General features: G+C 40.1%; 1 long non-coding RNA gene across 3 annotated transcripts; it reads right to left on the bottom strand.

Annotated features, from left to right (window-relative positions):
- Nucleotides 1-28,497: 28,497 nt before the first annotated feature.
- Nucleotides 28,498-47,272, bottom strand: LOC130541951 (uncharacterized). Of its 3 annotated transcripts, none has more exons than XR_008956096.1 (5): nucleotides 46,860-47,272; nucleotides 45,509-45,771; nucleotides 39,841-39,967; nucleotides 36,657-36,714; nucleotides 28,498-30,105 (listed from the first exon to the last, which is right to left on the bottom strand). It is a non-coding gene; the product is annotated as an uncharacterized LOC130541951 (long non-coding RNA). The 3 variants fall into 3 exon arrangements; XR_008956095.1 differs by having other exon boundaries at nucleotides 28,504-30,105; nucleotides 39,868-39,967; XR_008956094.1 differs by lacking the exon at nucleotides 45,509-45,771 and having other exon boundaries at nucleotides 28,504-30,105.
- Nucleotides 47,273-72,089: the final 24,817 nt, after the last annotated feature.

Here is a 72,089-nt window from a genome sequence, read left to right as displayed (position 1 = left end):
AGAGAGTGTGTGCAGGCAGTGGGGGGAGGTTGGCAGAGGGAGAGGAAAAGAGAGGATCCTCAAGCAGACTCCCTGCTGAGCACAAAGCCCAATGCAGGGCTTGATCCCAGGATCCCAAGATCGTGACCTGAGCCAAAATCAAGAGTTGGGCACTCAACCGACTGAGGAACCCAGGTGCTCCTAGATACAACTTCTTTTGAAGGCTGTAGTCACTTCTTGCCTTTCAGTACCGTAGACTAGCCCCAATTTCTCCCCATTTCATGCTTGCACTATTTGGAGTGATTTCATGTTACTTTATCCAAAATTTAACATCACCTTCTCAAAACATCTCTATTTCCATCCCCAAACTCATATTCTTGGCCCCTGCTATACAGCTGTTCTCTTTGGTCATTTTGGTCAAGCCTTGAATAATATATAATAAATAAGTGAAGGATACTACTTTTATTACAAATGGTTAAGATTACTAGCTTGGAATTCAGGCAGAACTGGGGATAACCCTTGACTCCATCTCTGACTAGCTGTGTGTTGTTGTCTATGGCCATACCACACTGAATGCGCCCGACCTCATCAGACTAGCTGTGTAACCTTGAACAAATTATCTGTTCTGAGTGTTCGGAGCCCAAATTTCCTAATACATTCAAAGGAAGAATAATGGGAACACCTTTATAGGGCTGTCAGGAAGAATAAAAGGGAAAATGCCTAACATGGACGGAATATCTTAACAGCATAAAATATCTTCCATAACTATGAGTCACTAATATGAAGGCTCAATTTTTAGTTTGATGCGATCTTTCTGGATTTTGGTTCTGCAAGAGTCATGCCCTATACCCATTAGCAAGCACCGGGTAGATGGAGACCAATGAAATTGTATTTGTTGGCCGAATTTCCTGTATTCAAAAACTCCGATCAGAATTCGGTCATTCTAGGATAAAAAGCCTTGATTGTCCTTTGTCCTTGAAAGCACTATCGCCCTTTTTGGCTCATGGCCAACCTGATTTCTGCACTGGAAGGGCTGCCTTTTGCTTGTAAAAGGAAGCGGCTGCTGGGAACTCCTTCAGTGCTGTCTTCGAGGCAGATCGCAATAAACATCTGTGGGGAGTGTGTTAATTGCTCTCGATCCTTGTCATTTTCTGCCTCATTACTGAGCCAATGCCAGGTAATGTCAGCAAACAGACAACAGTGATGTCCTGATACAGGATAATAAAGAGCTCTGGCCTTGGCGTGCTGCATCCCTACTCAATCTCACTGACAGATTAAAGATCCCCACACACGTTTCAACCGCTAGGTTAATATACGTAGGGGCAGTACTTCACGGACTTTGTTTATCACCCATCTGCTTAAGAGATAGAAGATGATTTACTGCTTTGAATGGGGTTTATTTAAAAACTATTTCCCAGAGCCAGAGAAAACTGCTCCAGGGTACAACGTCCAGGATAGATCTCTTAACTCCTGGCCTGTGTGGCTGCCCCCACCCCGCTGCGCCCCAGTTTACAGACCTTCCCCTTGGCTGGCGCAAATGCTCTGAGTATGAATGCATGCAGGGCCGATTGTTAACTGCCGAAATTATCACTAACTGGCGGTGTAACTTGGGACAATGTACCTAACCTTCCCGAGCTCAGTGCCTCATCCCTAAAATATGGGGATGGATGATGGTATCTGCTTTTGTGAGGACTGGTGACGATTAAGGATTAGGCATAGCTTCAGATAGTTACTGGTGCATGGCAAGTGCTGATAAAGCCTGGTCGTCACCATGATCACATGGTGGCCGTCCTACTGAAACTATGGAGGGGCTTGGAGAGACATTTAGAGGGCATCTGGTCCTTTCAGCCCGCAGGTAGTAACGACTATCTTTTCCATCTTTTGGCTTTTTCTACCTTCTTGCCTCCTGCTGCCCCGTAATCTGTATCTTCGTTATCTCTTGCAAGACGGACCCTCCCAACTGTGGCTGTACCCATGATTTATGTGGCTTGAATCTGATGCTTGAATCCAAGGCTTATTCTGTTCTGAATTTTCAAACATAGTTGGTCCAGTTTAAAAACCTAAAACACCCTGTATGAGCCATGGTCTTCCAAACCCACTCAGACAGGCCCCTGCCAGAGCTGGGGAGGGAGACGCTGGCTCAGAGAAGCCCATAGACAGTTCCTGGCACTCTGTACAGAACACCCTGTGCTTGCTCAGCCCCCTCGTCAGTGCAGAGAGGCACTTTGATCATACTCTTCTTGTTCGAGAAAGCTATCTCTGGACGCATCTGCCTCACCTGTGTGTATGAGTGCTCCTCAGAGGGGAATTCCAGCCGAAATGGTGGCCCTGCCCTTTCTGGAAGCATTTGAATTACATCTATAAGGTAATAATCTTTGTGTTTTAAATGTTCCAATCTCATGCTATACATATATTACTTTTAATCCTTTTGGGAATCCAGCCAAAACGATATTCACCAAATCACTTTCAGAAAGCCAACGAGGAAGTCTGAACTACAGCCTATATATCTATATGCCTCTAATTTCTATTTTTCTGAGCTGAAAATGGATCTCCCTATTTGATTTCACAAGATGATGAATAATTTTGTATATCTAGCAACATATTGCCAACGTTGGCCTTTCTTTCTTAAGCTCATTACTTGCTAATGATTTTCTTGGCCGCAAAACTCATAAAATTCCCTTGAGTTACTTTTTTTTTTTTTTTTAACTCTCAGGACATTCGTCCCATTTGTTCGGCATCTGCGCCGGACACCATCTGGAGCTTGAGGAAATTCCACTGCTCGGGGTATGACGCGTAAATGAAATTACTTTTTCATGCACTTCAGAAGAGATTCGAGAGCATCTTTCTGACCAAACAAGCCCTTTTGTTCTCTTCCAGCAAGTGTTTCTCATTAAAAATGTCATCTCCCTAATAAATTGCCTTATTGCCCCTGCAGCTGGGCCCATTGTTTTCATGGTTTTGTGCACACTCTGATTCTCACAGGCAACAGAAAGCAAGAGAAAAATGGGACTTTTCCCCCATTCTGTCTCCATGAAATGCCTTTCTTCCGCCCTTTGTATGCGAGTGAGAACTTGTCTTGTATGGGAGCCCTCTACGCTGCTCTCAGTATTCATCGCTTTGGCAAATTGTCCTCAAACACATCTTGTCAGATTTACTTTTCCTAATTAGATAGTGAATAATGGCAGCTTGCTCCTAGTGATTCCAACTCAGGCTGAAAGGTGGCATTTTTTCGGATTATATCCTAGTGATTTATTTTTTGCCAGAAGATGTCTAACATGGTCAGTCTTTAGTGTCTGCTGTAAGAACATACACACCAATTTTAGGGAAGGCAAGGATCAGACAGATGGAGAATGAGGATAGAGGATGGGAGGTGTGTGTGTGTGTGTGTGTGTGTGTGTATGTGTGTAATCATAAGTTCCTTTAGAAACCACACAAAAGTGGCTTAGAACAATCTTAGAACAATAATCTAAGCCATGTCCTAAGGCTTGAGGTACGAATAAATATCTGGTTTTTCTATCTCTGGTTGGAATCAACCGTGAATGTGAAGGGTTCAACTTGTATCCATTTATTTTCCCCACATCCCTAACCCCCTCCTCTTAACTCAACTTCCCAACTAACATTTATCCCCCAGGTCAGTTGGGGCTTTGTACATTCAAACTCATTTTCCCCAGTTATTCCATTTACTTTCTATGTACAACATAAAAAGAAAAATAAGAAGAATGGTTTAATTTTAAGAGAGAAATGACATTTCTGGCACACAAATTGCTTTGCCCCAGGAATTCTTTTGGAATCTCCAGGCTTCCTCTGTCTTTTTCAAAGCCTTGAAGGGATAGATACAGGAGGCTAGCGGACAGAGTTGGCAAACTGTCATGAGCTGAATGCCTAGGCCGATGTTACATGTAATTTCCCAGAATTGTATTCACCAAACAAAAACATAGCTCACCATTAACACCTGCTCTGTGGGATTCTTGTGCTGCAGAACAATGTGTTCCCGAGGCCACGGTCGACGAGCGATATGGATCGCAGATTCTGCCTTAGGTTGTGGGGACTCTGAGCTTCTGATTAAGGTATGCCCCCCAGCCATGTCAGTCATCAATGCAGCACACTGAGGACCTCCGGGGGCACGCAACTCAATCCAACAACCATCTATGGAGGGTCTTACAAATGCTTATGCAAACCTATGCCGGCCCCATCAAATTACTGTCTCTGTCCTGGGGGTCTTAGAGTCTACGTACGGGACAAGTTTCTAAATATTTGCACATGTTGTGATCATTGTAAGTTCAAGTCACAAAGACAGCAAAGGCAAAGAGCTTTACCTTAACTTGAAAATCAAGGGAAGCTTTACAGCGGAGTTAGTGGTTGAGATAGATTTTGATGTATGCATCAGAATTCTCATGGAAGACAAGGTAGGGAAAGGCTTTCATATCAGGGAGGCTAGACTATGAAAGCAGAGGTATGAGAAGTCCCTTTATTGGTCCTTCACATATTCCTTGCTCTTTTCTTCTACACATACTTAATTAGCAGATACCTTTAAGTAGGCCTCCATTCTTGATGCTAGCAATACAGTGACGAACATGATAAAGGGTCTGCCTGATGTTCTTTCTAGTAGGAGATACAGATTAATAATATATACGCAAGAAAATTTATAGTATATAAGTGCTACAGGAAACAGTAAGTCAGAGTATGGGAAGTGAGAGTAATAGAAAAAGGAGAGCATAGTACGGTGGTCTAGAATGATCTCTCTAAGGAAGAGACATTTCTTTTTTTTTTTATTTTAATGTTTTTTTAATTATATTATGTTAGTCACCATACAGTACATCCCTGGTTTCTGATGTAAAGTTCGATGATTCATTAGTTGCGTATAACACCCAGTGCACCATGCAATACGTGCCCTCCTTACTACCCATCACAGGCCTATCCCATTCCCCCACCCCTCTCCCCTCTGAGGCCCTCAGTTTGTTGGAAGAGACATTTCTAACGCCACATAAGTTTGGATAGACATGATGTGATGTCTTCCAGAGACCATAGTAATTGGTCTGTGTTGGAGCATAAAGTAGGAGGAGTATAAAATGCATGAAGCTCCTGGAGGTACATAGGGCTATATAATGAGGGGTATTTGTGGGGTGCCCTTAGTAACATTCTCGCAACTGGTATAGTAAGACCAACAGGGAGTTTGAATGCTGGTGGCAAAGTGAAGGTGGAAAGGAGGAAGTCTAGACATGAAGCCCAGGTAGGAGTGTGAACATTGCTGTAGAGTGCGAAGGCTCTGGAGCCACAGATGTTGGGTAATAAGATAGTGTTGTCATTGTCGTCATCACCAGCAACAGCATTCACTAAGCTCCTCCTATATAATGAGACTGTTTGAAGCATGTTACTACAAATAACTCTTTTAATTCCTCAATAACCTTTGAGCCAGAAAGTGTATGTACCTTGCCCAGGCCATTCTAGCTAGTTCCTAGCAGAGAAAGAATACCACTCCAGGCAGTCTGGGGGGGGGGGGCAGAGTCAGGGGCTGTAACCACTCTGCTGTCCTGTCTGGCACAATGAGAGACCATGAGGGCTGGGAAGGAAGGGAGTTGCAGAGGGCTGGAGAGGAGGAGAAGGCTTTAAGGTGCATTAATTGACAGGATTTGCTTAATTGATTGGGGTGTGGTGGTGATGGAGAAGAAAGAGTAGAAAATGCTGGATCCACAGGATCTAGGTTGGAAAGCCTTGTGGACCAGGATACCACCAACAGAGACATGCACTGGTTAGCCAAGTTTCAGTCAAATGGCCCTATAGATTACATAGTAAGTAGCTGGAACTTTCTCACAGATGATTTATTTGATAGTTATCCAAAATGACCAACTTTTGCTTGAATAGAGAGCAGATTCCTATAGGGTATGGCAGAATAAACCATCTAATAAAATCTAATAAATCCTCCGTGCTTTCCAAATGGAATACAAGCTTCTTTTCCTGGGATTAAAAAATAAATAAAATAAATATAACTATATAGTATAATTCAAATAACCCTCTTAATCCCATCTCCCTCTGTTTTCCTACCAAAAGCCCAATGTTCAATCAAATGGGTCCAGCAAGACACTTAGACCCTGAATGGTCTATTGGAAATGGCATGGGCTCCAATGTTGGGAAGACTGGGGCTATGGTACCTAGTAAACTTTGACGAGTCATTTGATTTCTCTTTCAATTTCCTGGCCAGTGCTGGGATGATCTCTGACACATCATCTTGTGGAGTGGACCAAATAATAATCATATTCATAATTTTATTGTGCTATTTCCGGTACCTCAAATTCTTCTAACAGTCTCTGAATGCGGTTTCTTTCTCTCTTTTTTTTTTAAGATTTTATTTATTTATTTATTTAGAGAGCAGGTGCACAAGCAGGCGAGTGGGCAGAGGGAGAGGGAGAGAGAGAATCTCCCCCAGACTTTGCACCTAGCACGAAGCTTGATGAAGGCTCGACCTCAGTACCCCAAGATCATGACCTGAGCCGAAACCAAGAGTCAGTCACTTAACCAACTGAGACACCCAGGCACCCTTTTGGGTTTTTTGGGTTTTTTGGGGGTTTTTTTAATAACATTTTTTATTATACTATGTTAGTCACCATACAGTACATCCCTAGTTTTTGCTGTAAAGTTCCATGATTCATTACTTGCTTATAACACCCAGTGCACAATGCAATATGTGCCCTCCTTAATACCCATCACCAGCCTATCCCATTCCCCCGACCCCTCCCCTCTGAAGCCCTCAGTTTGTTTCCCAGGCTCCATAGTCTCTCATGGTTCATTTTGAATACAGTTGCTTGTCTGATCATCCGAAGACCCTTCACACAGGGTACAGGTGGAGAAAACTGAGGCACAGAGCAATTAAATAACTTGCCCAAATTCACATTTACCAAATTACTGTTGAGCCTGGATTACACCCCAGGGAGGCTGACTCCATCCTCTTAATCACCACATTTGGTTGACGAAGAAAGCATATCATATGTAAAGCATCTGGCACATATAAGAGACCCTCCACAAGTGCCCTTCCCCTCTGCTTTTTTCTGCTGCTTAACACAAAACATACTAGAAATGATCAGCTGGCTGCTTATAATGTTGATAATTTCTATTGGTAAACAATGCAAACCATGTGTTTCCTATTTGACACTGATTTAAACTTGGTCAATTGGAATAACCTTCCAAACCAAGCTAGTAAATATTATTACTAAATGTGTTTTCTTTTACATGAATACAGATCAGCACTAGAGGTATATTCATCCTACTCCAACCTGAAAGCATAGCATACAGAGGACTCCCTGCTCTCCGTTTGAGCTTTCACTGAGTCAAACGTTCCCAAGGAGGTATTCTGGAAAGGTATGGTGGCTTTGAGCTATGTCAACTTGACCGGTTTCTCTTTCCAAGAACTCTCCTTTCTGTATATTTCTCAAGAGAAGTTATTGTGCAAGATTTGGAAGGAGGGAGTGGAGCCGCAGCCATTTTTTTAGTTTATACCCAATCGCTAACATTGGGTCTCATTGGCGGTGTGACAGTGGCTTGGGCTGTTACGGCTCCATCTTCCCTTGAATCCTCCTTCAGCATCTCGGACTGCTGGGTCAGGTGTGCGTGCTCAGTTCCGTGATGAAGTACCCAGCTTCTGCAGGACACCCATACCAGGGTCAGAGGCAATAAGCAGTGACACAGGCTTTAGTCCATCATCAGGAGCTTGCGCCTCTGGGCTCCAATTTGCCCTTGTCTTCCCCAGCTCCACATCCATCTTCCCTTCCTAAATGCCTGTCCTGTGAATTTGAAGTCCTGGCATCAGAAACAAAGACAACAGTCTTACAAAAGACTGTCTTACGCCATGTAATAATATTTATTTGCTTGGTTTGAAAGGCTTTTCCCATTGCCCAAGTTTAAATCAATCAAATGGGAAACATTTGTACAATAGTCTTGCAAAGACCATCTGTCTATCTAATATCTATCTCTTTATCATCTATCTATCTATCTATCATCTATCTATCTATCTATCTATCTATCTATCATCTATCATCTATCTATCTATCTATCTATCTATCTATCATCTATCATCTATCTATCATCTATCTATCTATCTATCTATCTATCTATCTATCTATCTATCATCTATCTATCATCTATCTATCTATCTATCTATCTATCTATCATCTATCTATCTATCTATCTATCTATCTATCTATCTATCTATCATCTATCATCTATCTATCATCTATCTATCTGTCTATCTATCTATCTATCATCTATCTATCTATCTATCTATCTATCATCTATCTATCTATCTATCTATCATCTATCTATCTATCTATCATCTATCTATCTATCTATCATCTATCTATCTGTCTATCTATCTATCATCTATCTATCTATCATCTATCTATCATCTATCTATCTATCTATCTATCTATCATCTATCTATCTATCTATCTATCTATCTATCTATCTATCACAGTTATTCTTCCCCGATTGAACCCTGACTTTATTGAAGAACAAGGTTTGAGACACCTGGGTTCAGTGATACACTGGTTAGTGCTCAGGGACTGGCTCTCCCAAAGCAAACAATAAACAAAAAAGAAACCCTTGGGGCTCCTGGGTGGCTCAGTTGGTTGAACATCTGACTCTTGGTTTTGGCTCATGTCATGATCTCAGGGTCGTGAGATCGAGCCCCATGTTGGGCTCCATGCTCAGTGCAGAGCCTGCTTGAGATTCTCTCTCTCCCTCTGCCCACTCCTCTGCACGTGCACTCTCTCTGTCTCTAAAAAACAAAAAAATTAAAATTAAAAAAAAAAGAAATTCTGACTTGTGGTGTTTGCCAATTTTCACAATGGAAATAGGCCCCTCGTGGCTGCTTTCAAGCTACCAATGTGATATCACTGGATGTAGACCCAGCAGGAGCACGCCACTATATAGTGTTTCCAACCTACAGATAAAATACACATAAATAACCTCAAGATCTTAGTCAGGCATTGGTCAGGGCCAAATTGTAAATACCTTAGGCTTTGCAGGCTGTATGATCTATGTTGTTACTATTCAACTCTGTCATTTTAGTTAGAAAGCAGCCATATATAAAACAAATGGGTATGGTTGTGTTTCAGTAAGATTTTATTTACAAAAATGGGTGATGGAATAGACTTAGCCAGCAGGCTGTATTTTGTTGGCTCCTGGCATAGGTGAGAGCAAAATGTAGAAAAATAATTAGGGGGCACCTGGGTAGCTCAGTCAGTTAAGCACCTGCCTTCAGCTCAGGTCATGATCCCAGGGTCCTCAGCAGGGAGTCTGCTTCCCCCTCTCCCTTTGCCTGCTTCTCCCCTGCTTGTGTTTTCTCTCACTCTGTCAAATAAATAAATACAACCTAAAAAAAAAAATAATTAGGAAGTAACGAGTTTTCGGTATTTTTATCTTTGTACTTAATATGATTTACTTAATTCTAAGCTTATTACAATGTCATTTTAATAATGGCTCTCTTCAACAACCATTAACTCACAGAATTTCTGAACACTTAGCAATCAGTTCTGAGGTCCCTGCGAACCCAATTCCCAGGTTCTCCTTTAGGTCAGCCCCTCTCAGCTGTGTGGCCTGGGGCAAATGATCTCAGGCCTCTCACCTGGGAAATAGGGGTGGAGCCTCTCCAGCTGTGCTCAGAAAGGATGAGACACAATGTAGAGAACAGACCAGCAGCTGGGGTTAAGTAAGTGATAAAGGAGGAGCTATATTAATAATTCCTATCTCTCTTCAGTTATGGTTTCCAGGCCAGTCCGTCAGTGACAGAAGCTGGAAGGAGGGGAGGAGAAAGCAGAGAAAGTGTAGGGGATACAACTAGTTTCTATGCCAAACACTACAAAATGCTTCCAATCTTTTTTTTTTTTTTTGTACACTGCTCTATACCTTTTTATTTTTTTATTTATTTTTTTAAATATTTTTTTATTATATTATGTTAGTCACCATACAGTACATCCCTGGTTTCTGATGCAAAGTTCGATGATTCATTAGTTGCGTATAACACCGAATGCACCATGCAATACGTGCCCTCCTTACTACCCATCACCAGTCTATCCCATTCCCCCACCCCTCCCCTCTGAAGCCCTCAGTTTGTTTCTCAGAGTCCATAGTCTCTCATGCTCCATTCCCCCTTCTGATTACCCCCCTTTCTTCTCCTACCAATCTTCCTAGTTCTTATGTTCCATAGATGAGAGAAACCATATGATAATTGTCTTTCCCTCTTTGACTTATTTCACTTAGCATTATCTCCTCCAGTGCCGTCCATGTTGCAGCAAATGTTGAGAAATCACTTTTTGATAGCTGAATAATATTTATTTCACTTCATCCTCACATCAGAACTTTGAGTGGATTGTCATCTCTATTTTACAGATGTGAACCACAAGACACAGAGAGCTGGAGAGCGTGCAAGGCCATCGATCGTCAAGGGCCAGAGCCGAGTTTCATCCAGCTCTGCCTGATTAAAAAATCCTCTCCCCATTGTGTGGGAGATGGGTTGGTAATAGAAGCTCAGGGGTGATCAACATTTTATTGCAGTGATAAGTTGGGTTGGAAATCGAGTTGGGAGACTCATTGTACTGAATAGCTACATTGGTTGGTGCCATTCATATAGGACTTTTCCACTGATAATAAATGCAGGTGGACCTAAATCAGTAGACATATATTAAATATTCGAGGCACTGAGCTAGGTAATAGGAGTGCTCAGATACATGACGCAGCCCTCTCTTCAAGGGGCTCCCGGCTCAGCCAAGGAGACAGACTGATCAAATAATGAGTACAGTGCAGCCCTTGAAGGTGTGAAGGGCCTATGAGTGGTTAAAACATAGTTACTGCCAACCATATGCTCCCTTCTCATTCTATCCCCTGATCCAACCATTCAAGGTGATCTCATGAACTGACCACATGATAAATATATTGCAATTTGAAGCCAAACACTTTAAATTTACCCCCCCCCCCCATCTATTTAAAGAAGTAGATTCTATTTGCTCTCTGGGACTCTTGGCTTCTGTCCCAAGTTCCTGATTAGTTATTCATACCAACTGGTTTGGGTTCCTCTATGTAGGATGATTGTCATGAGGTCTGTTCTTACCCTTTGCATGATAGACTATGCTTCTCTGATGAGTCTCCAGGCGGCACACCATCAACTTTGAGATGACTGTTAACACGTCAATGGTCTTTCTCACAACAAAATAAACTCTGGGGTCAGTGACTTCCTTCCCATTAGTTCCATTTTCCATTTGTTTCTGACTTCTTGCCATAGCCCCTGGGGAACAGAAAAGATTAATAACACTTTGCAAGTGAGTCAGGAGTTTAGAGAGAGCACAGCAGGGTTGACCTGATCCCATCTGCAGTGTCTGGGGCCTTAGCCAGAAGATGTAAGAATGGCTGGGGTTATGCAAAGGGCTAAGGGCTAGAATCATTTAGAGAACTCCCTATTCACAGGTTGAGAACCTGGGCTGGGATGACTGGAAGACCACACTCAGCTGAAATTTTCAACTGGAGCACCTTCACATGGCCTCTTTGTGTGCCTTGGGCTTCTTGGTGGCAAGGTTCTGAGAGAGTCCCTGAGAACTTTCCAGAAGCTGATCTAGCCTTGGAGGGCTTGGTGCCATATTCTGTTCTTACAAAGAAGTCAGCTGCGAGTCAAGGGGAAGGGACTTAGACTCAACTTCTGGAGGTCAGGGTTAGTGGGGAGGGTGGGAGTGAGGTCACATTGCAGAAGAGCTAGTGGGATAGAAGATACTGTTCTGGTCATCTTTGGAACATGTTCCACACATGCTCCCACAGCATTCTTTCAGCCTCCCTTTGCTTCCACCTACTCATCCTGGAGTAGTTCGCCCTGACATCCTCTCCTCTGCTTCCTTTCTGTATTATCCCCTTTTCCTCTTTAGGCCCATCTGGACTATAGAAATATCCTCCCAGATGGGATGTTCCACTCTCCACCCTTTTCCAGGTTGCTCTGCCCTGCAGCCGGAGAGATCTTCCTAAAATGCAAGACTTACCCTTGACCCTTGGGATCTTCTCCCACTGCTCTGACAATTCATGTCCCACTTCCTTAGGCTGTCATCCAAGATGTTTCTTGATCTAGCCTTGTCTATGCGTGCCTCTTTTCTCTTACTGTTCCATGAACTCAAAGTAATTCTCTTAAAATGAGACGTTGGGTCACCTTGTCATGCCCTGGTACCTGGAAGAGAGCAAATATTTGAGAAATTGCCACTTTTATCCCATTACCCATATTACTGAACATGAGGGAATAATAGAAGCACTCCAAGATACTGTCTTTTGTTGTCAGAGTTTAAAGAACGTAGGGGCTCCTGGGTGGCTCAGTTGGTTAAGCATCTGACTCTTGATTTCAGCTCAGTTCATGATCTCAGGATCTAGGTCAGGCTCTATGCTCAGGAGGGAATCTGCTTGAGATTCTCTCCCTCTGCCCCCCACCCCATTCTCTAAATATAAATAAATAAATCTTTTAAAAAAGAGAGAGAGAACATTGTAGAAGGGAATAAAAGGAGGTTGCAATTTGGTTCTTTGGGTTAGGGGAATATTTGAAATGTAATATTGCAGATGGAATTAGATTTTTATTTGCACTCTGTACTAGGTGCAAAAATCATAGAAAATGAGTTAAATTTTGTCTTTATTTTCATTTGAAACAAAGGTTGAACAACCTTTTTTTTAAGGCAGCTAGCAGTAGGCAAAGTGGCACTTGGCATTTTGCACCACAGGTTTGGTGGGGGCAGTAGCAGACATGTGAGGAGCTTTGAACTTGGTGAATACAGGTACCTACCATATACACACTGGCATGATGCTTGTCTATTCACTTGACAACTTCATTAACACATATTTACCAAACACCTGTAATTGGGCGGGATCAATTTTGGACGCTAGGGCAGGGCAGCCAATAAAACCCACCACGTCCTTGTCCACCTTGCGTGTGAGCAGAAATTCAAGCTAGGTCTACCTTTTTGTAAGACAGTTAGGCAGTTTCTTCCGTAAAGGTCCAGTTTGCTATATAGTCTCAGATATATCATCAAACTTTCACAACGATAAAAAACCTTAAAGTTTTCAATATGCCAGATTGTATTTTTTTCCACTTACTCCAGAAGTGTGTAGCTTGAGGGCCCTCAGATTTGTCCTTTAGAGGATATTCAGACACTTTTGGGCAGGACCATAGGAAATTGCTGATTTCTGCTTATTTTTGACCTACAAAATCAATCTCATGTCATGCAACCTATGTGTTGTCCAGAATTTTCTGAGCAAACCTAATTAATAATAATAATATTGAGAATGCTGTTCCAAGTGTTAGTGACCATTCCTAGAATTCAGCATCAGACCTGATGGTAAGACTTGGTTTTAGGTAAATATATCGAATTAAGCGAATGTCTTGCTTTCCTTCTGAGCCAACAGTAAGAGGCCATAGAGGCTGGGGCTTCCTGTCCTACCTAGTCACACTCCTGTGATCCTGAGACCTCAGAGCATTCCTGTTTCCCTCTTACAATTTATTTTACGCTATTAAAAGAAAAGACACATGAAGAAATAATGAGAGTATTTAAAGGAATAACAAAGTTAAAATAGTGACATAGTTCTTCCTGGTTTACAGAGCATTCCATATGAATTATTATCATTTTATCTAATTGTTACAAACATTCCATTAAGTGGGGTTTATTATTCTCATCAAATCAAGAAGCCAGGGCTCAGAGAGGTGACATATTGTCCAACCTTGCCCACCCAGAAAGAAGCAGTGGTGGGATTTGAACCCTGTTTATCAGAGCTTACAATAAAACACGCTCTATGTCTGTGTGTCCCACACACGCTGACCTTTTCCATGAATGGAGTTCATCTCCTATTCGACATGAGCTTTCAAAAATAAGTCGGTTCATCCAGGGCAGTGAAAACAGTCCAATAGAATAGAAGAAAGATCAAGAGTGTTCTGTTAAACGAACTGAGGATTGCTGGAGGGGAGGTAGGTGGGGGAATGGGGTACCTGGGTAACGGGCATTAAGCAGGGCACTTGATGTAATGAGCGCTAGGTGTTATATGCAACTGATGAATCACTAAACTCTATCCTTGGAACTAATAATACCCTGTATGTTAACTAAATTAAATTTAAATGAAAAAAGTTAAAAAATAAATAAATTTAAAAGTCCAGCTGAAGAAAAATAAAGTGTCCTATTAATCTTAGGAACAGTATTTCTTAAAAAATAGTGGGTAGACCACTGATTTTTTTTTTAAAGATTTTATTTATTTATTTGAGAGACAAAGAGAAAGACAGAGACAGAGCATGAGCAGGAGGGAGGAGGCAGAGGGAGAGGGAGAAGCAGACTCCCTCTAGAACCCAGGACCCTGAGATCATGACCTGAGCCAAAAGCAGACACTTCACCGACTGAGCCACCCAGGTGGCCCGAGAACACTGATTTCATTAGAAACTCACTCTTCTACCAAAAGAAAATTTTGAAGCTCAGGCAAATGGAGTTAAACAGTTTCGTTTCTTTTAATGTAGAAATTGCCAGAGATCTATGTGAGCTAATATACATTTGAATCTCTGAGAAGTCATCATGAGATATAAATTACACATCTATTTAACAACCACCAACAGATAACTATTTGAGCGTGAAAATCCTAAGACTAGTATTCCATAGAGTACATTTTGGAAACCCTGGATTAGAAAAGTCATCTCTGATTCCAGATAAATGAGTTATGTCTTTCCTTCATGGCACAGCTTTCTATGCTTGGAGGGAAGGAGCATGCGTCTCCATCAGATTGGGGGTAAAACCTCACCTCCATCATTTACCAACCGCGCTCACTGGGGCACAGTATTTAATAACATCAGGGCTCCGCTACTCCTTCTACAAGAAGAGGGAACAACTTCACAAGTACCAAACTATTGTTGAGAATTGAGCAAAATGGGACAGACTAGCACTATTCAACATAGCTTGGCAGACACTTGGCACCTGGTCAAGCATAATTACTTTTCCCTCTCCTACAACTCAATTTGAGTCTTTCTGTGCTTCCCATTCCCATACTATTGAAGGCAATTTCTACAGACAACACTTGTCAATGGCCCTCATCCAAGGGAATGTCTCACAAACACAATCTGCAGAGCCCAGGATGTAACATTTCTTGTATAACGTGGAATGTCAAGGTTTATTATGTCCGTCTTCCATTCCACCACGGCATCGTTTCTATGTGCCTGCATGGGAAGTTTCTCACTCTGCAACATCTGACATCTCCTTGAGGCCTCTTTCACTCTTTCAACTGCTTTTTTAGCCCATCTGGCTACATATTATAACCCTTTACTGCCAAACCTGAAATCTAATGAAGCAAGAGTGAGAAGTAAGCATTATTTCATCACTCTGCATTTTGCGAGCCCCTGGTTTCAACAGGGTCTAGTTATGGGGCCATAAGAATATGTTTCCTGTGGGAATAGCTAATGGGCCTTCAGTGAAGCAGCTTTCCCTCCTCTCGACCTCTACCTGAGGACTGCAGTTCACCGGATATCCAGTGCTTTCCTTCAGACGTTAGCCATGGCAGACCCCTTGAAGACTTCGGCTTCATGAGCAAGATTGCTATACGAGAGAGCTATCTCCTCAAAACGTTTTTCTTTTTTTTCTCTCCAGTTAGGTCATGGGCTGCTTTCCTTAAAATGTGACACACAGTTGACACTTTCTACAATCAAATTCTTATTGCTCTCTTCTTCTTTGTGGGAGAAGGGGGAGAGGTAGGAAAGGAAAGGAGAAAGGAAGGTAAAGGGAGACGGTGCACACACACACACACACACACACACACACACACAAATTATGATCCAGGGTCAGGAGAAAACAGGAGCCATCACCGGACTTCGATCTTCATTCTTTGGCAACAAAGAGAACCCGGCCTCTTCACAGGGCATGTCAAGGTCGATGGATTTGACTCCCGTCTGGCTCAGGGGCCACACTGTGGATGAACAAGCCATTATTTCTGATGGGCTTCTCTTACTTCGTTCGAGGTGATGAGGACCTGCCCTGATGTGAAATAACATGGCTGCGTGCAGGTACCTAAGCAGGAAACGGACCGGGTCTTCCCCAGGTAAGTGGAAAGAAACCAACAAAGGAAACAAACACATATTGGGAGTATACAGCCGTCCGTGGGCGGGTCTGGGCACTCTCGATGTCTTTCCAAAGAGAAGGCCTGATTCGGTCTCATCCTCGCGCGGCCCTGTGAGATAAATAGGAATCTACCCATGAAGAAAAGGAGGTTCAGAAAGCCTACATAATTTTTCCAGGGTCACCCAGCTACAACGGACAGAGACAGAGACGGGCCGCAAATCTAGTTCTCTCTGCTCAGGCTTCTGGGCTCCGGACACTAAACAGCTGTTTCCCTCCCACTTTGTATCTTTTGGGAGTCACAGGCCATTATCTCCCTGAACCCCTCTCCTTCAGCCTGTCAAATTCCACTTTTTTTTCTTTTTAATGAGAATTCATTTACTTTTTTGACTGTGTTTCCGAGCACCTGGGTAATTCCTAAAGGTAGTGTTTATAAGACTGTGGAAAAGTTGGAAGGGGCTAATCGTGTGTGTGTGTGTGTGTGTGTGTGTGTGAGAGAGAGAGAGAGAGAGAGAGAGAGACAGAGACAGAGACAGAGACAGAGAGGGAGTAGGCCCTGGAAGTCAGCTGCCATGTTAACATTCACAGCAGGCACTCCTCTACACACACACACACACACACACACACACACACGCACATTCATGCTCTGAAAATCACATGCATGTACCGCTTGTTTACCCTACAGTTCAGTGAAAAACTTTTCCATTATTTACTTTGTTTGGCAAAAGTGAAAGGGAGAGACAGACAGAGAGACAGAGAGACAGAGACAGAGAGAGATTTCCTGCCACTAATTAGCATGGCTACGAATGCACGTGAAGCAGAAGGGATGGCTAATTCTCCTGGCCTACAATTCAACTGAAATCATAATTCCTAAGATAGATCACTCCTCTCAATGTTAATGGGAACCAGATGCCTCTTGTTAATAATAATGTATGCTCACAGAGGGAAAAAAAAAAGAGCAAGACCACTTTTATTTAAGTTTTGTTTTGTTTATCCAAAATTATTGGTGCTGTCTAGCCAGCGACAATGTACAATTCCAAAATATATTAATATTGAAAATCTACCATTATTCATATAAGGCCACTCGCACCATTTACCTCCCTACAAGAACGTAATGTAGAATGTGAAAGATCCTTTTATTTTTTATTCATCGTGTATTGGTAGGAGTCCCTCCATTCAGTATATGAAATCGATACTAATATTGATATTATTTCCTCTTTTTCTACTTTAAATGATGCTGTTTCAATCTTTTTTTTTAATAGATAATAGATATTTCACAGGCTTTTTATTTTTTTATTTATTTATTTTTTTAAAGATTTTATTTATTTATTCAACAGAGATAGAGACAGCCAGAGAGAGGGGGAACACAAGCAGGGGGAGTGGGAGAGGAAGAAGCAGGCTCATAGCAGAGGAGCCCGATGTGGGGCTCGATCCCATAACGCGGGGATCACGCCCTGAGCCGAAGGCAGACGCTTAACCGCTGTGCCACCCAGGCGCCCCGATGCTGTTTCAATCTTAATTCAAGTTGTGATACTAACAAATGAGAAGGTACAGGAGTTATTAATATGCAAATTATTTAATTGCAAATGAAAATCATGCATTTCAATCTTGTTATTATTTTGGTATTAAAATATTATCCATTATAATCAAGTTCATGTAATGAATAGGTCATTAATTGAAAACTTGAACAACTGAAAGGGGGAGACTATTTTTAAAGGACAATAATTCATTTTCAAATTAACTTATTTATATGCAAAGCGATGCCAAATAAGGCTTATTCTAAAATAGCTATCGCTTTTGGAAATTTGACAATACATTTGCCATTTGAACAATACTTTTCCCTGCCTTTTTCTATTGCTATATGCAGTTCTTCAATTCTTCCCGGTGTAAATTAAGTACTACCTGCTATGCACGTGAATTTGTCAGAAGCATATATTCTTGATTAAAATATGTAAAAAGATTTAAGAATAAAGCACATTAGCCAAATAACATAATTATACAAGAGTCCCAACATACCTATTCATATCTTCCAAACCACCTAGGCTAAAATGGGGGTACAATAGCCAAGATAAGGAAACAATCTAAATGTCCACTAATGGATGAATAGATAAAGAAAATGCATTACATACAATCAAATATTATTTGGCAATAAGAATGAGGAAATCCTGCCATTTACACAACGATGTACCTTGAGGGCATTATGCTAAGTGAAATAAGTCAGAGAAAGACAAATACTGTATAGTCTCACTTATATGCAGAATCTGAAGAAACAACTCGTAGAAATAGAGAGTAGATTGATGGTTATCAGGGGTGGGATGGGGGTGGGGGAAATGAGTGAAGGTTGTCAAAGGGTTATATTTCCAGATATAAGGTGGATAAGGTTTGGGGATGCCATGTACAACATGATGACTATATACAGTTAGTTGTGTATTTGAAAGTTGCTAAGAGAGTAGGTCTTAAAAGTTCTCAACACCCACACACAGAAGTTGTAACTATGTGAGGCGATAAGTGCGTTAACCTTATTGTAGTAAACTTTTCACAATATACATATATATCAAATTATCACATTGTACACCTGAAACTTGCACAATGTTTTTTGGGGGTTTTTTGTTTTGTTTTGATTTTCAGATTTTATTTATTTATATATATATAGAGAGAGAGAGAGCAAATGGAGGGAGGGGTGAAGGAAGAGGGAGAGAGAGAATCACAAGCAGACTCCACACTGAGCATGGAGCCCATCTCGGAGCTCAGTCTCACACTGAGATCATGACCTGAGCCAAAATCAAGAATTGTATGCTTAACCAATTGGGCCACCCAGGTGCCCCTGAAATTTACACAATGTTATGTGTCAATTTTATCTCAGTAAAGCTAGAACAAAATAAAACAAAATGAGGGAAAATCTTACTGTGTGACCTTAGGCACGTAACTTGACATCACGGTGCCTCAGTATCCTCGTCTGTAAAATGAGGAACATTAATAACTATCTCACATGGTTTTTGTGCAAGTTACATGAGATAATTTGTATAATGTCTTTAACAGCTCTTGGAGTACAATAAGAGATTGGTATACTTAGGCTATGATAATTATGATGTTTATTTCTTGTTGGTAGCTGAATTTGTTCTCTGAGTCCCATCTGATAGCTGTAAAATTACAGCAGATGGGATGAAACGAGAATGTGCAGCTACCAGTTATATTTTGGACATCACTAGAGGGAGCTAGAGGCAATCGAGCAACCATCTTTCCCAAACCTAACTTCATTATGCATTATCCATATTTGCCAAATACTGATAACATGTCTACGGTAAATACATTGTTATGCAAAATTGTTAGTTGGCTCCAAAGGCGTGTACAATATAATTTTAGATCTCGAGAAACTTATAACCTCATTGAAGAAATGAATCACATACATGAAAAACCCATTAAATGATCAAGTATGACAAGGATATATCGCAGAACAGTAGTAAATTGAATGCTTCATGAATGGCTCAGACACTCTGTGCTAAAGAATGCCTGAAAACTTGAATCATAACATTGTACACCTGAAACTAACATAGCACTCGGTGATAACTATACTTCAATAATCATAAAAAAAAAAAGAATGAATTATGTAAGAACTTAAAGAAATGTAATGCAATGCAAAGGGAATAACGTGTCCCTTTGAATTGATGTAACCTGGAAATGTTTCATGCACTTAATATGGACCCTAAAGGCTGAGTAGGATTTAGAGTTCTGGAATCAGCATTCCAGAAAAGTGGAACAAAGGAATCCAAGGAGGGAAGGTATTAATGTGTCCGTCTCCTTCTAAAGGAGGGCTCATGTTTACTTCTTCATGCCTGATTAATCTTCCCAAGTCCTGACTCCACTCCTCCCTGTATCAAATGTTGTAAATGAATCCCACTGCTTACTGAATTGAGCCAAATGTCCTAGCCTGGCATTGCATGCCTGGTTTCATTTATCTAGAAGTAAGGATGGAAAGATACACTGTGGCTTGCCAATAAAAAAGACTGACAGGTCAGGCATGGGCTCTATCTTCAATGCAGTAGGAACCACTGAAGGGTTTTGAGCAGCTGAGTGGTGTCCCTTAGTATCAACATTAAAATTATATCACACGCACAAAGAAATGCAAGACCAAGGATTCTTATTAAATTTGTTATCTTAAATAATACATCAATCCAACTTTACTAACTGGTAGGGATTGAAATCACCAGCAAAATACTTGTTTTTTCAAACTTCTTTAAAATTCGAGTCAAAATATGGAAACTAAAAAAAAAAAAAAAGTCATAGTTGTTTCAGCTGTCTTATCTCTCTTTTCCTCTTGTGGTTTGGGTACCTGGGGAGAATCTTGATCAATAGTGGAAGTCACTTTTCCTCCTAACTCTATCCAATTTGAGGCATGCCAGTTATAAAAAGTAAGATGTTGCAGATTTACAAGAAATAAGACTTGGAGAAAAAAAATAATTAAATTAAAAAGAAAGTTTTCTCTCTCTCTTTCAGAAAAATCAGAGCTCAACTACAGTGAGTCGTGCTAGCTACTTGGGGAGGAGGGCAATTTTTGAACAGTTTTGTCAATCACTATAGAGGATAATTGAGTAAAGTCTTACTATGATACTGGCCTTCGAAAAAACAGTCACTTAGAATAAAAAGTTTCCATCACAGAGTTAACCTAGCTTGGGGGAAATCCATCATCACTTTCCAGATTGTGGGATTTCTACGTGGACGATGTATCACATAGCTTGGGATATCTAATATGACTTTAGTTTCATCAATTGTGAAGAAACATCATTTTTAAAATCTTTGTATATAATCAAAGCATGTTTTAATAGGCACTAGCCTATTAAACTCCCTACCCAGCCCCTCCTGTCTCTTCATGATACCCAACAGCTACTTTAGAGCAAATACTCTACTTAAGACATTGGATAACTGCAGGAGATTGAAGAAGAACCCGTCATAGTCCCTGCTCACAAACAGCTCAACAGACCAGCCACAGGGATAAGATAAGAAAACAAATATTAATGCCCAGAGGACTAAACAAACATGTAGTGGCAATTCACCAGCAGAAGGCTCTTGTCTCCTTTGAACTGAAACATTACAGAAAATGAAAGTTAGAGAAGTTACTGAAGACACAGGGGGAGCTAGAAGACGAGCAGGTGAAGTATCCAGGACAAAGAATAATATGAGCAAATCTTTAGAATAGGAAAAATGTAGATTACATTTAGAGCACAATAATACTCTGATTTGGCTGAACTGGAGAATGCTTTAAAAGAAGGGGTAGGGGAGGGGCGCCTGGGTGGCATAGTCAGTTAAGTGTCCAACTCTTGGTTTTGGCACAGGTTGTGATATCAGGATCGTGAGATCAAGCTCCGTGTTGGGCTCTACACTCAGCAAGGAGCCTGCTTAGGACTCTCTCTCCCTCTCCTTCTGTCCCTCCCTCCCTCCCTCTTTTTCTCTAAAGTAAAAATGAATAAATCTTTAAAAGAAGGGGTAGGGGGGACAACAACAATGTCACCAGACAGCTGAACTGGCTAAAAGTATACAGGCATGCAATGTCAATTTACTATTTGAGTTCAATCCAGGAAGCAGTCAGGGGCCATTCATAACATTTGATACGGGGAGTAGCTGAGTCAGTCACAACTTAAAAATATTCACTGGTCATAAAATAGCAAGTGAGTGAGAAATGGGAAAACCACAGGTAGCAAGGAGACCAGCAGTGGTCCAGTGTTCAGAGAAGCACGGAAAGCCCAAATTTCATTTTGTGGAAATAGAAAAGCTGACCTATTAAAGAGAATTGACAATGATTTTGATGAATTAAACAGAGTTCAGATTGGTTGATCGCAGAATATAGGAGATTTGTTGGTGCTCATACAGAAATAGTAGAGTTGGGAAGAATTGGAAATTGGACTTTGGAGGTACAAACTGTGTAACTATGCAGATTAAAATAGATGTATCCTGCATTAGGAGAGAAATGTAGGCTTGGAACCAAAGAGGAAGTTTAGGGCAAGGCTTATGTGTTTGGAACTCATCTGAATGCATTGGATATAAATACATTATCTTTGATATAAAAATTGTAGGAAGTAAATATTATTTTCAATTTTTGCCAAAATGTTTTTTACTCCACAAATACATTTTGAATCCTCGATCTGCTTTCTGTTAAGTCCACAGTCATTGGGCACTGATTTATGTCATTTCATTTATTTGTGTTATTTCATTAAGAGTTTCCAGTTCTTGATAATGTCAACCAATCTATTTTCTGTCCAAGGCAATTGTCAGAATAATGATACTGACTGCTATTGATCAGTTTGAATATTAATTGACAGGTAACAAAACAATAGGAGGTCTTCATGATGTGGCCAAACACTTCTAGTGACAACACTCAACTGTAGTCAAAGCTTTAGCTGACTCAGCTACTAACTGCTAGAAGCACACATTTATACATTTTTTTAAAATTTATTTATTTGACAGAGATAGAGACAGCCAGCGAGAGAGGGAACACAAGCAGGGGGAGTGGGAGAGGAAGAAGCAGGCTCCCAGCGGAGGAACCTGATGTGGGGCTCGATCCCATACCGCCGGGATCACGAACTGAGCCGAAGGCTGACGCCTAACCCCTGTGCCACCCAGGTGCCCCACATTTATACATTTTTTTGAATGAACTATAGATATGTATCAGAAGCCCTGAAAAGAATCCATATCTTTTTGTATTGAAAATACACTTCTAAGAATGTATCCCAGACAGTGAAGCACTAACATATTCATCTCAGCAGTGTTTATAGTAAGAAAAAGCTAGAGGTTGTTTAAAATGCCCATTTATTGTAGATAAGTAAATTATGATCCATTAATACAGCTGACTACTCTATAATCATGAACAATGATGGAGTGCATGCATATTTACTAAAAAGAAAATCCAATCATTTTGTAGCAAATGAAATCGTATATAAAACTATATGACTAGGGGCACCTGGGTGGCTCAGTCGATTGACCATCTGATTCTTGGTTTTGGCTCAGGTCATGATCTCAGGGTCGTGAGATGGTGCCCCAAGTTGGGCTCCAAGCTCAGCAGGGAGCCTGCTTGAAGACTCTCTCCCTCTGCGCCTTCCCGCACTCACTCTCTCTCTCTCTCTCCCTCCCAAATAAATAAATAATCTTTAAGAAAAAGTAAGCTTTAGGGGCGCCTGGGTGGCACAGCGGTTAAGCGTCTGCCTTCGGCTCAGGGCGTGATCCCGGTGTTGTGGGATCGAGCCCCACACCAGGCTCCTCCGCTATGAGCCTCCTTCTTCCTCTCCCACTCCCCCTGCTTGTGTTCCCTCTCTCCCTGGCTGTCTCTATCTCTGTCGAACAAATAAATAAAAAGTCTTTAAAAAAAAAAAAAGAAAAAGAAAAAGTAAGCTTTAAAAGCTATATGCATAGTATAATCACTTATATATTATATTAGAATATGTATCTATGTAGAGTATTTTTGAATGGAATATTTACTTTATATTTATTTTTATATCCATATATTTTATCCATATACTTACTATATCCATATATTTATTATACATTTATTTATATTTATAAATTATGCAATTATATATATAAATATATCCATATATATAAATTACACATTTATATATATAAATATGTCCATATATTTACAATATATTTATATTCCATTATATTTATCATACATATATCATATATGACATACATATATTTGAAAGAGGATTACTTGCAAAGAAATCTGGAAATACATACATGAAACATTAGTAGTGTTAGCTTTGGGGTATTTTTTTCCCCCTCATTGACATTCTGTGTACTGAACATGCATTCAGTACATAAAAAGAATCCATAATTTAAAAATAGTTAAGTGGGTTTAAGTTACTGTTTTATTATAAAAGTTTGCCTTATGATCAATATAGGTGAGAGGTTGAGGTCAGAATGCAAACTCAAGAGTAGTTTTCTCTTTTAAAAAAAAAAACTATTTATTTGAGTGAGAGAGAGAGAGAGAGAGAGAACACAAGCAAGGGGAACAGCAGAGGGAGAGGGAGAAGCAGACTCCCAGCTGAGCAAGGAGTCCGATGCGCTCCATCCCGGGACCCTGGGATCATGACCTGAGCCGAAAGCAGACACTTAACAGACTGAGCCACCCAGGTGTCCCGCAAGGGTAGTTTCTAGTGAGGGCCAGGCTGGCCCCCAATCATGGACGAGTGACGGATTACAGTGTGGGGCTTGGAATGTGCCCACAGGTAGAGAGACTAGGTCAAAAGGGTTTGGAAAAAAGGTGTCAAAGATCACGGTTTCTAATACAATGTCTAGAACAAGGCTTTGCTGTAGCCTGCTCTTCTGGAAGCCCCCAGCTTCAACTTCCTCAGTGAGCGAGCCATCTGTCTTAATATGGCTGCATTTTCAAGCTGTCTGGCAGCTGACAAAATGCTTCATCTGAGAAGAGAAGAATAAAATATGGACGTGGATACTGACACAATTTAATAAGGTATAGCAAATAGTGAGGAAAAAAATTCCCAAATAAAAGCAAAAACATCTCTTCACTATTGTGGTTGCAATTCCATGTAAAGGCTTAGGAAGCTTTACTAAGTGAATAATTCTGTGTTCACGAAAGGAAATGTCCTCAGAAGAGAAGTGCTCAGAACAGCAAAATCTTGATGATGGGGATTGACCCAGGGTCACCCCAAGAATGCACTCTCTGGCCTTAGGGAAAAAAAATTCCTGGTCAGTATTAGCATTTTTCTGTTCACTATCAACTTTGGGGGGGGGATTTCATATCATCATCATTATTATTAAAAACACATGTCAGAAAAATAAAACTAATATACATCATCAGCCAGTGTCTTTAACAGGAAAGGGCTGGATTTGAACTGCTCAGATGTTTCTGTTAATTGTCAAAAAATACATCTGGCTAATCCTTCTTACATATAGCCGCCTATTTTTTTTCCTTCCTACTCCAAAGGGAAATTGAGTGATTATTTGGACAATATGCATAGGGACTGTGCAGTTTTGGGGCAAGAAGTAACAATAGCAGAGGAATGTTGGAAGTAGAGAACATTATTCACATCTTCTCTTGTGAAGTGATTGAGAGGCAGACAAAAGCTGGATGGGTCCTGGGAGGCAGAATAAGCATAGAGGATGAGGCCAGGCTAATGTTTGCTCTTCCTTACAGTGCTGAGTTACCGACGCACTTCCCAAGCCTCCGTGTCCCATCTTACAGAGTGGCAGTTAAAATGATTCAAGTTGTAAAAGAAAAACAATGTTTAAACTAGCTCACATATTATGGGGAATTTATTGGCTTATGTAACCGACAAGTCTGGAGGTCGGATAAGCATTTTTATCAAGGTTCTAGCTCTCCTTCTCTGTGTGCCCCTCAACACTTCCTGCCTGTAAATTTCAGCTTTATCCATGTATCACATTGGCGGACACAGAGAGACTACAAGTATCCCGGGTGTCCCATAATCCCCAGCTATACTCCTGAGCATTTCATGGACTGGACCACCTTGTAACTAAGCAAAGACTGCCCTAGACTTTATTCCCTAACCAATCATTTTGTCAGGGCATTACCTTGATTGGCTTAGACAATTCATGAAGTCTGCTCAGCCCATTCACACCACCTGTCTGCTACACAACAGGAAAAAGAAGGAATGGATATTGGGGAATCAAGCAATGTCCACTCCTACGACCTGATGGACTCACTTTCTTTTTTTTCCCCTGTCTGGTGACATGTCTTAGTGGATTAAAACTGTAAAACTAGGCTGAAGAATTTCTTAAGTTTCTTTTCCCTAAGTCCACACCCATGCCTCAAAAAATGCATTTGGCTAAATCCTCCATATATTCATGGTTTTATAGATAGGCTAGCTGAGTGCAAGGAAACCCATGTCAAGACAAAATGGATCAGAGCTAATTTAGACTTTGCAGTGTGGGGGAGCCCCCAAGCTTCAAGTGAGAAACCCCAATGTCTATTTTTGAGAGTAGTCTCCAGTAAAGGGGAAACACAGGGTGCCAAACAAAGTCAAACCTAGAGACTTAGACAAGGATTCTCTCCAAGTGGTCCAATACGTGTCCTGTCCATCGATCCGTCCATTTCAGTCCTCTTTCTCCCTCAGAGTGAGGTGGGAGAGGAAACGGAGAAATCCAGGATCCTCCATGATAAGGCCACAGAAACATAGGCCACCATAAGAAAAAAATCCATAATTTGGGGCACGTGGGTGGCTCAGTCAGTTGAGTGTCCAACTCCTGATTTCAACTCAGGTCATGATCTCAGGGTTGTGAGTTCAAGCCCCGCATCAGGCTCCACGATAAATGTAGATCCTGCTTAAGATTCTCTCTCTCCCTCCTGCTCCCTGTGTCCCTCCTCCTCCCTCTCTCTCCCTCTCGTAATAAAAAATAAAAATAAAATCCACAATTAGATTACAATACCAAAAATGAGAGGAGGCTCAGATTATAGTGGAGATCCTACCCTTCCTAACTGTACTATAATTCCTTCCTCCCCACTCCTATCTTCCTCCTTCTCAAGACATATATCTAATGTCATGTTACGGGAGTGTAAGCTCCTCAAGAGTAGCTCTTTCATACCACTAAAGTGCCTAGGAGGGTGCCCAGCCTATTGTATACACTCAATAAATATTTATTGTTGAATGGTGGATGCATGTCCCAGGCACTGCGTATTCAAGCAAAAGAAACCATGAAAACATAAACATAAGGTCCCCTTCGTTCTTCCTGTGCTACCGCCTACCCTCCACTCTGCTCTGCCTGCAGCCCCAGCTGTCCACATACAACCTTCTTGTGTGCAGCTTTAACTCCCAGGCAAATCAACTCATGCAAAGACATGCCTGCCTGACCCCCTAGTATATATGATTTAATCACTTTGGCTTTATGGCCAAAACCACACAGAGATAGATACATAGGTAGGTGGATAGGTAAGTAGGTAGGTAGGTAGGTAGGTAGGTAGGTAGATAAAGACTTTTATTTGAAAGTCAATCCCAAATAGCCTTTCGGTTGCCTTTGTAAGTTTCCCCAGATCCCCTTCACACACTGTTGTAGATATTTACCAAGAACAAGGGTCCAGAATGGACGTACGAGGTGCACAGTGCCATCACAGACCAGGAACCCAATAAGACTTGTACCTGTCTGGACATGCTGTGTATGATACCCATACCATGAGTCATAACACCAGATCTGGATCACCCCACTTAAAGATAGTTTAAGCAAGGAAATCTTACTCCCCTGTTTTCTGTAGACTAGTGCATGTGAGAGAGACCAACTGTGGAAGCCATTTGACCCAGATCCTTGACTGAATCAGCATTCAAGGAAAGTAAGAATTTCCCCTCTTTAACCCATCCAAATTCCTTTTTTTGTTTCCACTATGAGACACAGGTTACTGAGAATGAATGACAGCTGGGCTGCCTGCTCCTCCCTGGCTCAAAACGAGCCAGAGTTTGGCCTAGGGTAGGGTTGGAGCTTTGGGTGAATGAGCCTGGGCAGGAAAGGACATGTGAATTCTAGAGCTTTGGGTTTCTGGAGTGTGGGGTCATCTTGGAGAGGCTCACGGTAGCTCCAGCTTGCGTGAGACTTACTAGGATCAGCCTGGGGCTTAATTCCTTCATCTTCAGAGCCTGGACTCCAATTCTGAAGAGTATGTGTTGATTAAGACTTCAGATACTCCTTACGGTGTCTACATAGAAGCAACAGTGTCTTGTGTCTTCAGTTCACTCCCAAAAGATAAGTGCGAGTGAGCACACGTGGTGGGGAGAAAGCCGTCCCTCTTGTTATCTCCATCACATATCACATTTGCAAGCTTATAAGCCATAAATACAGCTTACATATATTTCTCAGACTATTAGTAAAGTCACAGTTCAATCACATTGTATACAAACACAGTGAGAAAAAAAATCAAAATAGAACAAAAATAGGCGTTTCTTCTAACTTCTCATTGGCTGTGGCATCCAACAGTTTTTACTACAGCGTTGCCATCAAACACACAGTGGGTCCTGCGTTTGGCTCATTGAGGAGACTCCTTGCTGCCCAGCCTGGAGGCAAAGTAAGTTATGGTTTTATGTTTTATTCGTACCATCTTACCACTAAGTTCCCCACCTGCACTCTATCTGCTTTTCATTGTTAGTATCTTGTATGGACTCGATCCAATGGTGTGCTGTTAAATGTTTAATGACCAACTCTCTCGGAAAAAAAAGGTAGACATATATGTACATATGTACGTTAATTATAATTAGTTATCATAGAATGCTTTTGTTGACTTGGTTCTGACCTCTTGTATCCATAGCTGACCTATAATCATTACGGATGAATGAATGTAGTTTCCAGGTGGATGTTGGTTAAGGATTCCTTTTACTTTATTGAGAATGGTGAAAGCAAAATAACCAGATGTATGTCAAAATTCCATTTATTCTTTCTTTTGTGTAATCACATAATATTTTTTCCAATGGTGGAAAATATAGTTCTTTAATTATTTGTGCAATACACCATGTAATGTATGAAGTCTTGACATGTTCTGAGTTGTGTTGTTAATATTTTCTCCATCACTTTCTTAAGTTTAGACGAAATAATAAACCAAGCTCCTGCAAAGACACGCCTACCTGACCCTCAGTACATATAATTTGAGGTACTTTATATATTTTTAGCTTTTGCTTATTTCCATGATGTAAGTATTCCCACCATGGCTGATTTTAAATTACCAATTTGCTGTCATTGAAAGTGGAATTGGGAAGAGAAGACGAGTAGCTCACCATGATATAGTGTTTTCATCCTACCCATAAGAGAGACACACAAAACCTCAATAGCACAGATAAGAGTAAAATGTAGCAAAATAATTGGGAAATGAGGAGTTTGGGATATTCGTTGCTTTTGTTTTAAGATTATTTAATTGTAGGTTCATATATTTTCTTGTTTGATAATGGCTGTGTTTACCAACCAGCCCAGAAACTTTGTGAAAATTTGGCCATTGGCCCTCATGGTTCCGGCACACCACTGAAGTCCATCTTTCTGTCTCTATTTTACTTTATTTATTTATTTTTGAGAGAAAATCGTGTGCATGAGCTATGGGACTAGGAGGGGCAGTGGGGGAGAGAGAGAGAGAGAATGTCAAGCTGATGCCCCGTTGACCACGAAGCCGAATGTGAGGCTTGATCCCATAACCCTGAGATCAGGACCTGAGGCAAAATCAAGAGTCCAACTCGACCGACTGAGCCACCCAGGCACCCCACTACCGCATCCCTCTAAAGTGTTAGCCTTGATGACATTTTTTTGTAAAGTTCTTCTGTCTTTTCTTTCTTATCAAAGGTTATTTGGATCTAGACTTTTTATTGTTATTGTCGCTCTGGGCATATTTCTCAATTCTTTCACTCCTTTCATTGAAACAGTTCACATTTTACCCATCTCCTCTGTCTGTCTGTCCGTCTCTCTCTCTTTTACATTGGGCATTTCCTTCGCTACCTCAATGATTATTAAATCTGATAAGGGCCTGAGGTCTGCAAATTATTATTGGATATGGTACAACCAAAAAGTAAGCCTATAAAGCTCATAATATTGGTGAGGGAACAAAGTGTCAGAAGGATCAGAGTAGCAGAGGATTCCCAGACACCATGTGTGGCCCCTGGCCTCCTCTCATTTCACCAATCAGTTAGATTTCAGCTTTCGAATGGACGATCTAAAGCCCCCACCCACCTCTGCCCTCCCGCACGCTCCCTGGCACGGTGTGAGGCTCATCCTGAGCATGTAACACACGCTGTCGGTTAACTTGTGTGCCAGGAGGGTAATTTTCAGCTTTTCCTATCTAAACCCCCCGGGGCTGATTTTGACGGGCTCTGCTAGATCCTTCCTCACTTCCGCAGATGTGTTTGGGGACCTATTGGAGTAGCTTGTCAGACTCTCCCTGCCAGACTTCAGTGGCCTCAGCCTGAAGGGACTGTTCCAGGCCTCCTGTTTATGATTCCCAACTCTGCTGACTTTGGCCTCGGAAGGTGGAATCTGTGCTCTGCTGGAACGTCGGTTGGACCGAGCTCGCCTCTCTGGTCCTGTCAACTTTGACCTCGAAGAGTGTGTCCTGGAATCACAAATTCAGTTCCATTTTAAAATTCAAGTTCAAGACATCCTGCAGTTTCTGCTGGAGAATTTAAGGAGTTTATATGCTAAGATCAGGCATTCCAGTTCTGTACTGTGCAAATCCAAGAAATGCAAAGTAACCAGGAGTGCAGCATTTGAACCACAATGAGAGCTGGCACAATTTCTACGATCTATGGGGAGAGCGGTAAGCCCTTCAGAGGTGCCACTGAAATGTCCCTGACAGGCTTCATAAGGTGCCTTCACTGATGGCACCAGGACATACGTAGTTCCCGGACTTGATGAGGATTAGTGTTGCTGTTTAAATGTCACTAGGCTGCCTTCGATACCCTCAAACTACAATACTATAGAATAATGTTGTAGACCCTGGGTTCTCAGTCCTGTGACTAGTCTTTTGGAAGACAGCAAACGAGATGAGAAAAGAGTACCAGTGACCAGGGTCATAGGGTGGGTGCGGTCCTTTATAAAGGGTCTAGTCTAGTCATCATGTTGGATATCTGAGGATATTCCTGCTTAAGGGGGGGGGAATATATATATATATATATATATATATATATATATATATATAATAGTATTATATAGTATTATATATATATAGTATTTTCACCCAAATAATAGAACTTAGCACTGATCAAAATTTACAGACCACCCATCCAATGGAAAAGTTTGTTTTGCTAGCAATCACTATGATTATTACTTTGTAAATACCAAAATACAAATGGTACTAGTATAAGGCATAAACATTTCAACTAGGCTATGGACATTATCATGTATGGATGTTACAGAAGTGAGAGCCATCTGTACAAAATTCTGGACTTTAGTATCAAAGCATTGTGAAAAAACATTGGTTGGAACATAAATTTCTTAAGGCCTGGATGACTACAACTAATCAATAAAAATCTGTAGCTTTCCTTTTGTATGTAAAGGGGATTCTCCAATGAAGAAAGATTAGGAAATTAAAAGATAAAACACCATCTCTGTGCTTTTGAAGTTTCAGAGTAGCAAAGATATTGTCTGGATTTTGCCAATTCCATCTGGCAACTTACAACCAAGTATGGAGCAGCAGAATTCTGAGGATCTCTCTGGGCTGTACCACGGGCCACAGAGATCCCCCCTCCCTTGCTGCCTTGGGGATACAGAGGCTCAGGTGCTCCATAGAGAATGAAAATTGGTACAGATAACTGAAGGGTCACCAGCTTCCCGAGCCATGAGACTTGGCAATGTTCTAGGTTTTTATGCACTGGACACAAAATGCTTCCTGTTCTCTGAGCCAAGAGACAGAAGTCTTTGTGCTTCAGCATAGATGTCTCCCAGGGGGGCTCTCTGCCTCCCTGGCAGCTCTACTAACAAACCTGACAAATAAGGTGAGGCATTCTGACCTAGTCCCTAAAAGTCAGAAATACTCCAAGAGTTTGATGTTTCTTTTGTAGCTTTTAAATCAGATGGGGTTTTGCTTTTGTTTTTGTCTTTGGATTTTTTGGTTTTGTTTTGTTTTTGTTTTTTGCTCATTTATTTTGTTTAGTTTTAGAAACTATCTAAAACATTCCAGGCAGAGTGTTATAGGCTCTATGAACACAGGAAGAGTTACTCAGGTTAGGATCGCTATAAAGAGAATTTTACAAATGTAAGTGTAGAAATAAGCCAGAAAAGAGAACTTACTCTGCAGTTTATTCAGATGGGACTTCTTCTAGAAACATAGATTTGAAAATGAGATAGGTGGGAATAGAGAGGGAAGCTTGGTCCAAAAGAATATGTCAGTGGTCTAACAGATTTTAGATTGCTTCTGTAGTGTGATTATCATAAAAGGGCCAAGACTGGGGTCATTAGAGAAATTGAAAATACCTGTTTTCCCAGAAAAGTTTCTGCATCTCAACTCTTTTTTCCCTAATTAATGTGGTTAATTGTTCCAAATTGTGAGGTTAAATTGCTTTTTATTTCAGGAAGGAGGCATTCCCACCATTAGCACCATTGTTTGATTCTCTCCAAAACTTTAACATTCTTATAAGCAATAGCAACACATTTTCTTTGACATCGGATTTAAATAATGTCTGTTTTTAAGAAATACATCACAACCAACCAGAAATCAATAGCAGTCAATAAAATATTGAATTATGGAGGAAAAGTAAGAGAATTATGTCAGGAGTGACACAAATTGTGTTTTTAAGATAATAATATCTTATAAACTAATTAATAGAACATAAAAAAATCATGATTGAAGCATCATTATAAGCTGATCCATCCCCAGATGTTCTTCTAGGTTGGTGAAAATGTATGTTTTCTGTTTTGATCATTGTTTTGGAAAAGTAGCATAATTAATGTAATGTAGGCTTTATAATTTGCATAACTGACTTCACATTCCTTTATTAGTTCTATAAGATCTTCTGGAGTCACCCTGTTTTCTCTCTTGAAAATTAAGTGGGCATAGGCTTGTCCTTATCTGAATTCATACTGTCTATGGCTAATGACAAGGCTGTGTCAGATTTACCACTCATTCAAGTATGCATGAAACAATCCCCAGGATAGATCATACATTAGGCCACAAAACAAATTTCAGCTAATTCAGAAAGACTGATGTTATACCTTGCATCTTTTTTGACCACAATGCTATGAAACTAGAAATCAACCATAAGAAAAAAACTGGAAAGAAGACAACTACATGGAGGTTAAATAACATACCACCAAAGATGAATGGGTCAACCAGAAAATCGAAGAAGAAATAAAAATACATGGAGACAGGGGCACCTGGGTGGCTCAGTCATTAAGTGTCTGCCTTCATCTCAGGGCATGATCCCAGAATCCTGGGATCGAGCCCCGCGTCGGGCTCCTTCGCTGGGAGCTTGCTTCTTCCTCTCCCACTCCCCCTGCTTGTGTTCCCTCTCTCACTGGCTGTCTCTCTCTGTGTCAAATAAATAAATAAAATATTTAAAAAAATACATGGAGACAAATGAAAATGAAAACACAATGGTCCATAATCTTTGGGATGCAGCAAATCCTGTTCTACGAGAGAAGCTTAAAGCAATACGGGCCAACCCCAAAGAGCAAGAAAAAAATCTCAAATAAACAACCTTACCTTACACTAAACAAGCTAGAAAAAGAAGAACAAACAAAATTCAAAACCAGTAGAAGGAAGGAAATAGTACAGACTAGAACAGAAATAAACGAAATAGAAACTAAGGGAAAAAAAACAAACAAAACAATAAAACAGATCAAGGAAGCCAGGAACTGGTTCTTTGAAAAGAAAATAAGGTTGATAACTCTTTAGCCAAATTCATGAAAAAGAATATAAAAAAGAGACAGGACTCGAATAAACAAATTAGGAAATAAAAGAAGAAAAATGGCAACTAACACCTTAGAAATACAAAGGATTATAAAAGAATATTATGAAAAATTACATGCCAACAAGTTGGACAACCTAGAAGAAATGGATAAGTTCCTAGGAACATATAACCTCCCAAAAATGAATCAAGAAGAAGTAGAAAATTTGACAAATTACTAGCAAAGAAATTGAATAAGTAATCAAAAAACTCCCAAAGAGGGGCACCTGGGTGGCACAGCGGTTAAGCATCTGCCTTCTGCTCAGGGCGTGATCCCGGTGTTGTGGGATCGAGCCCCACATCAGGCTCCTCCGCTATGAGCCTGCTTCTTCCTCTCCCACTCCCCCTGCTTGTGTTCCCTCTCTCGCTGGCTGTCTCTATCTCTGTCAAATAAATAAATAAAATCTTAAAAAAAAAAAAAAAACAACTCCCAAAGAACAAAAGTCAAAGATGAGATTGCTTCACAGGTGAATTATACTCAAAATTTAAAGAAGAGTTAATACATATTCTTCTCAAATTAATCAAAAATCTTGAAGAGGGAGGAAAACTCCCAAACTCATTCTATGAGGCCAGCATTACCCTGATACCAATATCAGATCAAGACACTACAAAAAGAGAGAAAGAGAACTATAGGCCAATATCTCTGATGAACATAGATGCAGAAATCCTCAAGAAAATATTAACAAGCCAAATCCAAGAATATATTTTAAAAAATCATTCACCATAATCAAGTGGAATTGATTCCTGGGAGCAAGTGTGTATCAATATTCACAAATCAATCAACGTGACACAGGATACACACAATATGTGATACACACCAACAAGAGAAAGAATAAAAACCACATAACCATTTTAATAGAGAAAAAAGCACAAAGTACAACATTCATTCATGGTAAAAACTCTCAACAAAGTAGGTTTAGGGGGAAAATATCTCAACATAATACAGGCCATATGTGAAAAACCCACAGCTAATATCACACTAAATGGTGAAAAACTAAGTTTTCCCCCCCTAACATGAGGAACAAAACAAGGAGGTCCTCTCTCACCACTTTTATTCAGTGTAGTACTGGAAGTCCGAGCCACAGCAAGTGGACAAGAAAAAGAATTAAATGCATCCACATCAGTAAGGAAGAAGTAAAACTGTCACTATTTGCAGATTACATGATACTATATATAGGAAATTCTAAAGATACCACCAAAAAAAAAAACAAAAAAAACAAAAAAACAAAAAAACCTACCAGAACTGACAAATGAATTCAGTAAAATTGCAGAATACAAAATACAAAGGAATATGCTACATTCCTTACACTAATAATGAAGCAGCAAAAAGAGAAACTAAGAAAACTACCCCATTTACAATTGCACTGAAAATAACAAAATACATAGGAATAAACTTAACCAAGGAGGTGAGAGACCTCTACTCTGAAAACTATAAAACACTGAAGAAAGAAATTGAAGACAATGCAAACAAATGGAAAGATATTTCATGCTCGTGGATCTGAAGAACAAATACTGTGAAAGTATCCATACTACCCAAAGCAATCTACAGATTTTATAATTCCAATCACAATACCAATGGTATTTTTCACAAAATTAGCACAAATAATATTAAAATCTATATGGCACCACAAAACACCCTGAATAGCCAAAGGAATCTTGAAAAAAACAAAAACAAAAAATGAACAAAACTGGAGTATCACAATCCCAGATTTCAAGATACACTACCAAACTGTAGTAATCTGAACAATTTTGTACTGGCAAAAAACAGACACATAGATCAAAAGAACAGGATAGAGAGCCCAGAAATAAATCCATGATTATATGGTCAATTAATCTATGACGAAAGAGGCAAGAATATACAATGAGAGACAGTCTCTTCAGCAAATGGTGTTGAGAAAACTGGACAGTCACATGCAAAAGAATGAAACTGGACCACTATCTTACACCATACACAAAAATAAACTCAAAATGGATTAACGACCTGAATGTGAGACATGAAACCATAAAAATCCTAGGAGAGAGCACAGGCGGTAATCTTTTGACTGTTGCCTGGAGCAACATTTTTCTAGATATGCCTCTTGAGACAAGGAAAAGAAAAGCAAAAATAAATTATTGGGACTACATCAAAATAAAAATCTTCTGCATAACAATAGAAACAATCAACAAAACTAAAGAACAACTTACCAAATGGGAGAAGATATTTTCAAATTATATATATGACGAGTGGTTAGTATTCCAAATATATAAAAAATGTATACACCTCAACACCAAGAAAACCCAAATAATCCAATTAAAAAATGGACAGGGGTGCCTGGGTGGCACAGCGGTTAAGCGTCTGCCTTCGGCTCAGGGCGTGATCCCGGCGTTATGGGATCGAGCCCCATATCAGGCTCCTCCGCTATGAGCCTGCTTCTTCCTCTCCTACTCCCCCTGCTTGTGTTTCCTCTCTCGCTAGCTGTCTCTCTCTGTCAAATAAATAAATAAAATCTTTTAAAAAAATGGACAGAAGACATGAACAAACATCTTCCAAAGAAGACATCCAGATGGCCAACAGACACATAAAAAGATGCCCAACATCACTCATCATTAGGGGAAGGGAAATCAAAACCACAATATCACCTCACACCTGTCAGAATGGCTAAAATGAAAACACAAGAAACAACAGGTGTTGACAAGAATGTGAAGAAAAATGAGTTCTTGTGCACTTTGGTGGGAATGCAAACTGATTCATCCACTATGCCAAACAGCATGGAGTTTCCTCAAAAAATTAAAAATAAGATTACCATATGATCTAGTATTTACCCAAAGAATATAAAAACACTAATTTGAAAAAAAAATATGTACCCCCATGTTTATTGCAACATTTTTATAATAGCAAAATATATAAACATCCTAAGTGTCCATAGATACATGAACGGATAAAGAAGATGTGGTGTGTATATACAATGGAATATCACTGAGCCACAGAAAAGAATGATGTCTTGCCATTTGCAACAACATGGGTGGATCTAGAGGATATAATGTTAAGTCAAATAAGTCAGTCAGAGAAAAACAAATACCATATGATTTCACTCATATGTGGAATTTAAGAAGCAATACAAAGAGGCAGACCAAACAAACAAACAAAGACTCAACTATAGAGAACAAATGGATGGTTCCCACAGGGGAGATGGGTGGGAGGATGGGTGAGAGAGGTGAAGGGAATTAAGAAGACACTTACCATGATGAGCACTGACTGAGGCATAGAATTGTTGATTCACTATATTGTACACCTGAAACTAACATAACACTGGACATTAATTATACTGGAATTAAACGAAACTAAGAAAATTAAAATGAAGAAGTAAACAAAATACATCTCAATGTAGACTCCTCAGGTTCTTTCCAGGAATAGACTAAAACTGCACCCATTTCCAGTGTCTACAATGGAATGTGCTGTGTTTACCCAATAATTAATGTATAAAAGTTCATTTTAGGAAATCGTTTAAGTGTTGACAATTATTTTGAGTATTTAAAAATTATTCATAATCACACTTTGATAATCATGTCAACTTTGTATTTTTTCTATCCCGTCTTCTTTGAAAACAATTCATGATCATCAAATACGTGCACTTCTGTGTCCTGTCTCTTTTTATAACATTTCAGCACCACTCTTTCCAAAATAATTAAATAATATTCTTCTAAAATATGAATTTTAATGTCAGTATTATATTTCATTATTTGAACCCATCACGATATTTGTAATCATTCTTCGTTTTTTGAGCAGTTACCTTCTCCCCATTTTTACTAATAAATAAAAATTGTAATGAACATTTTTGAGCACAGTTCTTTGTTTTTGTTTTTTTACTTATTCTAATTGAAAGGAGAAATAGTGGAGCAAAAATTACAAACTTTTGGGGCACCTGGGTGACTCAGTTGGTTAAGCATCTGACTCTTGATTTCAGCTCAGGTCATGATCTCAGGGTCATGGGATTGAGTTCCATGTTTGGTTTCATGCTCAGTGCAGAATCTCCTGAAGATTCTCTCTCTCTTTCTTCCTCTGCCCTCCTCCCCACCTTCCCACAATACTATCATTCTCTAAATAAATAAATGCATACATACGTACATACATACCTACATAAAATCTTTTTTAAAATTACAAACTTTTTTGAGACTTTTGATATCTATTTCTAAATTACCTTCTAGAAAACCTGTACCAATTTATACTCTCACTAGCAGTGTTTGGTACATGTTTGTCATAATATCATTCCAAAATTAAGCATTTCTTAATTTCTACTAGTTTATTATGAACATGACATATCACAATTACTTTTTAATTTACATTTCTTTGATAATCATTGAGTTGAGTTTTTGATTTATATTTACTATTTGTATTTCCATATTTGTGAATTAGTCATGAGTTTACTTATATTAATTTTTGTATCATTAATTTTGATAAGTGCTTTTCATATGTTTTCCAATGTGCATTTGCCTTTTAATCTTAAGAAGTTAATCGATGTGTGAAGTTTTCCCTCATAGATTCTCAAGTCCATCAATCATTTTGTTTGTCTCCTTCTTTGGAGTTGTGATTGGAAAGACTCACCTCAAAAATCAGATCCCCATTCCCCTCTATTTTCTTCTACTTCTGATATCATTTCACTGTTTTACATGTTGCTATTGGTCTATCAGAGGCACATTTTAGTTGGAGCTGTGAGGAAGGACAGTATCTTGATGTGTTTCCAAGAGTACATCAGTTGTCCCAAAAGAGTTTATGAAATAATTTTCCCTCTTTTCTCAATTACTTGCGATAGCAGGTTTATTCTGTGATCTTGTAATATTCACAAATCTATGCATTAAAAGAGCTGTTCATGTACTCTAAATTCAATGTCATTTTCATTTTATGCCTGGGTGTTCTTATATTAGTTATTTTACTGGGGTAGCTTTGCAGGATATTTTTATATCTTATATTAAGGCAAATCTATTTTCCTTGCCCTTTTCGGGATTTTTTTGGTGGCAATTCTCCAGTGACTTATTCTTCCAGATGTATTTTTAAAGACACATCATCAAACTTTTTTCCTCTCACCCTTACCCTTACATAAATAACATCATGACCTTTATGATACTGAACCAAAATTAATTTTGGAAAACAAACATCTGTGTACCACTCCTTTCCAGTAATACACTGTATTATTTCTCCAGATCTCCTCTGTGTCTTGGTAAAGTTATATTGTATCTTTATTGCTGCATGCCCATGCTGAAGTTGTACCTAGGTAGCATTTTGTTATCTTTTCTATTAGGAAAGAAATTGTTTTTCCAGTATACATAATTTTTAGTTGGTTCTCTTAGATTTACTAAGAGGGCAAACAAATAATTTGTAACAATTGATAAATTATCATCATCTTTTACCATACTTATAACTTCTTATCTGTTCATGGTATATTGCATTGCCCGAATCTTCCAGAATCAAGTTAATTCATAGTGTAGCACTTAGACTAGACCTCCTTGTCAAGAAAGAAATGAGTCCCAAAGCATGTTAATGGATGGGGAAGAGGATTAATGGCAAGATAAACTCTGTATTAAATAGCTTCCTGGAAATTCACATGCATATTAGCATATAAATTCTTCTGAGAAGCTCTGCAAGTAAGAACTCTGGTGGTGGTGGTGAGTTTTGACCTGTTATTTATTATGTGTTAAATAGTTTTCCTAAATCCAATTTTCCATAAAGTTCTTCCTTTACTTTTTAGGGATATTAACATCCCAAATACTTTGTTCTTTATCATTTTAAGATACTTAACCATTTCTATTTTAAAATATGCTTAAAAGACAAGAATGGATAAGAATTTTTTCAAATGTTTATTATCATTTGACATATTAATTTATTGTTAGTGATAAGTACCTTTAAAATATTTAAATTCATCTACTAAATCATGCTTATCCATGTTATTTTTCAATATTTTGCTGAACTTGATATACTAGTATTTTATTTAGTATTTTTGCACTTATATTCATGAGTAAAATTAGTCTTTATATTTCATTAGTGGGGTTTTGTAAGTTATTGGTAACAGAGTTTTACAACTTTTATAAATGAACCAGGAAATTTTTTCTTTCTTTCTTTCTTTCTTTCTTTCTTTCTTTCTTTCTTTCTTCCTTTCTTCCTTTCTTCCTTTCTTCCTTTCTTCCTTTCTTTTATTAGAGAGAGAGAGAGAGGGAGGGAGGGGCAGAGGGAGAGGGAGAGAGAGAGAATCTGAGAATCTTAAGCAGGTGCCCCATCCAGCTCAAAGCCCAGCTTGGAGCTCCATCCCACAACTGAGATCATGACCTAAGCTGAAATTAAGAGTCACATGCTTAACCAATGGAGCCACCCAGGTGCCCCTCTATTCTTTCACACAGTGGAATAGTTTATGTGAATCAAAACTAGGACGTACGTATATGAGCAGCATGCAGGAGCTTACACAGGAAGGAATCTTCTCAGCAGGGATCCTCATGTGTTCCATCCATGAAATGGGTCTGTAATGTTTTCCCTTGTCTAGTGCGGTGCTCTCCCTTCTTAATCTGAAAGGCATATTGAGAGACATTCTCTTTTAAATTTCAACTAACTAGCAAATATTTATCTAATATTTTTCTGCTGGTCTATAGGCTAGGACTCACCAAATACAATTGCTTAGCCCTCATACAAACAAGGACATTTATTCCTGAGTACCTTTTGAATGCAATCAGTTGTTATCTTTCTGCAAAAGATATGTACAAAAAATATGGCAACCTGAAAGGGACTGTACGAGACCTGTTCTTCCAGCCTCACCTCTCTTATCTTACTTACATCCATAGATGTCATTCCTACTGCCTTCCTGCCCTAACTGTTCACATATCCAGGAACTTGGGTCTCTCAGTGGATGTCAAAACAGAAGTACAAGGAAGGGTAGAGAAGGAAAGAAAGCTTGGATTGGCTGCTTCAGAGAACAGCTTCTCATGTGAGGCTTATTTCCAGTCCCTTCTGAAAACCCAGGGGATGCCAACAAGATAGGATCTAGACAAATAGAAACTAACTGAGCGGGGCAGAGAAAGTCTACCTCGGTGCACACAGGAGGAACGCCAAAACATAATGAGCCAGTTTATGTCATAGAAACTTGGAGAAGTCCCGGATTTAATGTACTTGGTGCCTCTGAAGGAAGGTATGAGGTTGGTCCGACTCAGGACAACTGAGTGAAGCATGTGTAATGAGCATCGACTTTCCTGTCACAGCTCCTGGAGTCAGATAGTTACTCCTTCTCTGATCTGTAGAAGATGCAATGTTAACTCTCTGAGAGGTATTATCACGGAGGCTCCAGATTCAGGAGCACCAGGCATCTGTCATGGGAGCGGGGTGTAGACCTGAGGAGGGGTTGTAAAGGACCCCAAAATAGGAAAAAGAGGATTAATACTAAAAGTTTGCCTGTTAAATTCAGCTCCTTCCCCTCTGCTCTGCTCCCAGGATCCTAACGGACGAGCATATGTGCCAATCAAGATGATATAGACATTATCCTTTCTGGAGAAACTTACTGGGTGAAGAAAAAGACATACTGATACTCACATGTCGGATCTCCTAATAAAAACAGTGACAAGGAAATAGACAATGCAATCATATAGAACATATTTTAGAAATGAAGCCCATGATCATCCAGATTGAAAGGGCTTGCTCATCATCCGGTGCATTTAGTTCAAGACCTTCAAAGTTGGTCTTCATAAAATTCCAAAGCAATGATGATTTCCTCTTAATCTCGAATGTGGTGAGGGTGAAGTCACTTTATATAAAGGATGAGAATCAGAATGTTTACCAACTTCTCAAAAACCACAATGTAAGCTTGAAGACAATAGAGTAATGCCTTCAAAACCCTGGGAGAAATGTTCTCCCCAAAATTTATCTTGTTGAAATATTAATAAATATAAGGAGAGAAAAGGGCATATTCGGACACATAAGATCTCAAAAACTTACCATCTGTGTGCCACTTCTTAGAAACATGCAGATGGATGCATTCCATGGAAGTAAAGGAGTAAATCAAGAAACAGAAAGATGTGGAACAGGGGAAATAGTGGCTCTATCACAGCAGAGATTTTTAAAGAAACTTTCTAGGGGCACCTGGGTAGCTCCATCGGTTAAGCTTCTACCTTCTGCTTGGGTCATGATCTCAGAGTCTTAGGATCAAGCCCCACGTTGGGATCCCTGTTCAATGGGAAGTCGGCTTCTCTCCCCCTTCTCATGCTCTCTCTCTCTCTCTCTAGTAAATAAATGATATCGAAAGAAAGAAAGAAAGAAAGAAAGAAAGAAAGAAAGAGAAAGAAAGAAAGAAAGAAAGAAAGAAAGAAAGAAAGAAAGAAAGAAAGAGAAAGAAAGAAAGAAAGAAAGAAAGAAAGAAAGAAAGAAAGAGAGAAAGAAAGCTTTCTAGATCAGCCCTGTGCAGTTAGTAGAACTTTCTAAGATAGTGGAAATGTTCTGTATCTACACAATTCAGTAGCCTCTGGCCATAAGTGAGAACTTGAAATGTGGCTAGTGTCACTGAGCTTTTAACTTCATTTTTAGCAATTACATTTGAATATCCACATATAGCCATCAGGCTATCATTTTGAATAGAATGTTCTACATGATGGTGAAGAAAACGATCAAGCTGGTGAAGGAGGGAAGTTTCATGAATGAGAGGTTACGCCCCAGAGTACATCATGTTTCCAAAGACAGACCCAAAATATCTCCCATCCCACTTGGTTATTTGCAATATGGCTTCGCTATGACTCTGTCAAGAGGTGGGATCTATTTGTTTTCCTCTTAGATCTTGGCAGGCCTTATGACTTCTTTGACCAATGACTTTAGGACTTCTAAGTCCAGCTTTTGAACAGTGAAGAAAGCTAAACACCACATGAAGAATCCAACTACCTTGAGGCCATCATTCTATTAGAAAGCTCCAGCTAACCACATGGAGATCCCTGACAAAGTCCCAGTTGTCTCTATGTCCTATTAAGAATTGCTCAGCTGAGCAACCTATGGAACCATGAGAGATGACAAAATAGTAGTTGTAAGCCCCTGGGTTTGGTATTATTTGTTACACAGTGATAGATAACCAAACAGCAGCAAGTCTAAGCACCCATACTGGAGCACAAGAGAGAGTTCTGGGAGTAGCATATGCATGACGGGACTTGTAGATTACCTGGTATGTCTGACTTCCTGGGGATATGATTCACATATCTGTTGGAGTATTTGGAAGAAGAATTATGAAATAAACATATACCAAATTAAGCAAATCATTTTTTAAAATAAATTCCAGGAAAACCAAAATGTTGTACAAGAAAGGAAAATATAATCATAGCATTACCACAGGATTTAGTTTGTGGACATTAGCTGGTATACATAATCATAGTAATATCCATACAGAATTCATATTTTGGGAGAATGGGAATGATGAAAGAAGGGAAGGAAATGTATTTATGGGGAGGGAGGATATAAGAATATTTAAATACTCATCTTCTTTAGTAGAAGACAATAAATGATCTCTGAAAATGGAAATATCAAATGTTTTGGTTATATCACAGGAGAAAAGTCTGCAATTACATAAGGTTGCTCCTGAGGAACATAAATTTGGGATCTATTTGGATGAAATGAACACTACATTTTTTTTCATATAGAATTATTTGATATTTTGAAAGCTGAATATGTATTCGTAAATAAGGAGGGCACGTGTTGGGATGAGCACTGGGTGTTATACACAAGTAATGAATCATTGAACACTATGTGGGAAACTTACAATGCACTACCTGTTGGCTAACTGCATGTAACTGAAAAAGAAAGAATAACAAATGAATCAAGGCAATTTCCAGTTGCTGGAAAATGCTAATGGCCATCCTGGTTAGACCACCTGGTCACATCAACCTGGCGGATTTTAGAGAAAATCTTCCCGTCACGTGAAAACTACGGTCAACATTCTCAGCTTCGGTTCTGTACCTCCACTTACCGCTCGTGCAAATTGTAATAGGGAAAGAAGAGGGCAAGTGCATGGCCATTAGCTGGCAATGATCACCACCCAGAACTCCCAAACTTTTCCTTTCATATAATCCCCTCTGATCCGGATCACCTTCAAATGCCATATGTTGAATTAAGTTATGCTAATTTACAGCATTTCAACCACAAGTCTGGCTAGGACCACAAAGTCATAAGACTGTCGGAAAGAGGTTGAAACAGAGAATGGATGGAATGGGGTACGAGGTCTCAGAGGTTGCCTGGCAGATCTAAATTAAAATTTCCAGAGATAAGATCACTTTGATGTATACCAAGAAGCCCTGATCCTGGGGATCCAGAAGGATCTCTGAGGGAGGTAAAGCACTAGAACAGACGCTTCCAGGCCATGCGGGTTAAACAGCAGTCTCTGCCACGGTAGCAGAGGAATTTCTTCTTCAGACCAGAATCACAGAGACTGGTAATTCAGGGCATTGTCAAAGAATAGGGAGAAGGAAGCCAGTGTCTTTTGTACCAGAGAAATGATGAAGCTAGGGTACCTAATAACGCCTCATCAAGAAAACCCTGGTTTAGGGCTGTTCACTAGTATGAGCTAGAACTAAAATTCTGATCTGGGATTGAAGAGGAATCCAACTGCAAGCAGTGTGGAGAGGACAGGGTGGAAAGACCCACTGTGCAGTGTTCAAAGAATGAATGGAAGAAAACATGGCCTGTGGACACTGGCAATCAGGATAGACTGTGCGTGTGAGTAGGACATGTGTGCCATGACCACATCGTCTTCCTCATTGTTCCGGGAACACAAGTGTCGGCCATTCCCAGGCCATTCTCCTGAAATCCATGGGCTGGGAGACTCCCCCACCCCCACCTTGTCCAGGTCCCTGCTCAAATGTCTTCTTATCCAATAGGCCTTCTACGATATCTCTTTGTAGGTGCCATTTCTTGTACTTAGAAGATTTTCCTTTCACTGACTTGACTCCACAGTCCTCCGGATCCTTCCAGAAATTCCTCTGGTTTCTTTGACACACCCCCTAAAACTAAGTAAGATGCCCCTCCTGTATACCCAAATGGTGTTCTGTGCTTGTGCCTCTGTTAGCACATACCCTGCCTGCCCCCCCAGCTGCCTGCTTGTGTGTCTGACTCGCTCAAGAAATGTGAGGTGCTTGGAGAGAGACTACATTGTTTTATTCTCAACACCCAGCACGTAGAAATCTCTCAGAAATATTTGTTAAACAAAGGCAGTGAACTATGCACACATATTTATTCTTGGACAATGTATGCCCTTTTATTTATGGATTCCCACGTTCCCAAGTCATTGGGTATATATCCATGTGGTTTCCAAATGTCACCGTACTCTTCCTATCCTGGGAAGTCGAACCCATACTGATGCATATGAGATATTCTTAGATCTCCCATAATTTTAAAATAGACAATAAAACAAAGCAACAGTCCTCATTTCCTTAAACTCTACCTTCTTACAAGCCTCTGCTCTGCCCTTACTTGTAACCTCGAATACTTTAAAAGAGTGACCCACAGAGACTCCCTGCATTTCCTCACAATCTTTGCCCCCTTGGTTCCCCCTGGGGGGGGGGGGTCTCTGGAAACTTCCTTTCTTGAAGCTCTTCAGGGAGAATAATATTCTCCAAATTACATGCCTCTTTTTCTTAGTCATTTCCCCACATTAGCCTTGATTATTTCATAGGCAGGGATGAAAAATCCTGAGACCCTTCCCCAAATCTAGGGAGCCGGTGGCTTCGAGAGAGGACCCTTGCTTACTGCACGGTGCCCCCTCTGTGCTCTGCAGATTCACACCCACCACACGCTGTGTATTGTGAAGCTGGCATAGATGTTTTGAAACTAGCCAGACCTTCTGCAGTGTTTAGTTTTTGGCAGAATTTATGTTTTTGGCTGGCCGCCACTGTGAAATGTGTTTAGTTTTAACTGACAGGCCTGTTCAACACCACAGGTCATAGGTAAGCCTGCCTAATCCTGACTGGGTGAAGCCAAATCAAAAAGGTGGGCTCCCATTCCTGATTCCCTCTGCGCTTTTGACGACCTTAGTGCAGGTTAATCCCTGCAAAACATTTTGGTCCTTCTACCTGATTCTCTTTGATACATACTCCTTGCTTTATGACGACACTCTTCAGAAATCGAGGGGTTGGGAGAAGCTACGCCGGGAGCTTTAAAAGAAGGATTCGTCAGCACTCTGGGAAAGGAGACTGGAGGGCACAGTGAGGAGAAGAGGGGTTGACGGAAGAGATCCTGAGAGACGTCATATGGCATTCCCCCCCTCAGACCTGGGCGGCATTCGGGAACAATTGGACGGGTTGACAGGAGAACTGCCAAAGAGACGTGATGCTCCGATATTTGCACGCCAGCGTCACTGGAACACAAGAAGTTTTGTTTTACTTTTCCCCTGAGAGGGATGTGCAGTGAGCCATTCTGAGACTGCTGGTTTACTTGTTTTATCCAGCTCGGTAAATAGGACTATGCTTTTCCCTACTCTCTCAGTCAGAATCTACACTTATGCCAGGCTGGGAAAGCGTATACTCCTGGCATCAGAAGTGTGATCCAACCGTTATGAACCTCAAAAAGTCCTTGTGGAATGGGTCAGTGAGTTGTAGGATGGTGTAGAAATGGGGGTCAATGTCCTTTCACCTGTGATGGGAGAACGACTTTGAAGAAACTGTCAAAGTCAAAGGTAACCCACAGAGTTTATGAATAGGATCTTACGGCTCAGAGAAGTTATGATATTACAATGAGCTAGCCATGCTCGTCGGAGAATATTATGTGGGTTGCCTTCATTTTCACTGTTTTGAAAGAAAATTAGTAGAAGGTAAATAATATCACAAAAAGAAGTTCCACGAAGCAGGAGTTTTTTCCATGTATTTTATGCTGCTCAATGCTAAATATTCAAATATTTACCTTGACACACAGTAGACAAGAAATACATATCACGTGAATGAATAAGTAAATTAATTAAAAGTATGTTTTCAGAAGGCACTCAGTATCCATGATTTGTCTAAAAAACCTGAATTGAACTCTACCAAACATACTCCCTGATGATTCGAGAAATTTTCCCAGACAAATAATATCATTTTATTTCTGGGATTACGATTTCAACATTTGTATTATGCTGAAGTACAGTATGAAGGAACACACTGGACTTAAATGCATTAATTCAAACTCAAATTTTATACATAAATATAGATGTATACACACAAACACACACATATATATCATACATGTATGTTTATATATATATGTATATTTTCCTCTTTCTATATCAATAAGCAGAAAAGAATACTATTAAGTGACAACATTGGACACAAAAGTCCCTAACGCTATCAAACACAGAAGAGGAAGGGAACACTGAGCCGTAGACACATAGGGCTTGGCTCTGGATTTCAGGGGCAAATCAGGTTGCATATTGGAAAAAAACAAACAAAAAAAAAACAAAAAAAACTGTACCTGTGTTCATTTTATTTTTCCTCCATTCTGCTGGCCCTCACTGGATTTCGGCCATGACCTCTTGCTCACATGTGTCCCGGCAAGGAAATTATTGATCACGGACACATCCCCCAGATGATGGGGAGTATGCATCGCACTCGTTAGTTGTCCTTTCGTTTCTGGAGAGGCAGGGACAGAATATAGAATCCATCAGCCCTTTCATAACAGGCCCGTGGTTCAGGCATGGCTTGGAAAGGGCCCGGGCATTGGCAGGCGCTCCAGGCGAATTTTCCAGCAACAGTGTGGCTCCATTTGCCTCCTTCAACAGGTCTTCAGTTGGCTACATTAGTTCATCAGCTTCAGACTTTGAATTGGCACAAATGCATTGTGCAGATGGGGCAGTCACATCGATGGGCCTGGAACTAATTAAAAACTGGAATATTTTAGATCAGGAGGAGGAAGTGTGGCCAGATTTGCAGGGATAGTGCAAGTGAGCTGAAAGAGCGAATTGACCCAGCCCTTTGAGAAAAGTCGCTGCTGCCTGACCTTAGGTAGCCCCAACTGGGCTTGGCATAGCCCCGTGCAAGATAGACCCTGCTGGCCTGACAAGTACTGAGCCATCCCAGTGGCTTAAGGAGTATTATTATTAAAAAAAGAAAAAGAAAATCCTCCTAGTGGCACAATGTTTTGTTAAGAAGAACAAGTTTGCCAAGCTTGTTAGCTTTGGGGGAAAGACACATCCAAAGTGAGTGAAGGCCTGTGAAAAGCATTTATAATGAAGGAAAATTAATGCCTGGTTGAATGTCAGGGGCTGTGTTCAGAGGACGGGACGTTAGGCTGGCTGGGGGCGCACCCAGCGACCTCCAGCCGTACTGGGACACCATCCACACAGCTCCCCTCTGGCCTTCCTTCCCTGGTCTGTACTAATTCAATATGTCTCTTCTCTTTGTCGCCCCCTGCTGGCTGTACTTGGGATTTTCTTAGACTAAGCGATCACCATTTCTCTGCTCAGATGAAGTCTCATCTTGCTAAGGACCTCACCTTGGGCCCGCCTCTAACCTTGGCACTCCAGGTCTTGAAGAACTACTTAGGCCTGTTTTCAGCCTTACCTGTCAGCTCAGAGCTAACGGTTGTGAATTCAAAGAATTTCCATAGCTGGTTGGTGTCCGTGTTTTGTTTTTGCAACTTTGTTTTTAAACTTACAATTTATTTGATTTGTACTTAAGTGCCCAGCAGTGGGTTACATCATGGAAGACATTTTTCCATTTAGTCCATTAAGCAGAAATGCAAAGAAATTGATATTGTTACTCTGGTTCTTTTATTTTAATTTTTTAACTGTGGTAAAATACACATAACAAAATTTATCATCTTAGCCATTTTTAAGTGTAAGTTTCAGTGGCAGTAAATGCATTCACATTATTACACAACTATCCACAGCATTCACTTCCAAAACTCTTTTTTTGTCTGGCGAAACTGAAGCTCTGTCCCCATTAAACAACTTCCCATTCTTCCCTCCCCCCAGGATCCGCAAACTGCTGTTCTAGTTTCTGTCTTTATGAATTTGAACACTCCAGGTGCCTTGTATAAGTAGAATCACACAATATTTGTCTTTTCGTGGCTGGCTTATTTCACTGAGCATAATGTCTTCAAGGTTCATTCGTGTTGTAGCCTGCGCCAGAATTTTCTTCTTTTATGGCTCAATAATAACCCATTGTGTACATAAACCACATTTTATTTATCCATTCATCTGTTGATGGACATTCAGGTTGCTTCTACCCTTTAGCTACTGGGAACAATGCTGCTATGACCAGGAGGGTTCAAATATCTTCTTGAGACTGTGATTCTGCTTTCCAGGTCAGGGATCCATGCCTCAGCATGCAGAGGTTAGTAACTTGCCTCAAGTCACATGATAGTGAAGTGATGGAACCAGGATTTACATGCAAGGGGTCTCACTGAAGAGCATGTCCTTTTCATCTCTGTCCTCTCCAGTCTGTCCAAAGGGCAGATGTCTGTCTCCCAGCAATGGGGCTGAGACATGATCTGAAACAACAGCAAACAGTTTTGCCTTAATTACATCTTCGTTGTTCTATTAACGTTTTCGGAATGGATCTTGGATTCAAAATGACACTTCAACATTCCAAAAATGTCAGGGTTAGATAAAGGCAATTATAATGGCAATAATAAAAGGAACCAATTATTTGGCCCTTCATATATATCAACTATTATACTGGCTATATAAATATATTGATTCTGACCCAAAGTAATAAAAAGCATTAGCCATTTTATTCCACTGTGTGCTAACCCAATCACCGTGATAATATCCACAAGGCTCTAGCATTGTTAATAGATCCTTTATATATTTTACCCTACAAATGACTTCCTAGTGTCCCCATCTTATAGATGAAGACTCCAAAACACGAAATATTAGAGTTTAATCTGCCATTGGTCAGACCCCAACACCAACAAACTTCAGAGATTCAGGTACAAACAAAATATTTGTGCATATAAGCTGCTATGAATTGTATTTTATTTTATTTTAATTTTTTTATTATATTATGTTAGTCACCATACAGTACATCCCCAGTTTCCGATGTAAAGTTCGATGATTCATTAGTTGCGTGTAACACCCAGTGCACCATGCAATACGTGCCCTCCTTACGACCCATCACCAGTCTATCCCATTAGATTCATAGCTCTGGGGGGAGAAATCTGGAATGGTCCCTAAACGTGAACAATTTGTGAAGGTCTATGAAGGACAGAGGCTCGTGTAAATGAATTAATGAATGACCTATTGAAAAGGACAATGCATCTAATAAAATCCCATAAATGCCACCATATCCCGCAAGTCACTCCAGCTGCTTCTGACAAATCAGCTTTTATGTGAAGGATCTGCTCTGGGAAGCTTGTTCAGCAATCCCCTGCTCAGGCCGCCTGGCTCCTTTTCAAAATGTTTCCAGTGTTTCAGCCTCCAACTCAACTCTTCATCCTGGAAAAGTCTGTGTCTCATTCCAGCTTGGTGCTGTGATTTATTTTTGGCGGGTAAAGGGAAGAATTAGTCATACCTACTCTTCTCTTTGAGTTTAATGGGAGCATTGTGGCTGGTGGTAAAGATGGTAGTTTATCAGGCCGGTGACTCGTACAGTTTATGGCATGGGCCTCCTTGCTCCTCCGTTCCTTTCCCCTGTGAGTCACTTTACAATAATAATGAAGAGGTGAGGCCCAATGTCTGACAGTGGATCTCCTTGTACTGGGCTTTCAGCATTGCAATAATGTCCATATTGTGAAAAGAAAGATGATGTCACCTCCTTGGCAGTTGAAAACAAAGGGAGGGCAAGTAAAAATGACCAGGGCCACCCAAAGAACTGCCAATCAATACTATTGACAATGAAGAGGAAAGCATTCTTTCTCTCGATCATAAAGTATGACTGAGCTAAGCAGTATTGACCTTGGGGTAAGGCATTTCCTAGCATTTAATGAATGGCTGGAAAGCTGATGGACTTTTAGTCAAACTGGTTATTAACTGCCTGAAAGTGCCTGACCCTGGAAGCCGTAATTAGGGCTACAAATACAGAACACATAAGAAAGCCCAAGTCTGGTTCAGACAATGAGCTGTTGTAAGCAAGTCCCAACTCTGGACCATCAGATTGACCTTACAGAGCAGCTGGGGTTACCCCCCACCACAGAACCACTCCTAATGGACATTATCTCATAAAGACCCAACGCTAGGTATAGGTTCCGGAAGTAAAAATGGATGGCGGTTGGCAGTTTACAGAACAGAATATGATACATTGCAAATATAACAGACTACCTTAAAGATAATGGGTTGAACTGATATCACTAAGACTACAGAGGCCAGGGCTGTTCATCGGAAGCATAATGTGAACCACGTATGTAATTTATAAATACCTACTAACCACACAAAAAAGTAGGTGAAAGGAATTTTAACAATATATTTTTTCTTAATCTAATAAACCCAAAATATTAACATTTATACATGCATTCAAAAAATTCTTGAGATAGTTTATGTTCATTTCATATACAAAGTCTTCATGATTCAGTGATACACTTAGAGTACATCTTGATTTGGACCAGCCACATTTCAAGGGTTCAAGAGCCCCATATGGTTAATGGATACCATTTTGGACAGTGCAGGCCTAGGAAATTGGTTTGTTTTAAGTAATGCATTGAAACATACAACAGGTAAAATGGACAAAGGGGTGCATTTTCCTATAATGATCAGTGAATAGATAACTTAGGTAGTGAATGCTATTAGCTTTTCTTTAAAAGATTTTATTTATTTATTTGAGAGAGAAAGACAGCATGCACATAGAGGGAGAGGGGAAGGATGAAGCAGACTCCCCGTTAAGCAGGAAGCCCCACACCGGGCTCTATCCCAGGACCCCAGGATCAGGACCTGAGCCGAAGGCAGATGCTTACCTGGTGAGCCACCCAGGCACCCTGGGAATGCTAATAGTTTTAATTATATATTTAAGAAGACTAATAGACGAATTGTATATTTAAGACAAACTTAATGGTATTTAAGTTTGAAAAAAAGTTTTCATGGTGACTAAATTTTGCCATATTCTCTGGCGCTTTGTTGATTTAGTTTTACTCACAGAAATGTTTCTAGGTTGTAGGGGCAAGAATATTCTGGAATTGGTGCGCCTGGGTGGCTCAGACATTGAGTATCTGCCTTCAGCTCAGGGCATGATCCTGGCGTTCTGGGATCGAGCCCCGCATCAGGCTCCTCCGCCAGGAGCCTGCTTCTCCCACTCCCCCTGCCTGTGTTCCTTCTCTCGCTGCCTGTCTCTTTCTCTGTGAAAATAAATAAATAAAATCTTAAAAAAAAAAAAAAAGAATATTCTGGAATTAAGTTGAAAGGGAAGCAACATAACATAGTGGAGATATTCTTTGGAAGCAATCTGGGCTTTGAGAACAGAAAGACCTTCCCCGGACACTTTCCCATTCAGTGACATAGGGCACACTATTGTACTTTTGAGGAGTTGGACCTTCCGATCTCTGATGTGTGGATGGTAATGCTCACATCCTTTTGGTTGTGTGGATTGGATGAGATAATGCATGACAAGTCTGGATGTTGGTACCATCATCACCATCTGCATCAGCATTAGAAAGTACTAGAAAAATCCTCCATGAATGTGGCTCCCGCAAGGTTCAGGGAACACTGCACTTGCCCAGACATCTCTCAGAGAGAAGGTGGGAAGATTGTTTTAAGAGCTGTAATGATTGAGTTGAAATGAAAGATGATGATTTGATAAAATTAATTTGTGGTATTGGGTATGAACAGCAGAAAAAAGTAACCACAAATCTAGTACAATATTTATTTATTCATTTTCTAATATATTCATTCGATGAATATTTATGATTGGTCACTATGCATCAGTCACTCTTGCATACTGGGGACATAGCTTTAAACAAGAAAGGCAAAGCCTTCTCTTTCACAGAATTTACATTATTGTACAAAGAGACATGCAGTACACAAGCAAAAATAAGTGCACAATAAAGTTATGTCAGAGAGTGAAATTGCTGCAGTGAAATTCACACTGAGCAATGAAAGCGATCAAGTCATGGGGTGGAGTATGGCTGGCCGCGGCAGAGAGTGACCTGACTTTAGAGGCTGGTAAGAAATGCTCCCTGGGTGGGTGGAAAGGATGAGCTGGATCAGCCAGGAGCAAGTCTGAGATGTGTGTCCAAGTACGTGGAACAGCATCTACACCTATATTTTGACCTTGATAATGCGGAATGTCCGTGTTCAGATAAGATTGCTATACAAAATGTGAATAACTTCAAGACTTCGTTTCTGCCTTGGAGATGACGAGACCTCAAAATTAAGCATGACTCTTCCAGTGAGCAATTCTCAGTTCAAAAAACTGTCTGCGGAGATTATTGTGATGCTACTGTGTACCGATGAAGATCAGGTTAGCATCGTTCCTTAGAAGAAAACACCTTTATGATGGCAGGACTCTTGCTTATCACATCCAGTGGCTTTCTTTCTTGGGAAGTCTTTAGATAAACCCTGTGGAATTCTGCCTTTCTGAATCCCTTTCCTGCATTTCAAAATGACCACCCTTCCTTATTTTTCACAGTGTCTCTCCAAATAGAGTCAAAGGCTGTTGGTTAGATTTCTGCTCACGCTACTCCAATCATAGTCCCATCCTGCCTTCCTGATATCACATCCAAGGTATGTTAATAAGTGTTTGAGAAAATTCAAAGCTAGGGGTGCCTGAGGGGCTCAGTCCATTGAGCATCCAACTCTTGTTTTCCACTCAGGTGATGATCTTAGGGTTGTGAGATGGACCCTTGCATCAGGCTCTGCACTCACTCAGCACAGAGTCAGCTTGGGATTCTCTCCCTCTCCCTCTGCCCCTTTCCCTGCTCTCTCTTTCTCAAATAAATAACATTTAAAATAAATGAATGAATAAATAAATAAATAAATAAATAAATAAATAAGGAATTTCAAAGCTCTTTGTCTCCTCTTTGGTATAAAAGCTTTTTGTTTACTCACATGTGTGGCCAATGCGTACACTGTAGTGTCTTGGGTACATGTCGGAGCACAACTTTATATTCCGTCGGCATTCATGCTGCCCATCTGAACCACCACCGACTTAAGTAAAATGTTGTTGTTGTACTGTGTTGTATTGACTGCACTTTGTGTGGGATTACAGAGCACAAAATAAAGCCAATAACCATTTCCTCTTTGTGCACATAGGAAGCTTGCATTCTTTTTACACATTTGCAGATACAGCACAAAATGTATTGCTATTTCCGACTTTGAGAAATTCAATAAAGAACTGTCCACAGTTGAAGTTCTCATCCAAAGCAGGTCAGCTCTCTGTTGCCTTCTCCTAACTAAGTAGAAGTCCTGAGGTTTTGCTTCGAGGCTTCTTCTAGGAACCATGTCTGCTGTCTAAGTCGGCTGTTAACAACACATGCTCGGTTTTGTTTCTGTTTGAGTTTCTCCATGCGTGTAGTTCATTAACACTCTGGGTCGAAGAGCATTACTTTAAAGCCAGTCCACAGGATTGATTTCAAGTCCCTATTACCAGGATCATGTCTATACATTTATTGTTAAACCCACAGATAACACCTAGAGATGGAGATGAAAAGAACAAATTGTGGACAGCACTAAATATTAATTACAAAGACCATTTATGAAATGTTTATTATATGTCAGACACTGTGTTAAACCCTTTTCCATCTACTTCCTCCTTCAGGTTTCATTATAAGCCTATAAGAGAGATATCATTAGCCCTGTTTCACAGAAGGTAGCATGAGGGCCAAATAAGTTAAGGGCATTTCAAACTCATACAGCTTATAGGTGTTGGAGCAGGATTCAAACCCAGGATTAACCAAATCTGGGGTCTATGTTCTTACTAATACACAAGAACCGGACTATAAACCAGCACCGAGAGCCTGAATAGTTTCTGGAAACATACAGGGTTAGATATAGGTACATAACGATGGATCTACACTAGCAGAAAAAAACAGGAAAGATAGAGAATGTTCTTCCCTTCATTTCCTATTTAAACAACAGCAACAACAACAACAAATAGTGCAGATGAAGGGCAGGTATGGTGAGGAACAGTGAGAAACACGGAGGGGACCTGGGGTAGAAACTGATATGGAGGACTTTGAGACCATCCAGAGAAGAAAAGATATGAGTCATTGTGCTTATCCTAAGAAAGTGTGAGGGGACACGTCTTGCACTTTTTCAAATGGTTCCACTATGCCATAGCTTACGTTGCCATCAGAATGATTTAAAAGCACCCTATGCTTAGAAGTCCTTTTTGTGGCAACTTTATAATCTGCTCAGTGTCCAACAAGACTCTCTCCAGTTAGCAAATAAACAATTTCAAGGCATAGCTTCTAGGGAATTTATTTTAACCTGCTTTTATTTCATGGGTTCTTTCCAAGTTTTGCATGTTAACTACAAAGGGATAAATGTTTCCCATCAGACCAGGAGGAAAAAAGATGAGGCATAAACATAATCGAGACTAAAAATACAAAAACCATCTCTGGAGATAAAATATTTATAATTCGTGTATTTGAAAAAACCCACACTCCTTTGCCTGGGGAGGGGGATAATTTCTGATGATTATAAATACCTAAAAAGGAAGGTATCATATGCCTTCAAGGTACGGGTCATATTTTGCCCTCCTTTTTACAGAAGCCATTATTAAGCAACAACTGTGTGCAGGTGTAAACTCCCAGTAGCTTGCCCCAGGTAAATTGGCCACCACTGCCTGGAGTGGGTACAGAGAGCAGTTCAGCCATTCCAACCAATACACATGGCTACACCCTTCATGCAAAGAGTCAGTGATACCATTAGACAACCTTTGACCAGTGAAGAAAAAGGGCTGGTAGATAAATGTTCCCTTCTTCTATCCAACTGGATTTATTTATCCCTTTATCAAAGTTTTCCTACTAGAATCTGGCCCTTGCTCCTGTTAGTCACAGTCAACTTGATAGCACACTCTTGGGTTGGCTTTTCCCATTCCTCCTCTTTTAATTCACTTCTCAAAACAAATTACCTGCAAGAGCTTGCTTCAACCTTTGCTTTTTAGGGGAACCTAAACTAAGAAATGGTTATTACCCTATTTTATAACTAAAGCAAACTATCTGTTTAGTGTCTTTTAGAATTGTTGGACAATGAGTATTTCAAGCAATGTCTAAAAACTTATTTTTATTACAAATGCATTCAAAGTACTCGATACCCCTTACATAAGTTAACTTTCCTTAGGGTATGATAAAATCAAATTTGGCAATCACTCGTCTAGCAAGAAAGGCATAAAATTTTAGTCTGCACATAGTTTTTTATATTTCGTATATCCACTATCTTTTGGATTGTGAAGTTCCTTAGAAGCGCGTGAAACATATTCACCCCTGCTGAAGATTACTTCTGGAAGATCCATAAAATGGGGCATTTTAAAAATTAACCAAAAAAAATTTAACCAAATTCATTTAAAAGTCTTGATTTGACAGATGGCATTTCTTGAAATACAGTAAATGGAAAACTTTTCAGATTATCTTAAGACCTACATCATGTCACTTGTTTGCAAAACATTCTCAGAAGATAGAAGATGGCAGACCACTGATCTCAAACTTTATTTTTTATAAGATTCTCATAGAGAGTTGGTTGGAATTTCAGATTCCCTAGCCATGTTCCGTAGAGTTAGCAGGCCAAAGATGAGTCCAAGAATACACATTTTTACCCAACTTATTAGAGATTTCTGAAGCAGATGATCCTTGGACCATACTTGAGGAAATGCCATTTACAGAATCTTCACATTTCCAAAGATGGAAGTTCATCTTGCAGCTAAACCACTCATTCTGAAATTAGAAAGATGATCCCAATAGCACTCTTTCCTTTCTTTATTGTTTTTGACTGGATCTTTAAAGCATGACTAAGAAAACAAAAACAACCATACGTACTGGAAGCTGAGGGAATTTATTTTTTAAAGATTTATTTATTTTATTTTTAAAGAGAGAGAGAGCAGGGTAGGCAGAGGGAATGGGAGAAAGAGAATCTCCAGCAGACACCCTGCTGACGGCTGAGCACAGAGCTCAATGTGGGGCTCTATCTCATGACCCTGAGACCATGACCTGAGCCGAAATCAGGAGTTGGTTGCTTAACTGACTGAGCCACCCAGGCATCCCAAGCTGAAGGAATTTAATGCAGGGCATTGGTTTCGGAGGCAATGAGGAAGCTCAGAAGCCAAATAAGGAGCAACGAGGTACCCTAGGAATTAGCATCAGAGAGCCGCCGCCACGTCACCCTGAGTCAGGATTGGTGAAGGAAGTTGTGATGTTCTGATATCCCCGGGGCTGATGTCATCCCAAAAAAACCAAGTACCACAGTGGTCTTGTACAGCAGGAAATGGGGCAATGCTACTGGAGATACCATCTAAGACAGTAAAGAAGGGAGAAAAACATCTCAGTGTCTCCCACCCTCTTCTTGCCAGTGCCTCCCATTGACTGAACCCAACTGGAAGACAGATGACCAGAGACTCTAGGAGATACCACCACCAGATTTACCTTCCTCCAAAGATAAATGGTTTGAGACAGAAGCAGGGGAAAGGCAAGGGATTGTGAAACAGGCAGACCCAGGAGCATCACAGGTATTTATACAGTAATCCATATCATAATGCAGACTTATGCTAGAATTGTGGCTGTTCATCTCTTCTTTTTCCACATCAGTGCCCTTGGAAACTGAATCTCTACAGACCCTACAGAGCCCTGCCGGACAGTGTTGCTCACTTAACCCAAGTGGCAACACTTTCCCTCCTTCTGGGGTTGTTATGTCATTATCTAAGACCGTTTCTTTGCCTTATTAACAGTGGGTACCCTATAGATATTTTACAAGATATAAAACAACTTGACACTACAGCAATAGATTGAGTAGAAACTTCCGGAAGGAAGGTTTCTCCAAAGTCTTTCTAATTCCAATGTAGTAATTCTAAGGAAAACACTAATTCTAAGAATAAAAAGGTGTGAAGGTAAATGAAATTTGGGAACATGAGGTTAAAAAAAATTGAACAGGTTTCTTTCTTACCATTAATATATTAATGTGGGTCATGAATCACCAAAAGGGAGATCCGGTATGCGGTATTTGCAAACTTATGTAACCATTTTCTTATTCATTTATTCAACAAATATTTACTGATCAACTATTCTATGCCTGAAACTCTGTGAAGTGCTAGGGATGCAACACTAAACAAATAGACAAAATCGTCAACCTCACAGAGAGAGAGTAAATAGATAGTATTTTCACAGTGTTTTCTTTAAATTAACATTCAATGATTACACTTTCAGTAACAAGGTGATGCTTTCAATTCTGTGGTGAAGCTGCTTCCAGATCTGTCAGATTCCAGACTCTACTCCTTCTGCCCCAAGTTATCTTTTTTTTTCTTTTTTTAATGTAGACACAATGATAGTGGTTAAATATGATGGCTCTGGGGTCAGACCTCCCCTTTTCAAATCCTGGCTCTGCCTTTTCACTGGGAGTAATCTCTGTGTCTCATTCATTCATTCATTCATTCATTCATTCATTCATCACACATTTATTATGCCAGACCCAGCACCAGAATTTCAAGATCCATCAGTACACACATGAAGAATTTATGTTGAGGAATTTATGTTTTATAGTCAATTTCTTCACTGAAAAATGAGGATATTAATAGCATCTGCCTCATCAGATTGTCATGAGGATGAAATAACTTAATCCATGTGAAACACTTAGAACATCGCCTAGCACATCCTTCCTAAACATTAGCCTTTATTAATGATGTCGGCCCTATGTTTTAAAATCCTTCCCTGAGTCACTGCTGCCTTTAGGGTAAATTCCAAACTGTTTAGCACAATAGACAAAGCCTTTCAGGATCTGGCTTCCTAGTTTGCATCTTACTTCATTCCCCACACACTCCTTCCCCTCCAGTCATATGGAATTATTCATGGATTCCATTGTGCGTAGTACTTTCTCACTTACGCCTTCATTCACCCTGTCCTCTCTGTCCTGGGTCTTCTTTGTGACTCAGTGCCTTTTTTCTCTTCAAGAATTAGCTCAGTTGTTCCCTTTGTAAAGACCATTGTGCTGGCTCCTCTGTGCATATCTGCAGCCCCAGCTGGTCACATTGACCCCTTTTCCCACAGACCCTCCATACCTGACCCTGTCTGCATTTCTCATACGTGTTTCAATTAACTCACTTATATCTCACATTGTGCCGAAACGCATCGTGGTGACTAATAGGGGTGCGTTAAACATGGCGGACAGCTTTGTGAAACCAGGGTCTTGAATCCTGACAGCAGAAAGAAAGGCTGCAGGAGAAAGAGCTGCAGCAGGAAAGGAGCTTCCAATAAATAATGGGTAGAACTGAGCTCCTGTGTTTAATTCCCATCCTGCCCAAATTCCCACATACATATAATTCCCACACAAATAACAGTAAAGAGACTTTAAAATACATACTAAATATCTGTGCTCAGCATTTAAATGGGTACCGTGAATAGATATGAAATTTGAAGCTATTTCTTATGGTAGAAAATAAAAGTAAAAGAGATTGAGTGGGAAGACAACTAAAGCAGAGAAATTCACAGAAATCCACGAATACCCGCAGGTGAAGGGTATTCTTCCCAACAGTCTGAGGGACACCAAGTTGGGGTAAAGATCACTCAGAGCAGAGGGCTGGCGGCAGTCATCCAGGTTCAAGGTTAAACCTCTATTTCAAGATTCGCTGGGTAAGGCAACTCCTTTCCATCACTGACATTTATAGAGCTGCTGGCTGCAGCACTTTCTCACTAGGTAGAATCCTATGAACACTTTCCTACACAACTCGAAATAGCATCTTGAAGAGCACTCGTGGTCTAAGTGCTGGGGTCTGAGAGAAACAGAGAAGAGCGTTGAGATAACTGAAGTCCTTAAAACAAGATCCAGATGGAATTAAAACAAGATTTTGACACCCAGGAGAGTCAATTACACATTAAATGTTCCCACCTGTGAGTCAGTCCTTGCTACTTGCTGGCCCCTGAGCTCCCTGCCTGCTCCCTGCCCGCGTACGAAATCAAAAAGATTGCTTTTGGAGAGATGCAACTGATTTCCACAAAGCTCAGGCATTTCTCCTGTTCGGGGGGTGGGGGGAGTCTCATGTAGGAGACACACACACGATGGGCGGGGGGGGGGGGGAAGACTCACTCCATCTACCACAATAATCAAGCTGGTTTTTTTATATACTCTGATAGCCCAAAGTCACAAAGCATGTGAGGAAAACCCAGATTTTGCAAGAAAGAATTTTAGGAAAAAGAAAAAGAACAATAGCCCGGTGGGGGTGGGGTGGGGGCAGGGAAAAGAACTAAAGAGCAAAAACAAAAATCAAATCAACATCCAAACAAAGGTTTAAGAGCCTATTTAACCCATAAAACAAGAAGAGAGTGTTAGGGGAAAAAGAAGGGGGGAAAGCTATGAAGAAAACATTAAAAATATGAATACCAAAAAATTTAAAAATAGCAAAATCATCCAACAGAAATTGCCAGAAACTAAATTGTTGACCTAAACCATAAAGTCCCAGAAATCTCTCAAAACAGATTAAGGGAAAGATGAACATCAAGTGAAATGTTATTAGGTGGATATTGTATTTCCCATGTTCATCTTCCATATCACTGAACTTTCCTTAGACTATAGTAGATGAGGCATGAGTAGGGGTGAGGATGTAGAAACAGGGTGCAAAGTCAACTCTGTTCAGAAGCCTAGCCCTGAAGAGGAGCAGAGAGATGGCCAAGAGGCTGGAGAGTGTTACTGAACAAGGGGATATATTTATTTTTTCAAGAGACGCAAGGCAGTGATGAAAAGGTTGACACTGCAGCAAAGAAGGGGTATTCCAAGGTGCAGCTCCAGTCTATCTTCTAATCGATCTAATAATGGTTTTCTAGGATTTTATTTTGATCACGATTCTCAGTGTCAGCCAATAATGATAGACCAAGAGCCAAGACTAGAGCGTAGGAGCCAGTGAATAGCCACAATATGGAGTCCACACTCCTGGTTCTCTGTCGATCAGGCTTGAGTCAACAATCTGTTCTAGAAAATTGTTAGAAATCATAGGCTAGGGGTCCCTGAGTGGCTCAGTCGTTAAGCGTCTGCCTTCGGCTCAGGGTGTGATCCCAGGGTCCTGGGATCGAGCCCCTCATCAGGCTCCTCCGCTGGGAGCCTGCTTCTTCCTCTCCCACTCCCCCTGCTTGTGTTCCCTCTCTCACAGGCCGTGTCTCTCTCTCTGTCAAATAAATAAATAAAAAATCTTTAAAAAAAAGAAAGAAAGAAAGAAAGAAATCATAGGCTGTGTACTTTTTAAACCATACTCTTAAATGAGCCTTTGACAATATTGAGCGAGGACCAGCGATTCTGGATTACATTGCTGACAGATGTGGGTACCGCTACTGCAAACAGCCTTAAAACCCAGCGAGAAATGTTTGGCTAACATCCCTCTGGGGAGACTGAGCCACTTAATAAGAACATCCCCTCGAGGATGAGTTGTAGGGCCGCTGAGGTCAGGACTCTGCACAGAAACATTGTGTTTAACAGGCGCTAACAAGCTTATTCAATATTGGACTCACGTTGAAATTGTTTGTTGAATTGTCCGATTTGTGGTGGAACCATAAACTTTTTAAAGGCAGGAACTATGAGATATTCTTTTCTGTGGCTCCAGCATCTAATTCAAAGGCTGGCAATTAATGGCTCTCATGAAATATTGATGGAATGATGGAATGCATTCAATAACAAAATCATTAAAATCGGAGATGTTATAAATACACACTCATGTTCAGAGAGGTGACTGTTGTTCCTATTATCGTGACAATCATACACCCTAGGAATTCTGAGACATACCCAATTTCAAATCTTGCCCATTATCATAGATATGCCCCATTATATAGTGAAAAATGAACTCTGCCTATGACAGACAGCTCCTCCCATCCAGCAGCTCCCTGAATGATTTATAAGGAGCTACCTTTAAGAAGTCTTTTGTTGGTGTTAATACTCTTTTTCAACAATAACAACAAAAATAACAATAGTAGTATTTACTGGAATGCCTGAGTGTTTCACTGGGTTAAGCATCTGCCTTAGGCTCAGGTCATGATCCCAGGGTCCTGGGATCATCCTGCATCAGGCTCCTTGCTCAGCGGGGAGCCTGCTTCTCGCTCTGCCTGCAGCTCCCCCTGCTTGTGCGCTCTCTCTCTCTCTCTCTCTCTCGCTGACAAATCAAAATAAATAAATAAATAAATACATAATACATACTTTAAAAAAAATAGTGCTATTTACTGAATATTATCCAGGTGTTCTGTGAGCAACAACTCATACATCACACATTAGTGCATTTAATTTTCAAAATAGAATAATTATAATTATTATCATCTCCACTTTACAGGCGAGAGAAGGAGGCTCACAGAAACATCATAACTGCCCCAGGATCACAAAGCTAGTGAGTGACTGATTGGGGGTAGGGCTGAAAGCCAGGTAGAAAATGACCACCATAGCTCTCGAAATGTACATCCGCGACATTGTAGTGAACAAGGCACTGGTCTAGGGCAGCCCGGGTTTGATGAGTTGGGGCGGGGATGGAGAGGTGGACCAGGCCAGCAGTTAATTCTGGAAAGCACAGATGCTGGACTCCAGAGAGGAAAGTCCAAATCTGGACAGAGAGCAGAGACCATGCTCTAGTAACAAGCTTAACCTATTTCAAAATGGGGTCTGTGGCCCGCCCTTTGTCCTTGACTTGCAATCCATGACTAGTACCCTTACTGGAAAGAGAATTTATAGGGCAAGAGGGACAAGAGCCCTCGTGCAGAGCTTACAAGATGGGAACAATGACTTGTACTTTCCTGAGCGGCTCTGAATGTGTTTCCAAGGCACCAGCTCAAGCCGCTTTGGGGTGTCTTTCCTCTGAACACTGACTTCATTTCAGAGAACTTCTGTTTTACTAATTTACTATAGGAAATAAGGACATTAGAGATATGGTAGAATAGTCAGCAGAGGAAAAAAAAAAGTGGGAGGAATCTGTACAGATAGGCTAGTCTGGAAGTTTTCAAAAGGGGTATTTCACTCGTTAGGAAATTGACTTATTTATTAATATCGTTCCTTGACCTCCCTGCCAAGCATTTCTTCTCCCATCTCCCTCCAACTTAGAGAAGTAGCATATGATTTATTTTCCCTCTTAGGGCTCCTCCCCAGTGAATCGCTGATTGGCAGCAGACTCTGCTCGGGGAAACCTGGTAGAAATATTTGAAAAGGCACCAGGAACTGAATCTACTTAACACGGTGCGTGCCACTTCATCTATTTTGACCACGCCTCCCCTAGACTGGCGGGGAGGAATTATTCTCCAGTCCTAACTGTAACTGTGCGGCTTCTTACAAAACCTGCTTTAGCCTGCCCCGATGGGCAGTTTACCTGCTTCCTCGTCCCTTCCCTTCCAACCAGAAAATCTACGGGGAGTGGGGGAAGGGCTTCTATCATCGAACACAGGCCAGATTGAGAGACTTTCAGCAAAGCTGCACAGCTAGTTTAGACACCAGTGACTTCTCTTCCAAGCTGTGGAAGCGATTGGTGTGCACGTAATTGCCTCTTGAATCATCTGTCTGAGGAGCCTGGTTCTTATTGTGAGAGACAAAGGAGTCATGTGTCTTTCCATGAAGCCTAACGGAGATGGGCTAAAATTGGAGGCTCCCTCGAGGTCTGGTGGGAAGTTGATCTGAAAATTGTGTTCACATTTTTCCCCCATCATTTTTAAATGGGTTAATAGGGGAAGGCCATCTGCGGACGATCCCTGGCTTCTTTTCTTTACTTCATCCTCAGTCGCACACAGTTTAGATCTTCTCACATATATTAATATCCATTACCTTTACTGAATGAGGCCATGCAAGTGTTGTCCTTGCCATAGCTTTGGCAATACGGAGGATACGTTCTTCACACAGGGTTGGGAAAATTACTTTTCTTTTGTTCTTTGGTTCACTGTTTTCAGCACAGCGATACATTGTACCGACAGATGGGTTAATGTCTGGAATCCCATTCCCTGGTCCTTCTCTCGATCACTCCCTCCAGCGTTCCCTTTTTCTGTCATCCAATCATTGAACAAATACATGTAAAGGATCAGCATGAAATAGCAGCAGGCATATTGACCACTAGGATTATTTGTATATTAGGAAAAGATAGATACAATGGATGATTTCATCCGAAAAAAATCCCATGTCCACACAGTTGTGCATAAAATTTTGGGACTTACATGGACCCTCTAATGCCCATTTATTGAGAGGCTGGATTAAGATCATGTAACTTAAAAAAAAAAAACAAAAAAAAACAACTCCGTGTGAGTGGGATTTTTTATCTTGAGTAGCCTGAGGGGAAGGTATTTTGTAAGGGGGGCTTCTGTGGAACTCCATACATATAAATCATAGACATTTCCAATTTCTCTTTTGCTCAGGGTGCTCTGGTGTGATCACTTTACTCCAGGGGAAGAATTCTTCCTTCTGTTTATAAACCTGTAAGGTGTCTCAGGGCTCCTTTGTGCCTGGAGTGGGGTGTCTTAAAGCACAAAAAGAGCATTTCACACACACACACACACACACACACACACCTGACTAGCTGTAAATTAAGGGCTCTGGATATTCCCTCCCTCTCTGTCTCTTGTTCTCCACAACAGAAATACTAGATGAAATATGAGAGCACATATATCAGAGTTTGAATGTAAGAAAGGGAATAGCCAGATGCCATAGGAGTAGCAAGCTCATACCCAAACAGGAAGTGATAATGGAGACCAGGGAGACAAGGAGACAATGAGTCATCATATACACCTTAGAGGCTGGGCTTGTAACACTGTTGCTCTCTTTCTGAGGCGAAAGCCCAGAACTTGTGCCAGAGGGAAGTGGGGGGTGGGGGTAGTAAGCTAAAAGTGGGCTCCCCGCATGAAGCCTAGAATCTGGGAAAAGTTGACCCGTGCACGAAATTTCTGTTCTCCACGTAGCCACGTGTTCTGCCGTAGGGCTACTTACCTGGGCTTAGATGGATGATGTTTCCCTCACAGGAACTGGAATTCCAACAGCCTGGGGAAAACCCTTAGGCAAGAAACTCACGTAAAAACTGATGTAAAACCAACAAGGGACCAAAAAGAGACAGCTTGAAACTAACGCCCGAAAAATCTGCTTATAAAAAAGCAGTACACATATCGAAATATCTCAGAAGTCAACAGAGAAAGCAGTAAGCTCAGCGCAGAAGCAAACATATCGTGAGAGAAAGTTCTTCATAGAGAGGTATGAAAGTCACTTAGAAATAAGTGCGTTACGGATACTGAGAGATACAGAAATGGATAGTATAAACCACACTGAGAATACATGAGAAAGAATAGGAAAGTAAAATAAAGTACAGATTTGAAAATGTATCAAATAGCTGTCTATTTGGTTAAATATGCTGAATAGAGCCATGTCTCTATCTCCATTCTACACAGAAATCCAACTACAGTGACTTCAAAAAACTACATTGGCCTGCAAGGACAAAAAGAATGACAAGCTGGCCACAGATAAAGAACTCCAAGTGCTAAAAAGGATATTCAGGGCGCCTGGGTGGCTCAGTCAGTTAAGCATCTGCCTTGGGCTCAGGTCATGATCCCAGAGTCCCCGGACTGAGCCCCACATCCGGCTCCCTGCTCAGCAGGGAGCCTGCTTCTCCCTCTCCCTCTGCTCCTTCCTCTACTGCCCTCCCCATCACCCCCCCCCCCACCTGGCTCACTTTCTCAAGTAAATAAAAAAAAATCTTAAAAAAAATTTAAAAAAAAATAAAAAAATAACAAAGGACATCCAAAGAGAAGCAACTGAAAGCTCAAGAAGCAGAAACACCATGTGTGGGAAGCAGAGTGAGAAATGGATCTTTTTTTTTTTTTTTTTTTTTTTTTACAGGTAGAGATACTTTTATTTATTTTTTTTCCATAATAGTATTTTCATTATATTATGTATTCACCATACAGTACACCCCTGGTTTCTGATGTAAAGTTCGATGCTTCATTAGTTGCGTATAACACCCAGTGCACCATGCAATATGTGCCCTCCTTACTACCCATCACCAGTCTATCCCATTCCCCCACCCCCCTCCCCTCTGAAGCCCTCAGTTTGTTTCTCAGAGTCCATAGTCTCTCATGCTTCATTCCCCCTTCTGATTACCCCCCTTTCTTCATCCCTTTCTTCTCCTAACGATCTTCCTAGTTCTTATGTTCCATAGATGAGAGAAACCATATGATAATTGTCTCTCTCTGCTTGACTTATTTCGCTTAGCATTATCTCCTCCAGTGCCATCCATGTTGCAGATTGGATTTTAAACTAAAGACTATAGTTAGAGATACAGAAGGGCACTATATTATTCTTCAGGGATGTATCCAACAAGAGAAATGGATCTTAATCAGAAGGAATGATTGAGACAAGAGGAGCTACATCCCATAACCTCCCCTTCCTCCTCCCTTTCCCACAACTGTAGCAAAATATAAAGATAACTCTGGAAAGGATGATTGTTTCTAGGTTCTAGGACACCCAGACGGAAGGTGTGAAGGCAGGCATGTAGTGCCATTGAAAACACCAGAAAGCAGATCAAGTAAATGACTATATATTGAACAATAAGACTTCTTTCCCTCAAATTCCACTCTGTTCCCAGAGTCCCACGGTATAAATTTAAAACCCCAACAGCAGATATGTAAGGATTCTAATTCGGCTAAATAGAATCATCTGAGAGAAAAGACCTACAGATTTTAGCATTCAGTCATCTCCAAAAGAAACTTCTAGATCCCTGTTCAATTTTTCTCCAGTAAAGCTTATCAGTTAATAAAATTTATCAGTTATTACCATGTACACTGCTTAGCACTCAACAGTTCAGTGCTTCCTTATTTAGGAATGAAGAGTAGATCCCTTGTTATTTGTGGAAATCCATGCAATAAATTTAAAAAGCCAAAAAAAAAAAAAAAAAAAAAAAAAGCTACCCAGAAAAAGAAAGAGCTTAGAGCAAACAGAGCAATGCATATTATGGGAAAAAATTAAACACACACACAGAGATAGGAAAAGGCATTGTTTTGATGACTCAAGAAAATAATTTTTAAAGGAATTTTCAAAAGACAAGAATATATGAAAATTAAAATAAGATTTAATAGAGTGTTTGAAGATGTAGTAAAGAAAACTCATAAGAAGTCTAAGAAAAGGCAAAGATTTGAACATAAGAGCGGCAGAAAAAACTAGAGGATTATTTTAGATCCAGCACCTGACCTTAGTATTTCCAGAAAGAGAACAAGAAATGGAAAGGAAGAAATTGTCAAAGAAATAATAGAAGAAAATATCCCAGAATTAAAATACTGATTTTCTAGTTTAAAAGAGCTCACTACATATCCAGAATAATGAGAAAGTATACACACGCATGCGTACACACACGCACGCACACACGCACGCACTGCAAAGCACATTATATTAAAATCTTAGAAATGCAGAGAAAAACAAAGTAACCTAAAAGCCTCCAGAGAGAAAAATAAGATTTCATACAATGGTGGAGAATCATAGGGATGTGCAATTTCTCAAGAGCAATTCCTAAAGCTAGATGACAGTGAAACGTGTGACTGCATTCTGAGCATTACATTACAATACAAAAGAGAAAGATTTATGTGATAAAATTGACACACACACACAATCACAGTGAGAGATTTAATATTATTCTCACAAAAAAAAGATAAATAAGGTAGGGAAAAACAGGTCAAGAGTGAAAAATATTAAAGTCAATACAATTAAAATTTTCATCTAAAACAGACGTAAATATTTGTGAATTTAGGGAAAGCACTATTGTATGGTGGTTGAGAACAGAAGATTGGGAGGGAGACATCATCCTAGATTTAAATTCTTGCTCACTGACTTACTAGCTGTATTCCAACAGGTGTATATTTGTTTCTTCGGCTTCAAAATAGGTATAACAATAGTGCCTATTTCATAAACGTGTTGTGAGAATAAAATTAAATAATGCACACCAGGATACTTAGAGAAGTACACAGCATAGAGTGATAATAGGTGTGTGCATATGCACATAATTTTGAACTAAAAAAATACCTATCTTTTTCAGAAAATAGGATACATTTACAAAATTAAGCATAAAAATCTCAATATTTCTATGATAAATTTTTATAGGTATACCCATTTGAGTCTGGTACAAAGTCAGGATCACTCTACAATTTGAAATTGTATTACAGGCCCAAGACAATGAAATGAATGAAAAATAAATGTTATAAGGGCCAGAAAGAGACAAAACTGGCATTATTCCCAGACAAATGATTGTCCAAAGAGAAGATGTAATAGTGTCTATAGTCAAACTACAGAATAGGGAGTTCAGCTAGCATACTAACTGTAGGAAAATGCGGTAGCATTTCTATACTTCAAAAATAATCAGTTGGAAAAAAGTATTAAGTAAAGCAAATATCCCATTCAAATAAATAATCAAAATTATTATTAAGAGTAAACCCCCAAAGTAGACGCAAGACCTGTATGGAAGAATGTAAAAACAGAAGATCTATAAGAATGAATTAGAAAATATAACATGTTATGGATAGAAAAATTAATATTTAGAAAGTCAAATATTCACACATAAATCTATAAAATTAATAAAATTCCAATTAGAATCACAAAAGATGTTTTTGGTAAATCTAGACAAGTTAATTCTAAGATTTATATAGAGGAGATAATGCTAAGTGAAATAAGTCAAACAGAGAAAGACAATTATCATATGGTTTCTCTCATCTATGGAACGTAAGAACTAGGATGATCGGTAGGAGAACAGAGGGATAAAGAAAGGGGGGGTGATCAGAAGGGGGAATGAAACATGAGAGACTATGGACTCTGAGAAACAAACTGAGGGCTTCAGAGGGGAGGGGGGTGGGGGAATGGGATAGGCTGGTGATGGGTAGTAAGGAGGGCACGTATTGCATGGTGCACTGGGTGTTATATATACACAACTAATGAATCATCGAACTTTACATCAGAAACCAGGGATGTACTGTATGGTGACTAACATAATATAATAAAAAAAATATTATTATAAAAAAAAGAAGTATATAATGCCAAGAATAGCAAAGACAACTCTTAAAATAGAACAAAGCATTATATATATATATATATATATAATCATATATTTATAATATATAGGTATTATAAATTTATAATAATTAAAACAAATGTAATGTTAGCACAAGGAAAAAAGGGGGGATCAATAGATCAAGTTAGAAAGCTCACAACAAACCCCAAAACATACATGTGATCTTGGTGTGTGATGGAAATATTATTATTGGTTGGTAATAATCTTTAAACACCAAGAGAATGATGAATTACTGTATAAATATTATTACTTCTATCAGCACATTAAAAAAACTCTGTGGCTTATAAAAAAAAGAAAAAAGATATGTTACATGTATAAATATAAATAAATAATCTTTAAAACAATTAGAATAAAACAAAAGAAAACGTAAGTTAGAAAAAACTTAAATCCAAAAAACACAAATCAGAAATAAAATTGAAAATTTAACTTGTATATTTCAATGTATAATCCCCAGTGAATAAAGAAATATTAGACAAAGTTTAAAAAACAAAATGAAAACAGATAAAAACCGGGAAAAGATAGCTAAAGTTTATCAGAAAAGGAACAGTATCTAAAATACATTAAAATCACAAATTTAAAAAAAAGGCACTATTGAAAATGGTTAAAAGTTTTGAATAGGAAATTTATATGAGCCACTCTGTTTAGTTAATTCACAGAAAGACATACTCGAACTCTTATGGTTAAAACATCACAATAAGAAACAAGTTTTCAACTATTAGTTTGCCAAAAAAAGAAAAATAATAGCAATTGCTGGTAAGTAGGTAAGTATGTAAGGAAATAGGAAATTTCACTCATAGGTAGTAAGAGTGCAAATTGTTTTCAACCGCTCTGCAAAATAACTTGGCAAAACACACTACTATTTAAAAAAACATTACGTCTACTTTCAATTTCAGCTTTGACCTATAGAGAGTATGGAAGTCATCATTCTCATCCTTATAACAACAAAAAACTGGGCAAAGTGAAACTCAATTGCTTTTCTGGGACCCTTCAGATAATTGAGGCTGTGGGATAAACCACCATCCTGAAATGCGGAGAGAAGGTGCCTCCAGAGAGATAGAGGGGTGAGATTTGCTCACTTGGAGCAGAAGCTGCTGGGTTCTGTAAGACAGTAAGAACACTTAACTAGTAATTTTGACAAATTGATGAAGGCTGAGGGTGGACTCAGGATCAGAATCCTACAGCTATTCTCACACTTTTGGGAGCTTCTTCCGCCAGAATCCCACCAGACTCCCGCAGGGAAGATCTGAGAACATGCCCTTCCCATCACTCCCCATTCATTCACCTTGACAGAGAGAAGAAAAGAGAAATCAGGATGATTAACCAAGGTTTGATCTTCGGGGAGAAAGGCTTGGACCAGGGGTAAATACACATCTCATCCTAGCTAAAGGGAGGGAACCATGCCCTATCCTAGCCCTCCAGCCTTCCTGTCTTGTCTAAGGAAAAGGGGGAGGGTAAAGGCTCCAAACAGCTTGTGAATGCTGCAGTCAGGGAAAGGAATGGGTGCAAAAAAGGCATAAAGCTCCCCTCTTGGAGGGGGTTCAGAAACACTTATGAAGGCCACACCTCCCAGACACAGGCCCTCGGTGCACTTCAAAGACTGAGCTATCATCATCGACATCATCATCAGAGTATTAGTAAAAGGCCCTCTTCCCCAGATCCTACCATACCAGTAGCCTCCCCAATAACAGAAGATTCCAGCTGAAAGATACAGATCCTGTCCCTGGGGAGCAGTACAAAGGGAAGCATCAAAATGGGGAGGGGAGACAAAAGCAAGATTACTGGAGGAATTTGAAGCTTCGGGCGTCTGTAGCAATAACAAACATTAAACACAGCCCAACTCCTAGTCAAATCAGTATAAATCCTCACACTAAAGATTCTCAGTATCTATTACCATCATACAACATGCCTAGCTTTCAACAAAAATATACATTTCGCAAGCCGAGAAAGAACCAGTCTGAAGAGATAAACCAATCATCAGAACCAGACGTAAAGATGGCACAGTTATTAGATCATCAGAGAGGGAATTCAAAACAACTGCAATGAATATCTTTAAGAATCTAAAAGTAGGCAACACGCAAGACCATATGGGTGATATCAGGAGAGAAGAGGCAGTTATAAAGAAGAATCGAAAAGGATTTCGAAGTAGAATTTTTAGAAACAGTAACAGAAATGAAGAATGCTTTGGTGGGCTTATTTACAAACTGGACATGCAGAGGAAAGAATTTGTAAACTCAAAAGTAGGTTTATGCATTGTGTTTATGCCAACAGTCAAGTCACACACTTGGAAGATACCTTGAAAACACTCTCACAACTGGCACCCCATGATATATAAGGTGTTGCAGAGGTGGTGTTTTACTCATAGTTTTAACACATCTGGCAGGGGGCACTTGGGTGGCTCAGTCAGTTAAAAGACTGACTCTTGATTTCTGCTCAGGTCATGATCTTGGGGTCGTGAGATCAAGCCCTGGGTCAGGCTCCCCACTCAGCATGGAGTCTGCTTGAGATTCTCTCTCTCCTTCTCCCTCTGCCCCTCCCTCCTCTCTTAAATAAATAAATAAATAAATAAATAAATAAATAAATAAATAAATACAATCTTTAAAAAATGAAAAGTTCGATTGTTGGTTGGTGGGAGTCTCTGGTGGCATCCAGACCTGGCGCACACATCGTGCTCTGGGGAGTAAGACTTCTTTCAGAGCTCTGTCTATTCAGGTGAGACTGGTACCTGGCTCTGTCCCCTTCCCTGTGCGGCCCCATTTCCCCTCCTCCTGGGCTTCACCCAAGATTCTTTCAAAACGATTCTGCTCTTTACTTCCAAAAACCAAAAAAAGACTCTCTTCTTTTCTCCCAAAATGTCCCCAGAGGTTTCTTTAGGAAGAAAACAATTGCCCTTTGACTACAGCCTAAATCAATGTCAGGTGAAAACTCTGTATGCCCCTATTATGAAGACTGGAAAGACCAGGCCATAGGAGCACAAAGTCTGTTTTCCACTCCCTTGGGGGGCTGGGGGGGGGGAGGAACAGAGCTGTTTTGTATTTTCCTCAAAGGTTTGCCTTATCGTAAGACTAAGCTATACAACTTCTAGAAAAGAAAGAAGAAAGAAAAGTTGTTTTGTATCAGAAACAGGTTGAGCATTTTATATCAGGCTGTATGAAATTCACAGGAGCCTGGGAGCAATATATGCTTTAGAATTACTAACATGAGGGATGAATGGTTTTCTCCTCTCATAAATCTGTAGAAAGTCTCACTGTCTTTTGGGCAATCAGGGGGCAGCACCAACTACACAAAGGAGATAGCCCTAAGGTGTGTCTTTACAAGAACTCACTGAAACCTTTATTAACTAAAGGAGCAAAGAAGGAAGAGAAAGGGACCTAGGGTTCCATAGGCACAGTAGTCCTCCTGTTTCATTGAAATGTTTCATTCTGGTTATCTTTCTGTTTCTGTCCTCCAAAAGGTTCCAAATTCCTAGAGGGCAAAGGCTCGCATTCCCAGAGCATAGCATTGGTGTCTGGATCATAAGAGGTTCTCAGGATATCCCTTGTGTGTAGACCGAATTAATGAATTAGTCAACAGAAGATGTTAAAGAAGCAAAAGTTAAACA

This window comes from Ursus arctos, unplaced genomic scaffold (genome assembly GCF_023065955.2).
Source record: "Ursus arctos isolate Adak ecotype North America unplaced genomic scaffold, UrsArc2.0 scaffold_28, whole genome shotgun sequence".
Taxonomy (NCBI): domain Eukaryota; kingdom Metazoa; phylum Chordata; class Mammalia; order Carnivora; family Ursidae; genus Ursus; species Ursus arctos.
This window is presented reverse-complemented; position numbering and strand designations above follow the sequence as displayed.